The sequence below is a fragment of the Schistocerca nitens genome, chromosome 4, assembly GCF_023898315.1.
Source record: "Schistocerca nitens isolate TAMUIC-IGC-003100 chromosome 4, iqSchNite1.1, whole genome shotgun sequence".
Lineage (NCBI taxonomy): Eukaryota > Metazoa > Arthropoda > Insecta > Orthoptera > Acrididae > Schistocerca > Schistocerca nitens.
The window spans coordinates 70,967,848-71,039,936 of NC_064617.1; the positions used below are offsets into that span (position 1 = coordinate 70,967,848).

At 43.4% G+C, this 72,089-nt stretch overlaps 1 protein-coding gene across 3 annotated transcripts; it reads left to right on the forward strand.

Moving 5' to 3' along the window:
• The first annotated feature begins 1,728 nt into the window (after positions 1–1,728).
• LOC126252953 (uncharacterized) lies at positions 1,729–47,787 on the forward strand. 3 transcript variants are annotated; one of them, XR_007545869.1, is made up of 4 exons: positions 1,729–1,902; positions 9,011–9,247; positions 22,035–22,211; positions 47,189–47,787. XR_007545869.1 is itself a non-coding variant. In XM_049953967.1 (3 exons), the coding sequence occupies exons 1-3, from the start codon at positions 1,809–1,811 to the stop codon at positions 22,037–22,039; spliced, it is 336 nt and encodes a 111-aa protein (XP_049809924.1). In that variant the 5' UTR covers positions 1,729–1,808; the 3' UTR covers positions 22,040–22,329. The 3 variants fall into 3 exon arrangements, 1 of the variants encoding a protein (XP_049809924.1); XR_007545870.1 differs by lacking the exon at positions 47,189–47,787 and adding an exon at positions 35,501–35,567; XM_049953967.1 differs by lacking the exon at positions 47,189–47,787 and having other exon boundaries at positions 22,035–22,329.
• Positions 47,788–72,089: the final 24,302 nt, after the last annotated feature.

The following is a 72,089-nucleotide window of genomic DNA, read 5'->3' on the forward strand; positions in this document are numbered from 1 at the left end:
ATACGTACTAAAAATTGACGCTCATACATTTTTAGGATCATCTATATGGGTTTATGGATCTGTATGGGGCTAGGAGAAATTATTTTATAATGTTTTAGTCGGGTTTGGGAACGTGGTATATTAAAAATTGATTTTTATTTAAATGATTATTTTTTCTTTCATACTTCTTTGATATAGATTAGGCACTCACTTAAGAAGATGTACCACTACTCATTTTCATCTATCAATGACGGGTGGACAAAAAACAGAAAATATTATTAATTCTTATTGTTCAGAAAGCAGTTCTAGTAAGTGGACACAAGAGAGAAGCGACTTCGCCTGCATTACTTCAAATATCACCAAGAATTAGTAATATATCTGTAACAAGATTGTCTTGAGCAGGGTTTCCCAAACTGTGATCCCAGGATAGCTGGTGCTCGGCGGAAAGTGAATAAGTGCTCCGCGAAAAAACTATTAATAACAAGGTGTTTGTTCTCGACTTTTCTTTTACATTTTTAAAATTTTATTACGATTTTTTTGTTATTAGCTTTGATGGAGAAAGTCTAGAGCAAATAATCACGGGAGAGAAGATCTATAACAAGAGATCACGGCAAATAGCAGCGAGCAGGTGCATGGATTAAATCAAGAAGATCTTTTGTGTTAGCAGAAGAGCCAACACCGTGTTACGAGTGTAGGCGGAAATGCACGCGTTTTAGCTCACGCAGGCTGGCGTGAGGAGGAAAGAACTATACTGACGTGAGGTCTGGAACATGACAAGGAATGAGAATTCAGAAAGCGGACGTAATTAGTTTGATACTTAACTTTAATCCAATAATGATGAACGTCGCTCTTGACGGTACATGATTCACAATATTATCTGTTCAGAATACATTCATGAAGATAGTAATTATAGTAACTGAATATGGCGCCTCGTTAGGTCGTAGCAAATGACGTAGCTGAAGGCTATGCTAAACTGTCGTCTCTGCAAATGAGAGCGTATGTAGACAGTGAACCATCGCTAGCAAAGTCGGCTGTACAACTGAGGCGAGTGCTTGGGAGTCTCTCTAGACCAGATCTGCCGTGTGGCGGCACTCGGTCTGCAATCACTGATTGTGGCGACACGCGGGTCCGACGTATACTAACGGACCGCGGCCGATTTAAAGGCTACCACCTAGCAAGTGTGCCGTCTGGCGGTGACACCACAAGATCTTTGCTTCTACCTCTGCACCAGGCTCTAAGAGAAATTGGTGACCGTTCGGCACGGAGATGCTTGGTTCACTGGATCACGCTTCGTTCGTTGAATCACAAAGACTTGTCATGATGAATAGCTATGCTTTAAAATTGAAGTACTTACTGAATAAATCAGGTGGTTCTTATTTTTAAATATGTTATTGATTTTGTTAACCATCAAAATAAACAAGGCATCCAACAAAGTACCAGGATCTCAAAGTGTTCCGCCACAGGAAAAGTATGAGGACCCCTGATCTAGAGGAAAGAAATGAAATGCGGAGAACAGAATATAAAAGGATTGGATTTTTAAGGTTTTGTTAGAGCGTTGAAGCATTTTCTTATTTACCATCCTACATAGCGGAAAGTTAGCTGTCGTGTAAGTGGTAGAAGCTCTCGTTGTGTCTGCGACTACGCAAGCTCCCAGGCTGCGGTTTTAACGTCAGACTTCCCGTGGTTGAAACATCCTGCGGATGGACATCCGCCACGCATATCGTTATATTGAGCCTGTACGCACTGCGATACGCACTCCGGCAGCTCCAGTCTGTCTCAACAGCCCATAATGCGTCCAGGGTGCGTAGCTGGCAGCAAATGACACTGCCATGCTCGGTTGTGCCTGCTACCACGTCGGCAACGGCCAGAGAGGAATCAGCTGCGGCGAAGAACAGACATGCTGGACCAACTGTAAATCTTACGGTAAGACCTTTTTTGTGGTGTGTAGACTCTCACGACATTGTCGCCGTGCAGTTTTGAATTACTATAAGGCGGGTGGGTTGGCTTGCACGTACTATAAAGAACACTTAATTGCGAAACTTCTAAGTCGAAGAACTTGGTGAATCGGACGATATCATGAATTGCGATTCGGAGGGGCTGTAAATTAACCATCTACATCTCTTCGTTGAGCCCAAAACGTTGGTTAGGATGTTGTGACGTACCTTACCATAAACGGTCCCTTTATGTGTTTTGTATAGTTGTATTTTTGTTTATCATTACAGACATACAGACATTATAATGTAGCCCAATTAAAAAACCGAGCGGTTCTAGACACTTCAGTCCGGAACCGCGCTGCTGCAACGGTCGCAGATTCGAATCCTTCCTCGGGCAGAGATGTGTGTGGTGTCCTTAGGTTAGTTAGGTTTAAGTAGTTCTAAGTCTAGGGGACTGATGACCTCAGAAGTTGTCCCATAGTCCTTAGAGCCATTTGAACCATTTTTTAAAAATTAATATAGTGATTACGCAAACGGTCGTAGCTGTTTACTGTATAGCGATACGCCGAGAATGTAAAAGAAAGTTCAAAATTTTGATCGTTGCGCCAGCGCAGTGAATCGGAAGGCGGTACATATGCCTTGATGTACGGGTGGAATGTTAAGTGTCGTAAGTGGATCCCTTGTGTAAGGCTTTATGCTCGTAGATAACGTCGTATATCAATCTCTGCCATCTGCCGAATTTTACAGTGTAATCCAGTTAATATTAGCAAAAGCATCCTCTGTATCTACTAATGCTATAAATATACTTATGTCTCTCTTCAGCCTATGTTGTAAGTTAAATCAACATTCACTAGCGTGTTCCTACATTCCTCATATTCATTTGTATCAACACCTGCCTTCTTAGGCATTGAATTATTACACTCTTCTTGAAGTCAGAGAGAGTCTCGCTCTGTCTCATACGTCTTACATACCAGGTGGAATACTGCTGTAGGGGCTGGGCCTTCGTACGAATGGTCGTTAATGGCGTATGAAATATTTGATATCGTACACGTTTCACGAGATAGTATATTACTTTGTACTGTTGGGGTGGTGTTAGTTATAAGGAAGTAGCACTTGAGTGCACTATTTTAATAAATTACGGGATCTATGTGTCATCTGATAGATGACTGACTTCATCGGCAATTCAGATCCTGTGTTTGATTATGTAGGTTGGGCTTGATTTTTTGTTTGTACGTATCCGCCGCATTGTGATGCTCGCACCTTTTTCATCCTGATCGTTTTCAAGTTTCAGTATTGGTGTTTTCTATATATTTAACGTGTCTTATACCACTGTGTTTAATTTTTGGCTTTGTTGTCTTTTTGCCTACTTATATATAGTGTAGCATTGTTTTATTACTGTTTCCTTTACAACTGCGTTATTGCTTTTCGCCTCTTGTGTCTTATAGCCGTATGCGGTTCTTTTAGTAGTACTGCTTGAACATTATCTCTGTAGGATTACTTTGTGAGATGGTGTGGGGGATGAGGCGTTGACATTAACAGCTGAAATTCCTAGGATTTCTTCGCATTCCTTCGGCACTAGTTCATGCTGCGACCACTCAATGGCGCGTGTGTACTGGTCTACGCACGGCAGTCATTTACGCAGGTCTTGCTGCGATTCCTCGCTGCCTGAACGCTTATGCAGGGCAAGCTACTTTCTGAAGATCGGCAGTTGGCATTTTGGTTTTTTGTCAGGTCGTTAATGCCCCGATTTTGAATTTCTCGAGTCCATACGCCATCTCTGGTCGTTTGTAGTACGTCTTCAGGTTATATTTTTCCGATTATGAGTGCATATTTGTGGATTTAGGCCAGCTTTTTCGGGTGGGCCCTGTATATCTCGACTCTTGCCGGACGACCCCACAGTTTTCAGGCCTCAACGGCACAGGTTCTCTCATACTACTACAAAAATTGGTTAATTTCTCTACGTGACCTTTACTATGACGTCGTAAGCAATTAAGTTGTGTTCTACGATGGTTTGTAGCCTTAGCGGCCCTTATAATGTTAATTAACTTTGTTTAGTGTCCTACATCGTCATCATTAATTGTTGTATTAGCACCTGAAGGTGGAATTGGTCTCCTGAGATCCGGGAAGTGCATATGACTTTATCCAGACAAAGGAAGTTTGAAATTACAACTGCACCTGATTTTATTCACTAGGCACAATAGGCAAGATTGTGACGAGTGTACGTTATAATCGTTTAAGTTGTATAAAATGATTTGTTTTGGATCACTGCGAGTTTACTTCAGTTACGCTTTACAAAACAGTTAACATATTTGCATGATATGCCCACTACATTATTAAGAATTGTCAATGTTGTTTTCCAGGGTCCAGTTATTGTTAACTCTGAGATACACTTTGGCAGACATGCTGTGCTGAAAGAGCTTAGGTGTGTCTCTCCAGGAGATGACTGTAAGTTAATGGCAGGGAGGTAGTTATATTTATGGTCCAGGCTGGACTGGACCTCTGGACCTCCTACTGTACTGAGAAACTAATCCTTAAGCGGCTACTGAGCCGTAGTTTAGGTGCCCAAAGTCAAGCCCAATGTCTCTTATGAAGCCTAGCGCTGATATCTCCCACGATAAATGAATCTCTCCCAAGCATTCTGCAAGGTTTTCTATGGGTGTGTCCTTACATCTGATTGATCTTCTGAGATTCTTCGTCTCGCCAATCAAATTATTTAACAACAAATTTCGCAGCGTTTGCGTAATGCTCTCCGTTCTCATGCCAAAAGTCCGACACTCACCGACGAAGTTACTTTCTGAAAGTATCCTTTATCTCTATTGCCATTTAGCTTCTCCCGTATCTGCAACTCCCACAACTTGCTGTGTCACTCAGCGTTTTTTTACATAGCGGAAACGGTAGAAGCGCCAGCTTCTTATTACTATGCGGATTTCTGCGTCGGTGTAGTCGGCGAAACATGGGCTGGGAACGCATCCATCGCATCTCGTCACTCAATGGCGCTTGCCTATCCCTTGTAGCGACATTTTACGTTCACTCCTCGAGGCTGCAGGCGGGTTTGGCGAGCTCTGCGCCCGGGTTGAGATGGGCGCCTCATCTGGTCAATACATTATAACCTTTTATGAGAAGAATTAACTATGAGGAACCTTGCTTCGTGGTAACTCAACTGCAACGCAAATTCCGTAGCAGTGTTTCGACCTCTATAAAAAAAGTTTGTACATCTATTTGGATACGTGGTGGGACAACACTCAAAATAGCTGGTGAACGCTTGTGTCTGTTTATATAAAAATGTATGGCTGTACGTTTTTTGGTTAGTAAAATTGACTTTTCTCACATGTAATCTTTACACAATAAATGAGTAACTGTCAAAAATTACACCACTTTTGTTGATGAAAACATACGTAGGAAGAAGCGGGATTCGGAAAAGAGAGCCCATGAATGGTGACTTGATAATAGGAACTCTGAGGGATTTCCAGTACAAAGAAATTCATGAATAGCGACTCCGGCTTCCGTCTCTTCCCACATTAAAAAAAATTGTGACTGGGAACAATTTAAGTACAACGAAGACGTTATGGCTATCATCGATGAAGTCTACGCATCGAAAATAATAATGTTGGACAATTGCTTCATCCTAAAAACTAACCTTAAAACATCTTTTTGTGATGAGCTCCTCGAACTGCCCGTGCTTTGTGCGAACCGATTCAGCGACAGCAGTAAATGTTCACATTACCTGTCTGTCTGATATTTCTTGCGTACCTTGCCGAAAAGTCGTGGTATCTCGAACAGAATGACCTATTTCATGCCAATCAGCACAAATACTGAAAAAACTTCAGTCATGCAAAACCGAACAGCACTTTCCACACAAGTCATTCCAAAAGAACGGTTGAACGCAATCACATGGAGTATTAATCAACTTCTGAATAAAAATTGTCTATTACATCAAAGATTATTAAATATTTATCATAAGTGGTACCAAATGAAACTTGCGACTGTATTCGGGATTTGTTGGTATGGACAACACAACATGGATGGGAAGTTGTAAGGTTTTGAGAACAGAACAACAACTTTGTAAGCTGTAAACATTTTTGGTTTAATGTTGCAATCTTATCATAGAAATACACGCATTTACACAGTTTACAATGCGACAATATTATGACAGTTGTCAAACGAACGCATCTCGTCCTCAGAAAGTGAAATAATCCTAAACACAACAATTGTAAAATTTAACTAGAAGTTTCTTTACAAAGTTATTCTTACGACTACGTCATGATGTTGGCCAGTGCTACACTAAATCATCCGATTCCGGAACAAAGTTCGGTACTATTTAGGATGACAATCAACTATACAGAGGATGGTTCGTTTTGTGACAAGTTGAACAAGAGATTACCCAAGGTCGCTCGAGTTTACAGCGGACACAAGCTGGTGAACCAACAAGTTTACACCTCTGCTCGTGGTATTTACCTTAGCTGCGATGAGCTCTCGTCTATATGGCTGCCCTCGTCCTCTGAAATTCCTGTAAAAATTAATTAAGCCTTTGCTGATTTTTCCAGCAGAAACTCTCCCTTTATTTCTCATTATGTGAGAAAACATGTCCTCATCACCAGTCTTGGAATATGGCGATGTGCACGCGCATGGCTGGGGCAGTGTGCATATTAAAATGCCCTCCCAGTCCTCGCCAGAACAATTAACTAACTGGCTGGTTCGTTCCTCCACAGTTGGAGCTCAACGACGCTTCAGCTAATATCTATCTTTACTGTCAGCCACAGTAAACGCAGTGTTAAAACAAATTTCTCCTCTGTTTCATACAGAGCGTTATGCGCCCCGTTCTGCACTTGACGCCAGTTCAGCAAAGAGTCCTCGAAAATTTCGCTCTCATCTTTCTCGTAGCCGAACTGTGTATGGACTTAGGGGTACCATGAGAGAACGACGATTCGTCTAACATACCAGGTGTAGGAGTACGAAACCGGAATTTTCCTATAGATTGTGCTAGCCGTCGGTGTAGGGCCCGTCAGACCGCGTCCACAGCGCCATCTGCTTCCTATAACGCCTGAAAACGACTCCCAACACACCGTAACCTAAGTTCCATACATCGGTACGAGTTTCGAACCCTGTAAACATGTCGCGTTTCGTGCCTATGAACTACGATTTGCGGGCAGCATTGGTTTTCTGTTATCATTTGAAGAAAACTGCTGCAGAATCGCATCGAACGCTTGTAGAAGGTTTCGGTGAACATGCTGTTGGGAAAACATAGTGTTTAGAGTGGTTCAAAAACTTCAAAAGTGGTGATTCTAACGTGAGAAACGAAGAGCGCGGAAAACCCACAGAAAAATTTCGAAGACAAGGAATTGCAGGCCTTATTGGATGAAGATGATACTCAAACTCAACAGGAATTCCCGGAACTACTGAATGTCAGGCAGAAAACCGTTTCTCTTTGGTTAAATGCTATGGGAAAGGTGCAGAAAGTGAGAAAATGGGTTCCGCATGAGCTGAATGAAAGACAGCAAGCAAATCGAAAGACCACTTGTGAAATGCTGCTCGCCAGATACAAAAGGAAGTAGTTTCTCCATCGGATAGTGACACGAGATGAAAAATGGATATATTTTGAGAATCCTAAGCGTCGTAAATCTTAGGTGAATTCAGGCAAACCAACGTCATCCTCTGCAAAACCAAATCGCTTTGGAAAGAAGACAATGCTCTGTGTTTGGTGGGATCAAAAGGGTATCATCTATTATCAGCTGCTAAAACCTGATGAAACATTTAACACTGATCGCTACCAACATCAAATGATCGATTTAAATCGAGCATTACTTGAAAAACGCCCGGAATATGGAAAAAGGCAACACAGAGTCATATCACTCCATGATAACGCCCCATCACACACATTGAAACGGGTCAGGAAAACGATGAAGGCGTTCAGTTGGCAAATACTACGGCATATGGTTTATTCTCCAGACTTGGCTCCGCCCGATTATCATCTGTTTGTATCACTGGGACGCGCTCTCGCTGAAAAACGCTTCAATTCCTTTGAAAATGTACGAAAATGGCTCGCTGACTGGTTCGCTTCGCTTTCTTTTGGCTTGGATTTCATAGCCTGCCGAAGGGGTGGGAGAAATCTGTAAAACGCAATGGAGATTATTTTGAATAAAATATTGTTCATCACTTTCAAACAACAGACGTGTAATTATTGCAACCAAATTCCGGTTTCATACTTCTACACCTGGTATATCATGTAGTTGCGACTTTGTTTAATTGGTCGTCTATTTTACGGAAATTGTGTTCGTTGCGGAATCTGGAGGGCACTACAATGGCTTTTAAGGGCGAACGGATGGCGGCTGTGGGATATTTTCTTCAAGTGGTCATTCTGCTCTAGACGGGCGTCGAGGTAACTTGTACACTGGAGAGATGTTAGCGTCGTTTAGAACTTGTTGTAGCTTTCAGATGCCAAGTGGTCACCCAAATACTTTAGCATCTGTTTGTGCTTGAAATGATTTCAGACTGAATGGAACTTTGTACTTGTAACTTGAAGCGAGTGTTAGGTAATGAGCAGGTCTGAACTCAAATTTATTGGAGCTGCGTTTTGGAGTTGTTATTGGTTAGCCTCGCCGCCAGTTCTAGAACGTTGTTCACACAAGCGACTTGCCATTTGTCACCCCATCTCCCCCTCCCCTTTTCCATTATATACATTCACTCGTGTGTTTTTGCTACTGCACAAACTGTGATACACACCCTACATAAATCTTGCACCTGGGCGCCCCCCTCAGCATGGCGTTCCAAGCGGTCGCCACATTTTGTGACGAGTGTCCGTTCAGAAATCCTACAGTTGTGGCAAATCTGACGCCAGTCTCAGCTTGTGTCGCTTGACCCTTAACCGGGCCCCACTTAGCCCACTGGAATCTACTCATGTTTATGCGAGTCTCGATGTCTTGATCTCCACAGTGAACTTTATTTTTAATCTGTCGAATTATTTGTGAATAGTTTAATGGCATGGGACTCTGATTCTCATGAACCAGTGGTGTATAGTTTGGGCAGCTGCAACCACTTTAAATATATAGTCACTCGATATTCACTGCATTTGATTATTATGACTGAAAAACATTTTGTAGGATGTTCCCTCTGGAGCGAACCGTGCAAGAACCTCAAGCCACCATCCACTGCTATACCAGGCTGTGAACACTGGATACTGAGGAGCAGCTATGAACTGCCGCTGCCTGCTGCGGGAAACCCGCAGCCTCAATACGGGGAGATGTGCGGCTGCTCCCTGGCTGCGATTCGTGGCCTCATGTGGCCCACTGTCAGGGAAGCCACCACGGACATCGTGTGCCTCGTCGCCGCCGAAAGGGGTGTGTACGCCACTGAAGGCATCAGACACGAATCGTACATCTAATCCTCTTCTCCTCTTTCTAAATTATTTTGTTTTGTTAACATCTGTTTGTCCTATATTTTGAGATTATTACCGTTGGTACAAACACTGCACAGAAAATTGGTTACCTCTAGGAGACAACTTGCTAATACCTTATGATATGGCCTGTAGTCTTCAAATGATATGGCTTCTACTTGGCGAGGAAGAGAAAGTTTCTTCAGATATATTACACGCAGCTGATGCTACCCATTCATGAGTCTGGTGGGATATTGATTTCAGTGTTTCACCCAGTGGTAGAAATAGTTGCTGACATTTCCCATGGGTAGAGATCTAAACCAATGTCGATATATCAATAGTAATTGGTCTGAAGTTAAAAATCAAAGGGCGGTATCAATCATATTATATGCTTTACGTCAAATTGAGCTACCTGTGATCAATGGTCAACATTGCATGAAACGGCACCGCTCGTCTCTTGTAATTTTAGCTGACAACTTGAACTCTGTGGCTGTTCTCGGAATGTTTCCAAAGTACATGCGTGAGAGTACAACTGAACCTGCGATAAACCCGAACATATGTCAGAATAATCCGCATCAGTTGGACTGGCCGATAATCAGATCACTCGCTATGGCTCATGTGCATTTAATGAAAAACGTGTTGTGCAACAGATGACTAATAGGACATGCAAGGCCCTAGCAAACATCAAACATCGATGCTGTACCTCAGAAGAGATAGCAAACAGGGTGCTCAGCTAGCTATGACATCTACATCAGCATACATAATATGCAAGCCACTGTACGGCGCGTGGCGGAGGTTAACTTATACCACTGCTAGTCACTTCCTTTCCTATCCCCCTCGTAAATAGAGCGCGGGAACAATGATAGCTTATACGTCCCTATACTGGACCCAATTTCTCTCGTCTTCATCATCCTTACGCGAAATGTAAGTGGCCGGCCACTGAATCTTTCTGCACTCAGCCTCAAATGGCGGTTCTCTGAATTACTGTTACGTAAAAGGAACGGCCTCTTCCTTCAAAGTTCACATTAACCGCTGTTTATCACAAAGTTCGGTGCTGACATACATGAACAGGTTCTCTTAGATCACATGTAATGCAGGGAGTAAGAAAATTAACAGTTATCATGGGACAGTAGTAATCTAACACGTGAGTGTCCCAGCGAAGATTGGATGAATTAGGTGAACAGTACAAGACAGTAATCAGCGAGTGAATTATGGAAAGATAAGTCCTTGTTCCACACGGAGTGATCACCTTAATTTGCCAGGAGCCTGAAGAACTGCAGACGCAATTGACATTGTTGAATGGGCCATGCAGAGTCTTCAGTCATTCGAGAAAAGTATTGCAAATGCGCCTAATCCTTACAACCCTCCTGGAAACACACAGTAATTCTCGCACCCCTCCCGCCTAAGGTGCGATAGTTCACCATGTTCAGCATTCAGAAACATGGAGCATAGCTGGTACCATGACCTACTGCAGATGGCAACACATCAGCTCTGCTCCAGAGGAAGTCTCTAGACCAAATCTTCTCTTCCATATACCGAAATGATGCCAGTTCTCTGTCTTCCGAGCCGAAGTGTGTTCTCCTCTGACAGAGAATCCTTTTCCTTCGCTACAAGTGCATGAAATTCCAATGTACCAATGGAAAAGGATCTGCAAAATGCTGGTCAGAGTCACATTTGCTATCAAGACAATTATATTCCCTCCTTCCAGAAGTTATTCAACATTAACAGATCATTATACACCCATGCACAAAGTTCCTACATTAATTTGAATCAATCCTCTATTCGATAGCTAAGTTTGTGGCTTGAACCAATACGCTTGCCGAAACGTCTGCACTTCTCGGAAAGGTCTTTTTTAGACTATCCAGTGAGGAGCGCTCTTACAACTTTGTAGGCCGGAGGTCCTTCACCCCATGTAAAGCGGCGGCATCACTTTACAAAGAGAAAAGAATTCCTGTTCACAATGCAACCCAGTCCCGTGAGGAGCGCTCTTACAACTTTGTAGGCCGGAGGTTCTTCACCCCATTAAAGTGGCGACATCACTTTACAAAGAGAAAAGAATTCCTGTTCACAATGCAACCCAGACTCTTCTCACAGAATGCCAAAATCTCCATCTGTCACGGACTACCTTCGCATAACGTTTCTGGAAGGCGACTTTTCGGCGTAAGCCGAGGTTCCTTTGAAGTGTGCATTGGCCAGATGGCTTTTCTAGTAAAATCTGATTCTTTCTCCTAGAGTGCAGGTCCTCGTCAAGCTATGATAACGATTTCTGTGAGTATATCACTGGACCCCGTATTGTGCAGGGTGCATTACATAAGAAACTGTAGGGATGCGACTCAAGTCAGCAGCACTGGCAATGACCAGGTCATTGGCTGATACCTGCTCAGGATGGTCACCTCATCCCACACTTTCCTGTGAAAACGCGACCCACAGTTCCCTGGGGATCGGTCGAAATGCCTAGTCACTAGCATGACTCACTGCATCCAGCATGGCTCAGCGTGTACTCAACTAAACTACAAAGAAAATTACATACAAAACAGCTACTAGGGAACAGGAGGAATTAGTATAGAAGTAGACGGCTTACTCGTCGCAATCACTGATGTTACTGACTAAAAGAGATAGTTACTTTATTAATTTATGGGAATTAACTTAAGATAATAATGATTTTAAATCGTGCCAGACGAGAAACGGACTGTGGCTTATCACAGGCAAAGCAGAAGTCTGACTTTGTACTTACCGTCTGGCTACGACCGTTGCACCTATTGACGACGCGTTGCTGCGACCGTGGCTTCCTCTTTTGTCGTCCAGTTTCCGAAGCAAGTTACGAATGGCTCCTTATGACGCTAAGAGTATGATGCCCCCAATCAGGTAAGGATCTCTGATGGATCTCAAGGCTCCATGGACTGGCACTTTCCAGTGTTTACAGTTCAAATGGTTCAAATGGCTCTGAGCACTATGGGACTCAACTGCTGAGGTCATAAGTCCCCTAGAACTTAGAACTAGTTAAACCTAACTAACCTAAGGACATCACACACATCCATGCCCGAGGCAGGATTCGAACCTGCGACCGTAGCGGTCCCGCGGTTCCAGACTGCAGCGCCAGAACCGCGCGGCCACTTCGGTCGGCAGTGTTTACAGTAACTGACAAGGCTCCGCGGTGTGTGTGCCCGTTTGACAGTTCGTCGCTAGACGTCTACTTTCCGAATGGACCATCAATTGCCTTAAGACATTTAACTGAACTTCACAATTACAGTTTTTCTATTTGATACATACGAATATACAGTTTTGACTGTGCAGTGCTCTGGAGAAGAACGCTTGCATTGTTAATATTTGTTAGGGTTAAAGACGGCCACATGTTCTTCTTCCAGTTTTTCTATACTTTTAAATGTTGTTTCTATTTTCATTTCATAAGCAGCAGCCTTACATCTCAGTAATTCCTATGTGTTTTGTAGTTATTCTGCTCATTTATGCAATTCCAAAAAGAAACCATAGCGTGATAAGTGGGCTCTTTCATAACAAGCCGTTCTTTGGAATGTTCGTTTCATAATCTCCATCTACTTGCTGATCACTTATGTCACTAGACATGCTCGGTATATAATCGGTGTACCCATCAACTTTTCTCTGTATTGTATAAAACTGCAAGATTCTATACTTGTTAGTGTAAGAAGAGTAGCAAGTTGAGATGATTTAGCATCGTCATAATTTCTGTATATTACGATAAACCAATTATGTGACTGACATGTAACAGTTCGCAAAAAGTGACAAATGGTGCCCCGACTTCACTTGTCTTCCCCCTACAGCAGAAATAATACGCGAATAATTCGTAAGATCTCCTTCAGTACTTATAACTGTATGTTATTATTTACCGACCGTATCGAGAATATGGCGGCCCATGTTATACTAAAATATAGTGATCCAAATTACGAGGTCCGTGCGCGAAATGTTACAAATAAGAGGAAATTTCTTTTCATCAAAATGTTTCAAATGGTTCTGAGCACTATGGGACTTAACATCTAGAACTACTTAAATCTAACTAACCTAAGGACATCAAACACATCCATGCCCAAGACAGGATTCGAACCTGCGACCGTAGCGGTAGCGCGGTTCCAGACTGAAGCGCCTAGAACCGCTGGGCCACACCGGCCGGCTTTCTACATAAGTAAGAAACTAATACGTTTGTGCCACTCTTGTGTGCAAAAGGAAACAGTGTGAATTTAATACGACTTTCACTGAAACACCTCCAGCCGTAATTCACATCAGATCCGGGTGAGGACTTTTTCAGGCCAGGCATAAGCGTTTCGTCAGAGCAGTGGTGCGTTAAACTGCTTTACAGAATTTTGGCGTCTGCAGATTGCACCAAGCGAGGTGACGCAGTGGTTAGGACACTGGACTCGCATTCGAGAGGAGGATTGTTCAAATTCCCGTCGGGTCATTCACATTGAAATTCTCTGCGATTTCTCCAAACCGGTCCAGGCAAATACCGGGATATTTCTTTCGGAAAGGGAGCGACCGAAGCCCTTCCCCGTCCTTTCGTAACTCCAGCATATGCTCATCCTGTAACAACCACGCTGTTGACGGGAAGTTAAACTCTAATCTGCCTTCATGTTTCATAAGCGGATGTCGATGCGGTTGAGGGTATTGGTTTTGCGGATGTGAGTAGTACTATTCTTAACTGCGCAGATCTCGTTGCATGAGATAACGACCTGTGGTTTAGCGGATGAGAATAAGTTAGGGCCTGAAATACATTCAGTACACATTACAGTTTGACCGAATCATTAGGCTGACGATCCACGCTGCGCCTTAATAATTTCAAAACAAGCTAAACAGTGATTCGTCGGTCACGTAACGCAGTCACGATCAGCTTTAGTTCAGTTTCTAAGTTGACTGGCGCATTGGAGCAATGTTTCTACAGGAATTAAATTTTATTCTCCTGTTGTATTGGTACATCAGTGTCCCAATGTTAAGCACAATGGGAGAAAACGAATTTACTGAAGGAGAAAAATGACCCAACACTGTATATGATCTCCAAGATCTCATTAAAACGCTAGATTTTTCTATCTCTTCAGAAAATTAGTATTACCTGCTTCGAAAAGAAGCATCACTGAAAGCTAAGAAAAACCTGTGATTTTGATCCTTGATGTGCCAAGTGTGTTGGCAGTTCTCTGGCTCGTAAATTAATAGCGAAATCTGCTTTCCACAGGCGAATTCCACTTAAATTTGATAACGCCTCTAGCCGTACGCTCGCCTAACTGAAAAATAGTGAATCCTGGAAAGATACCCGTTTCATGGTAACTGTCCAATGACCTGTAGCAGTCTCATGCGGGCTGTGCACAGGAAGCCACACCCCGCAATTGAAGACTGGAAAAAACCCGTTAACTCGTAGACGTACAGAGAAGAGATTCCGCAGCCTCATGTACAGCTGATCAGAGCACTTCCATATTTCCTCTCCATGAAAGATGACGTGAATGCACTTCGGGATGGAGAGGTTCTGAATTTCTCTTAGGTGAGAGTATTAAATCAAAACTGTAGCTAGTGATGATTGCGGTTCAGAACCCTGTTGCTCATTGTCTAAAATGTATTAGGAAGCTCGTCAGCAGCCAACAAAGACTCTTCCACTCTTTCTCTGTCAATAGAGCTTAGGAACCACCACATAAAAGCATGTGTGGTAGCTAGGGTAATAATTTATCCTTATAATTATGAAGCAATTAAAAGGTTTACCCCTTGCCTCATATTTGGGATCGTCAGTGAGCCTACACTTTAGTTCGGACAGAATGAAATAATCAGCCTTATGAAACTAAAATTACAACCACATTCAAAATAAGAACGAAACAATTATCAAAATAAATGAAGTGATTTTGAACATCAGTTACGTCGAGGTCTGTTGCTCGATAACTCTTATTATCCTTGTTCTCTACACTATGTTACGTAACATGCTTGGATTCTTCTCGTCATGGTGCCTATGACCTGGTCGAGATGTTGCTATCCAAGGCAGTCTCAGTCTTCGACATCAGGCTTCCTGCGGCAACGATGCACTCGAAGTTTCAGCTAGTCCCCATAGAATTTCTCAGATCCCTGTTCATAGGTATCACTACCATTCCATTCGTTTGATTCCTGCCTCCTGTAGGAAGAAGTTTCTGAGGAGGCCGAGATGTTCAAGTGCTAAATTGTCTTGGAAGAAGAACCCATCGGCGAAATGTTGGCTGTAGGGCTGGACAACAGGTTGACACATCCTTTTCCGATACCGCAACGTATTAAAAATGTTATCAATATCGACGGGTGGCTTCAGATATCTGTACATCATCCCAGCCCAAAATATGACTGACAGATCCCGGATAAACCCGTTGCACTGCATGGACGAGACCTGCAATGGTGACTACTCACACTCTTCTTACAACGAACATCAGATGACATAAAAATACTGTTCACACCAGTGAGCAAAAACCGGTCTGTAGATCTAGGTTGCATTCCATGTATTCTCTCCCCTAATGTCTTCGCATGCCAAAGTCTTAGGCAGCTTTTACTGCTCTTCGTAACGAAAAACGTTGTGCAACAGATAACTAATAGGACGCTGATGGCCCTAGCAAACATCAAACATCGATGCTGTACCTCAGAAGAGATAGCAAACAGGGTGCTCAGCTAGCTATGACATCTACATCAGCATACATAATATGCAAGCCACTGTACGGCGCGTGGCGGAGGTTAACTTATACCACTGCTAGTCACTTCCTTTCCTATTCCCCTCGTAAATAGAGTGCGGGAAAAATGATAGCTCATACGTCCCTATACTGGACCCAATTTCTCTCGTCTTCATCATCCTTACGTGAAATGTACGTGGCCGGCCACTGAATCCTTCTGCACTCAGCCTCAAATGGCGGTTCTCTAAATTAGTGTTACGTAAAAGGAACGGTCTCTTCCCTTCAAAGTTCACATTAACCGCTGTTTATCACAAAGTTCGGTGCTGACATACATGAACAGGTTCTCTTAGATCACAAGTAATGCAGGGAGTAAGAAAATTAACAGTTATCATGGGACAGTAGTAATCTAACACGTGAGTGTCCCAGCAAATATTGGATGAATTAGGTGAACAGTACAAGACAGTAATCAGCGAGTGAATTATGGAAAGATAAGTCCTTGTCCCACAAGGAGTGATCGCCTTAATTTGCCAGACACGTGAAGAACTACAGACGCAATTGACATTGTTGACTGGGCCATGCAGAGTCTTCAGTCATTCGAGAAAAGTATTGCAAATGCGCCTAATCATTACAGCCCGCCTGAAAACACACAGTAATTCACGCTCCGCGACAGCCTAAGATGCGATATTTCACCACGTTCAGCATTCAGAAACATGGAGCATAGCTGGTACCATGATCTACTGCAGATGGCAACACATCAGCTCTGCTCCAGATGAAGTCTCCAGGCCAAGTCTTCTCTTCCATATCCCGAAATGAAGTCAGTTCTCTGTTTCCTGAACCGAAGTGCGTTTTCCTCTGACACAGAATCTTTTTTCTTCTCTACAAGTCCATGCAATTCCAACGCACCAACGAAAAAGGATCTGCAAAATGCTGGTCAGTCACATTTTTGCTGTCAAGACGATTATCTCCCCTCTTCCAGAAATTATACAACATCAAGTCATTATACACCCATGCACAAAGTTCTTACATAAATTTGAATCATTCCTCCGCTCGTCAGCTAATTTTGTGGCTTCATGCAATACGCTTGCTAAAAGTCTGCACTATTGCAGTTCTGGCTACTCCTACTCTGCTACGTTTTTAGATTGTCCAATGAGGAGCGCTCTTACAACTTTGTAGGCCAGAGGTTTACCAGCTTGCGTCCGCTGTAAACTAGAACGGCCTGGGGTAATCTTGCACTCAAATTTGTCACTTGACTAACCATCGCACGTAAAATGGCGACAGAAAACAGTCCCATCACTTTACAAACAGAAAATAATTCCAGTTCACAATGCAACCAAGATGCTTCTCACAGAATGCCGAAATCCTTATCTATCACGGATTGCCCCCGCATAGCTTTCCTGGAAAGCGACTTTTTGGCGTAAGCGAAGGTTCCTTTGAAGTGTGCTTTGGCCAGATGACTCTGCTTGTAAAGTCTAATTGTGAGTTTCTCCATGAGCGCAGGTGCTCTTGAAGCTATGATAACAATTTCTGTGAATGTACCACTGGACCCCGTATTGTACAGGGTAAATTGTGCGAAAAATTGTAGGGATGCAACTCAAATCAGCAGCACGGGCAATGACCGGGTCACGGGCTGCTACCTGCTCAGGATGGCCACTTCACACTCTCCTGTGGAAAGGCGGCCCACAGCCCCCTGGTGCTACTTTACAGAATTTTGGCGTCTGCAGATTGCACCAAGCGAGGTGATGCAGTGGTTAACGCACTGGACTCGCATTCGAGAAAACGATGGTTCAAATTCCCGTCAGGTCACTCGGATTTAAATTCCCTGCAATTTCTTCAAATCGGCCCAGGCAAATACTGGTATATTTTCGTCGAAAAGGGAGCGGCCGAAGTCCTTCCCCGTTCTTTCGAAACCCCAGCATGTGCTCCTCCTCTAACAACGGCGCTGTTGACGGGAAGTTAAACTTTAATCTTCCTTCCTGTTTCATATGCGGATGTGGATGCTGTTGCGAGTATTGGTTTTGCGGATGTTAATAGTACTTTTCTTAACCGCGCAGACCTCTTTGCATGGGATAAGGATGTGTGGTTTAGCACACGAGAATAATCTCTGGGCTGAAATACACCAAGAACACTGCAGGTTGACCGACTCATTAGGCTGCCGATCCAAGCAGCCCCCTTAATAATTTCAAAACAAGCAAAACAGCTATTCGTCGGTCACCCAACGCTTTCACGATCAGCTGTAGTCCAGTTTCTACACTCCTGGAAATTGAAATAAGAACACCGTGAATTCATTGTCCCAGGAAGGGGAAACTTTATTGACACATTCCTGGGGTCAGATACATCACATGATCACACTGACAGAACCACAGGCACATAGACACAGGCAACAGAGCATGCACAATGTCGGCACTAGTACAGTGTATATCCACCTTTCGCAGCAATGCAGGCTGCTATTCTCCCATGGAGACGATCGTAGAGATTCTGGATGTAGTCCTGTGGAACGGCTTGCCATGCCATTTCCACCTGGCGCCTCAGTTGGACCAGCGTTCGTGCCGGACGTGCAGACCGCGTGAGACGACGCTTCATCCAGTCCCAAACATGCTCAATGGGGGACAGATCCGGAGATCTTGCTGGCCAGGGTAGTTGACTTACACCTTCTAGAGCACGTTGGGTGGCACGGGATACATGCGGACGTGCATTGTCCTGTTGGAACAGCAAGTTCCCTTGCCGGTCTAGGAATGGTAGAACGATGGGTTCGATGACGGTTTGGATGTACCGTGCACTATTCAGTGTCCCCTCGACGATCACCAGTGGTGTACGGCCAGTGTAGGAGATCGCTCCCCACACCATGATGCCGGGTGTTGGCCCTGTGTGCCTCGGTCGTATGCAGTCCTGATTGTGGCGCTCACCTGCACGGCGCCAAACACGCATACGACCATCATTGGCACCAAGGCAGAAGCGACTCTCATCGCTGAAGACGACACGTCTCCATTCGTCCCTCCATTCACGCCTGTCGCGACACCACTGGAGGCGGGCTGCACGATGTTGGGGCGTGAGCGGAAGACGGCCTAACGGTGTGCGGGACCGTAGCCCAGCTTCATGGAGACGGTTGCGAATGGTCCTCGCCGATACCCCAGGAGCAACAGTGTCCCTAATTTGCTGGGAAGTGGCGGTGCGGTCCCCTACGGCACTGCGTAGGATCCTACGGTCTTGGCGTGCATCCGTGCGTCGCTGCGGTCCGGTCCCAGGTCGACGGGCACGTGCAGCTTCCGCCGACCACTGGCGACAACATCGATGTACTGTGGAGACCTCACGCCCCACGTGTTGAGCAATTCGGCGGTACGTCCACCCGGCCTCCCGCATGCCCACTATACGCCCTCGCTCAAAGTCCGTCAACTGCACATACGGTTCACGTCCACGCTGTCGCGGCATGCTACCAGTGTTAAAGACTGCGATGGAGCTCCGTATGCCACGGCAAACTGGCTGACACTGACGGCGGCGGTGCACAAATGCTGCGCAGCTAGCGCCATTCGACGGCCAACACCGCGGTTCCTGGTGTGTCCGCTGTGCCGTGCGTGTGATCATTGCTTGTACAGCCCTCTCGCAGTGTCCGGAGCAAGTATGGTGGGTGTGACACACCGGTGTCAATGTGTTCTTTTTTCCATTTCCAGGAGTGTAAGTTGATTGGCCCACTGGAGCAATGTTTCTACAGCAATTAAATTTTATTCTCCTGTTGTATTGGTACATCAGTATCCCAGTGTTAGGCATAATGGGAGAGAACGAATTTATTGAAGGAGGAAAAGGACCCAACACTGTAAATGACCTCCAAGAGTTCCATAAAATGCTAGGTTGTGCTATCTCTTCAGGAAATTAGTATTCCCTGCTTCGAAAAGAAACATCACTGAAAGCTAAGAAAAAGCTACGACTTAGATCCGTGATGTGACAAGAGTGTTGGCAGTTCTTTGTGTCGTAAATGATTGGGGAAATCTGCTTTTCGCAGGTGAATTCCACTTAAATTTGAGTAACACCTCTCGCCGTACGCTCGTCTATCGAGTTAGAGGTACTAGCCGAAACACTAGAAAATAACGAAACTTGGAACGAAGCCTGTTTCATGATAACCGTCCATTGACCCGTAGAAGTCTCATACTGGCTAGGCACACGAAGCCACACGTCGTCATTGACGTTTGGAAGGAAACTGTTAACTCCAAGAGGTACAGAGAAGAGATGCCGCCGCCTGATGTACAGCTGATCAGAGCACTTGCATATTTCCTCTCCATGCAAGATGACGCCAATGCACTTCTGGCTGGAGAGGCTTTGAATTTCTCTTAGGTGAGAGTATTAAGTCAAAACTGTAGTCAGTGATGACTGCGGATCTGAACCCTGTTGCTCATTGTCTGAAATGCATTAGGAAGCTCGTCAGCAGCCAACAAACACTCCGCTGCATTTCTGGCAATAGAGCTTAGGAAGCACGTAGTCACACTCTTCTTAGGACGAGTGAGTAGGAACCGACGCCGTAGATCCAGGATCCATTGCAAGTGTTTTCTTGCCCAATGCCTTCGCACACCAAGGTCCTGTGCAGTTTATACTGCTCTTCGTAATGGACTTCTAGGAGCAAAATTGATCGCTTGGGGCTGGTTGCACACTGTCTGGGTCGTCGTATCCCTCCAAGTTTACAACGTACTGAATGACTATATTTGCAGATGCAGACTCCAGACAAACCCCAGGTAAAACAGTGGCCACAATGACCCATCTCCATGATATAGAGGCACACAGAAAATTACACGAGCAGTTAGATGAGATCAGAGGTTATCACAACTGCTGCTCTCCCTCTACCTGCCACTGTTATTTATGCAGTCCTGCACGAATCTGTCAAAGAAGCTTGGCTCAGTAGGAGATCTACTGAACGCTAATGCCAGAAACATCTGGTGGACAAATGAGAATAGTACGCCACGCTATTCTGCGATTTCACTTGTATACACAGATGCTGAAAATTGTGACCTGCATAGGAAATGCCCGCATCTCGTGGTCGTGCGGTAGCGTTCTCGCTTCCCACGCCCGGGTTCCCGGGTTCGATTCCCGGCGGGGTCAGGGATTTTCTCTGCCTCGTGATGGCTGGGTGTTGTGTGATGTCCTTAGGTTAAATAGGTTTAAGTAGTTCTAAGTTCTAGGGGACTTATGACCACAGCAGTTGAGTCCCATAGTGCTCAGAGCCATTTGAACCATTTTTGCATAGGAAAAGAGAGTGCTTATAAATAAGACGGAATGAGGCCATTACGACCGTTAATGGCACTGTCAAATCAACTCAGTGGATGCCTGTTATATCCAGCGTTGCTCTACTTGTTTCATGACCAAAGCTGCCAAGGTGGAAATTGGTAAGAAGACAGATCCATGAGAACTTAGTTCCAAATAGCGCTTTCCAGAATCCGCGAACTGTACGCCTGAAATCACAGTGGCCACTTTTTGTTGATGTTCATGTCACACAAGTTTTTTACGTCACCGAGAAATGGAGAGAACCTGGGCATTAAAATCCGCCTAGAAAACCCATTTGATTCAGATCCCGAAGAGGAGGGTTGCAGGGTTTGGTCTGCCTCGTCGCGAACGCCACATCTGAATAACAGAAGAGAGACCTGGTCACACCTTGAAGGGGAAGGGTTATTGTGAAAGTGCAGAGGAACAGGTAGGGAGACAAATTGCGGATAGCTGCCCAGTCCTTATTTGTAAAGGTGGTGTGAAACCCTTGCACGAAGTGACACTAACTGCTGGGATATGATTATCAAATTTCTGTAAGGCCGTGCAATAATAATAATCTGCCTGTACTTGAGCATTTCCTTCTCCTGTCACAATTTTATATGTGTGTGTGCACAAACATTCTTATATTCCAACAGAGACCGCTCATTTTAGCAAAAATGTCTCATCAGACACGCATACCACTAGTGATTTTCGCCAGGAGAACTCAGTTTAATATTTTCATTCATTTCTAATGAGCTGGGCATTTCTTTCAAAGAAAAACATAAGAACTGGAAAAGAGGAAAGCTGCGTTTAACTTTCACTTTTCGTTTCTAGTGAATGTAATCAGCTTTCAGAGACTGATTTGTTACATCAAGTGACTCCATTTTATTTTGACAGGCTAAACGACGTGAAATGGAACGGGGAAGCATTGTCCACGTTTCAACTGAGGCATCCCATCTTCTCGCAGTTGCTGCACGCTTTTCGGGGCCTCTCAACAGTCATAATCACGAGAAGTCTACTTATCTACAAATATAGCTGGGATTTTATTGTTCTATCAGTTCTACAACAAAACTGGTATGTTATTTGAAAATATATTATCCATGTATTTATACCCACACAAATTATAAAAATGGATGTACGTATATGTATGTATGTATACTCTGCAGTACCAAGGAAATAGTCTCTTATATTACGTTATTCTTATAAATGTACCCCTTCATTTTCTAGCACAGAAAGTAGCCATGAAGAAGCATCAGGTACCATATTCTCAACTCCCTTTTTGTATTTAATCTGAAATGAATACTATTGTAAATCCAGTGCTCAAGTAATGTCTCCTGGATGAAACGATCTGCATGTTTTGAACACCACCAAAGATTTGTAATGCATGAAGACTTTCATGTGTCTGTCCAATAACAAATATGGTATCTATATTTGTGAAATGCCCACACAAGGCATAGGCCTTTTTTTCATAGTCGATTAATTCCTCTCAATGACATTTAATATCCTACTAGGAAATGCCACATTTGCTTCTCTCGCTGCCTCTACTTCCGTGTGTTCCTAGAACACATCACAGGCAAACTCATACCATCTGCCCCAAGGCTCAAATCCTTATTCAAACTTGGGCGTTCCAGCAATTTTACATTAACGAAGCATTCTTTCACCCTTATAAAATCCCTTTCGCATGGTTCATCCCTTTTCAAGTTAGCTCTCACCCCAATTCAGCTTAGCAATGACTCACTGTTTAGTATTTAGTTACCAACTAAACATCGATGAAATCCAACCACGCCAAAAAACGGACGAATTTGTCCTTTTGAACGAGGTCAAGTAGAGTTCTTTATCATTTCCATGCTTTTCTTTTCCCTTTTATTTTTTTTAATTTTTTATTTGTGCAAAATTCACTCCTTGCTCACGCTATGCCCCAAAGATTTCAGTTTATTTCTCCCAAAATGAGATTTTCACGACTTGATTGTCACTCCGTATTGCTTTAGTCATATAAGGAGGTCCTGTTGGGTTCCTCCCACTAGTAGCAATAAGAATGGCAAACAAAACTACTTTACTCATTAACTCCTCTCCCTGGGCTTGGTCCAGCACACGAGTAATGTTGCTTCCCGATAAATTTAGCCCATATGGTACAACCTTAAAGGGTAACATTTACTGTCGAAGAGGAAAGCCATATTCTTGCTCAATTTAGAAGCTGATGTAATCTGCCAGTACCTAGTAGTCAAGTTCATGGTTGAAAGTTATTTCACCCGTTAGAACCCAGCCAAAATATCATTACTGGAACGGAACCCTCTTTTTTATTACCAAACATTTATTACCCGGGAGTAGACAACATTCCATTAGAACTACTGATGGCCTTGGTAGAGCCAGTCATGACAAAACTCTACCATCTGGTGAGCAAGATGTATGAGACAGGCGAAATACCCACAGACTTCAAGAAGAATATAATAATTCCAATCCCAAAGAAAGCAGGTGTTGACAGATGTGAAAATTACCGAACTATCAGTTTAATAAGTCACAGCTGCAAAATACTAACGCGAATTCTTTACAGACGAATGGAAAAATTGGTAGAAGCGGACCTCGGGGAAGATCAGTTTGGATTCCGTAGAAATGTTGGAACACGTGAGGCAATACTAACCTTACGACTTATCTTAGAAGAAAGATTAAGAAAAGGCAAACCTACGTTTCTAGCATTTGTAGACTTAGAGAAAGCTTTTGACAATGTTAACTGGAATACTCTCTTTCAAATTCTGAAGGTGGCAGGGGTAAAATACAGGGAGCGAAAGGCTATTTACAATTTGTACAGAAACCAGATGGCAGTTATAAGAGTCGAGGGGCATGAAAGGGAAGCAGTGGTTGGGAAAGGAGTGAGACAGGGTTGTAGCCTCTCCCCGATGTTATTCAATCTGTATATTGAACAAGCAGTAAAGGAAACAAAAGAAAAATTCGGAGTAGGTATTAAAATTCATGGAGAAGAAGTAAAAACTTAGAGGTTCGCCGATGACATTGTAATTCTGTCAGAGACAGCAAAGGACTTGGAAGAGGAGTTGAACGGAATGGACAGTGTCTTGAAAGAAGGATATAAGATGAACATCAACAAAAGCAAAACGAGGATAATGGAATGTAGTCAAATTAAATCGGGTGATGCTGAGGGAATTAGATTAGGAAATGAGACACTTAAAGTAGTAAAGGAGTTTTGCTATTTAGGGAGTAAAATAACTGATGATGGTCGAAGTAGAGAGGATATAAAATGTAGACTGGCAATGGCAAGGAAATCGTTCCTGAAGAAGAGAAATTTGTTAACATCGTGTATAGATTTAAGTGTCAGGAAGTCGTTTCTGAAAGTATTTGTATGGAGTGTAGCCATGTATGGAAGTGAAACATGGACGATAACCAGTTTGGACAAGAAGAGAATAGAAGCTTTCGAAATGTGGTGCTACAGAAGAATGCTGAAGATAGGGTGGGTAGATCACGTAACTAATGAGGAGGTATTGAATAGGATTGGGGAGAAGAGAAGTTTGTGGCACAACTTGACTAGAAGAAGGGATCGGTTGGTAGGACATTTTTTGAGGCATCAAGGGATCACAAATTTAGCATTGGAGGGCAGTGTGGAGGGTAAAAATCGTAGAGGTAGACCAAGAGATGAATACACTAAGCAGATTCAGAAGGATGTAGGCTGCAGTAGGTACTGGGAGATGAAGAAGATTGCACATGATAGAGTAGCATGGAGAGCTGCATCAAACCAGTCTCAGGACTGAAGACCACAACAACAACAACAACATTTATTAAAATTTCCAGACATCCAAAACCAAATGTATACTTCTGTTTACTGGCAACGGAACCCTCCTTTTTATTACCAAACATTTATTAACATTCCACACATCTTAAACCAAATGTGTACTACCGTTTGATTTTTACTGCATCTACAAAACTGTAATAACAACCAGTAAATAGTTCTATAATTCACCCAATCTAGTGTTCTGTCAGTTTCACTTTTGATCCCAGGGTTCAGTGACAAAACGACTGGATACGGCGTGATGAAATAAGATTCATAGTTTTTGACCAATAGTCAACACTCAATATCTTTTATAAGTTCAGGATTCTCTGAAAATGCTATCTGATGTTTCAATAGTACATCCCTTAATTCTCTAAGCTTTTCTATCTTCAACTGTTCCAACTCTCTCACCTTTTAATTATATCTTCTTCTGTCACTGTAACTGTGTCTTGTTCTTGCTATTTGAAATTTCGACTTACAGCACCATCCGTCCTCTCATGCAAGTACGCTATTAACGCAGTTCTTTTTCCAATTCTGGACGTCACTTTACATTTCATCAGTCCCAACAAAACCATCAGTAAACTCTTTACCAGCAATTTTTACTTTCAAAAATGTTCAAATGTGTGCGAAATCTTATCGGACTTAACTGCTAAGGTCACAGTCCGTAAGCTTACACGCTACTTAACCTAAGTTATCCTAAGGACAATCGTACACACCCATGCCCGAGGGAGGACTCGAACCTCCGCCGGGAGCAGCCGCACAGTCCATGACTGCAGCGCCTTAGAGCGCTTTTTTTTTTTTACTGTCCGCAAAAATATGGCTTTATGGCCTTTGTTAACTATCTAGGTAACAGATTGCAATATGTAGAACAAATAAATAAATTACAAATAACAATTAGGAGGTGCTGCTGCACTACCTACGCACACACACGGGACTCATATGACTTAAAAATTACTTTTATATATTTATTTATTTTTTCACTTACAATTTTATTTATGGTGTAACAATAACAAACATAAACTGCTGCTAGCATTTTTTTAAAATATAAGACGATGCCTTTATAAAATAAAATATTTCGGGGAAACGTAAATAAGTGGACCTCTTTTTTTTACATAATGGTGTAACAATAACAAACATAAACTGCTACTAGCATTTCTTTTTAATATAAGACGATGACTTTTATTAAATAAAATATTTCTGGGAAACGTAAATAAGTGGTCTTTTTTGTACATAAGAGTGAAAAAAAAATCCTGCTTCTGTCAGTACAAATGAATAACGGTCTACGTTCCTCTTTTGGGCGTGTACCTCGCTAATCCCGTTATACCTCACGTTGGTGTCGGGTACGTCTTCACGTCTGGTTGTGGATCCTCTCCACTGTCCTGGTGCTTTCTTGTTCTGATACTTATAGACAATAATTACATTCTCCTACCCGGGACATCCCAACTGGGTGGGGGATCAAGCAAGGCACTCCCTAAAAAATTTGCGTAATATGTTCGATATCTCGGATGTCTCATAAGCAGTGAGTGATGTTCTTGTAGTAAGGCCCAAAAGTCGAGCACGTTCTTACTGTCGTCTCGGAAAAGATAACGCACAGTCAAACCTCGAATCCAAGTCACTGCGTTTGTCCTTGTTCGGGGATAATATGTCATATCTGGGATAAGTAGTATCCGTGGTTCTATTGCTTGCGGCCCCACCCAAATGAGGAAGGCGATCATTTTTTTGACCAAACACCAGACGTCCGCCGAAGGCCCGCATATCAGGCGATGCTCCTCTGTGTCTATAACATTGCACTGCGGACACAGTGGCTCGTCCGCCATATGAATTGTGTGCAACCTGGAACGAGTCACGTATTTCCCATTTACCACCTGATACCAGAGTGCGCGCGTTCCCGTATCAAGGTGTGGGTGGTGCACTGTACGCCATACCACTGACCACGTAACTGTTGGTTGGCGATGATCTACGACATTATTCGGTCGTCGTCGAGTCAAGATGTGATATATATCACGTGCCGTTGCCGTCCTGGTAGTCGGTAGTTCCATATGTACATAACTGTGTTCCACAAAAAAGGTTCGCATATGGGCAAGCGATGGTGAGATGTGAGACACCGCTACCGGAGCCGAACGAGAAGATAGAGCGAGTTCGTCTATCAAGGTGCCCGTCAGACTTGTCTGGTGTCGTGCCCACATCTTTATCATTGTGGTTACATAAATAGCCACTGCTCGGTCACGTACGTCGACTAGTCCAAGACCTCCACGACTACGAGGAAGGGTGAGGGTTTCGTATCCGACCTTAAAAAGCAGACCTGTGCTCACAAAATATCCTAGTGCCGGCAGGATTCGGCGGGCCAACACCACCGGCATAGGAAGAACTTGTGCCAGGTGGGGGATGCGAGAGGCTAGATAAGTGTTGGCAAAGGTGACCCGTTGTATCATATCCAGTGCCCTTAACCTGTGACTTCGGACACTCGCACGAATTGTTTGCAGAAGATGTCTGCAGCTCAGTGCCGCCGTGCGTCGAACGTCTGTAGTGAAGATAATTCCTAGGCATTTCATCTTGTTGATCGGCTGTAATGGTGCTACACTTCCTGTCGGGAGTCCTCTCCCGATGCTCATCGCTCCCGACTTTGCCATGTTCAGGCGACTTCCCGTAGCCATACAATACAAATTAATCCAATGCAAGGCCGCTCTTGCCTCGTCGCCTGACCGTGCAAAAAACACTAGGTCATCCGCGTATGTTCTGCATATAAACTTGTTGTGCCTTATGGTCATTCCTTGCAGTCGATTGCGGAGCCCGCAGAGCAGCGGCTCGACAGCGATGGCATACAATATCGTTGACAGCGGGCACCCTTGTCTGACCGATCGTGAGATGGTGATGGGCCCAACCAAGCGTCCATTGATGAGCACTTTGGATGCGGCTCCGTGGAGTAGTCTCATGACGACGGTGACAAAACTTTCCGGAAACTTAATTTGCGTCATCACTTCCGTGAGATAAGCATGGCTCAGCCTGTCAAATGCGCGATCGAAGTCTATCGATACCAATGCACCCCGGAGACGACATGTTGATGCCAGTGCGATAACATCGCGGTAGTCGCTGAGTGCCGTTTCTATATTGCTATCTCCACCTAGCTGGGTTTGGTCGAGTGACATCACTTGGCGTATTACGCGTTTGAAGCGTGCTGCAAGTATCCTGGCGTAGATCTTGTAGTCGCAGTTAAGAAGGGTCAGTGGCCGGTAGGCCTGTATCCCTGTGCCGCCAGATGGTTTGTGGATGGGGATGATCATTCCCTCCACGAAAGAGGGTGGAAGAGGAACGTTGGGAGACATCAATTCGCAGTACATGGCAGTCCATCGTGGAGTCATGAGATCTTTAAATGTACGATAAAACTCTAACGGAAACCCGTCGGGCCCCGGCGATTTGTGCGACGCTCCCTTATCAATCGCTTCCATTACGTCGTCAACTGTGACTTCACCTGTTAACTCCCGGTTGGCCATCGCGGAGAGCGTTCGTCGGACCTCATGAAAGGCTGCCTGATCGTGTTCCGCTTCTTCATAGAGGTGACCGTAGTGTTCCACAAAAGCGTTGGCAATGTCTTTTTGCGTTGTCATACGGCGACCATCTGGCAGTACGACCGTCTGTATTAAGGTTCTGCGGCTACGTTGTTTTTCTCTGATAACGTGATACATCGACGGTGATTCTCGACGGACTCGTTCAAAGGCCCTTGCACTGATTGCGACACCCTCCAGACGGCGGCGCGTTATGGAAATTAATTGGGCCTGTGCTCGTTTTATACCGGCACGACGCTCCTGTGAAGGCGCTTGTACAGAAAGTTCGCGGAGCATCGTGAAATAAAATTCCGTCGTGTGTCGCCTCCACATCATCTGCTCTCTGCCGTATGCAATTAACGCTCGGCGCAATGAAGGCTTAACGCATTCCAGTCACCACTGCAACGTCGTCGGATATGTCGGGAGTCGTCGTTCATACACGTGCCAAGTGTCTTCGATTAAGCGTCTGCACTCAGGTTCCCTGAGGTGTGCTGTATTCAGTTTCCGAACACTGCGACTCCTCCACACTTGTTGACGACTCAGGGAGACCGTGCATATATATGCTATGTGATCTGAAAAGGCGACAGGCCACAATTCCGCAACTAGGATCGCAGGTTCGAGACGACGTGTTACGTAAATGCGATCCAGACGACTTGCAGAGTGACTCGTGACGTAGGTGTATCCACGTCTGTCGCCATGTATCGTCTCCCATGTGTCAATGAGATTCATGTCCTGTATGACTTGCCGCAGCTCCGGGCATGAACGTGGGTGTTGATCTCTTGGTGCGAGCACGCAGTTGAAGTCGCCTCCAAATAAGACATGTTCATACCGTCCTAAGAATAGTGTTGCAATCTCCTCTGAGTAAAATCGGGATCGATCGCGCCGTCTGTCGGACCCCGACGGTGCGTAAATGTTAACGACCCGTACTCCCAGCACTGTGAGCGCCAGTCCTCGCGCTGACGGCAGGTACACCACGTCCTCGGCTACTATGCCGCTACGTAGAAGTATCGCTGTTGCGCTGCCGCCGTCGGTAGTAGGTGTAATATATGAATCGTACTCGTAGAGGTCGGGAAAGCTCTCAACACATACTTTCTGCAGAAGAATGATGTCGACGTCGGACGCATGCAGCATGTCTCGTAATAATTGCAATTTGACAGTCGTTCTGATCGTATTAATATTAATAGAGGCTGTTCGGTATGCCTGCCGCTGTTCCTCAGTGCGTAAAGCGCACATGAACGCTTATGTTGTGTGCTTCTGCCCGGTGACATGCTGTCTGCGCGGCAGTCTGCACCTTCTGCGTGGTTAACATCCGGTGGACGCAGCACTCGCCATTGCGGGTGCGTCGTCGGTCTGTGGGTCAGTATCGGATTCGTCGACCCAGTTCCTGTGCTGGAGGTCCAGCTCCCGTCGTGTTTCTCCCACCTGGCTGACCGAAGGCGGTGGCGTTGCTGCGGTGGGTGGAGGGACTTCTTCCGTCGGCTTTCCGTCCGGTGTGTCTGTATTCAGCCCCTGTGTAGCATGATTCGCGTCGTACTGCTGTGTGGGAGGTAGAACCTCCCGTTGCGCATCAGGATGCACTGTATCGACGTTGCACACAAGTCCGTCTGACGTGGACTGCAGTAAGCAGGTATCCGACGGCGCTAACCGTCATTTCTTGTGGCCCTTCGGCGATCGTTGTTTGCGCGTGTGCGCCTCCGTATCCGAGTGCGGAAGTGACTCTCGGTGCTCAGGGACGAAAGCAGCTGTCGGCACAACAGCAGGATCAATTTCCATACCTCCTACCGATCCTTTCCGCTCGGTTAAGGGCGTCGTCGTCACTGGAGACGGTCTCTGCTGCAGCCGGTTGCCGTAAACTGTCAGGATTCTGTATCTGGTCATTCTTCGGGATGGGATCTGTTCGAAACGCGTCAGCATACGTTAGTCTCGGCGGCGTCAACGTGGACGGAGGCACGGGTTCGCCGTTTGGAACTTGCACTATCCTCCGCTGCATACATTCGGAACGGACGTGGCCCTCTTTCCCGCAACCTGAGCATGTTTTGGGTTGTCCATCGTAGATGACTATAGCTCTACATCCGCCGATGAACAAGTACGAGGGTACATGTTGTGTCAGTTCTATTCTGATTTGACGCACCCCATTGAGAACGGGGTAAGTCGTGAAGTTGGACCATTTTTCCTCAACGTGGCTAAGCACTCTTCCATATGGGCGTAAGGCGTCAATGACCAAGTCAGACGGAACCTCGAAGGGAAGTTCGAAAATACGTATGTATCGTAAGCCCAGTCCTGCGTGATCAATAGTTACTTCTCCAACATGTCCATCAGAGTGACGAAATTTGAGTCCATGTTTAGTATCTCGGATGATTCTGTCACATACTACATCGTTAATCAGCTTGACGTACACGACACTGCTCACTATGGAGAGGTGTATTCCGATAAGTTCGTTGTAGTCAAGTTTAACTTCGTCTCTTAGGAACCTTTCGATTTCGTAGGCTTTCGGTCTCGCATATTCATTCGAAAAACTAATCTTGAGAGTTGACCTTCGGTATGCATGTGCCATTCTATATCGAGTCGTCTAAACGCGTGGGTACGCCGAAGAGGTAAACAACTGCGCGAGAGCGAACTTCCCCGGCAGGGACGTAAACAGACGTCCGTGCCGTAGCACCGCCGAAGGCAGCCTAACGCTCGGCTAATCCTGCGCTGCCTTTTACTTTAAGCATACGATTACTAACATTCAGCTTCACGCAGTAATTTGACATCAGTTCTAAGCAAAGCAGGAACAGACAAATTTCTTATAATCACAAATAATGAATCATTTCTTGTTCATTCATATTCATATTACTCAATACTTGTCCTCTAGTTAATTCTCTTTTTCCGAAGGTAGTCACCAGTAGTATTAAGACACCCGGATAGCTCAAAATACTTGTTTGTACACCGCTGTTTCCTGTACTCCATTTACCTTCACCAGACCATAGGCTGCCTTACTCTCCCAAGCTGTCAACTGAGTTTCTCCAACCATAAATCACCGTCATCGTATGAATACTACATCACCCCACATTCACGTATCATTGCCCCTAATTGAGTTCTGATCGACGACAGGGACACTCCCCTGACTACGTCTAGTTTTCCCGCTTTCTTTCGTACTCCATTATCTCCTTATCTCTCCCTTATTGGTAAAGGCCATTGTTACCACCGGTCTCCAGTTTCTCCAATACGGATTTTTACTATTTTATTTAACATCTATACTGTTAGTAGCATCTTCCTGGTGGTTATAAAATCCATTTAAGTCTCTCTTAGAGCAGAGATTCTTCCCACCTAGGTTCACGAAATATCTATTCCTAGTAGCTCTCCCTCCATAGATTTCTCCGACTAGTCTGCTTCTTTCTAAACAGTCTAAACAGTCTAAAGAGCCTAGCAAACCTTGTGCATCAGTGAGGTTTCTAATAATGACTTTTTCTCTGACCAAATGTAGAAATCGACTCAGTAAAATATGTAAAATATGCTTGGAACTTAAAGGATCATCTAAATGTTTAACCAAATACGTACACCTTTCAGAATAAGTTCACCGTATCTACTAGTAGGCTATATCCTACAGGACCCAGAATTTCAAAACTTAATTTACGTTGGGCACGCTCTGACCAAAATGGATTTTTAAACGCTCCCTGAAATTCACTATTTTTTTTTTTTGTAACTGTCTTATTGCACGAATCTCCAAACTCCTCACTGCGCCACATTGCCTCTTAAACAACCAAAAACAAATTTGATTTTCCGTCCAGTTGACCATCCTTTTGGGAATACACGCTGAAAAGACTGTTAAAAATATATCATCATGGAGGTCGCACACCCCATTGATTGTAAGGTGCAAAATTGTGTAATTACAATGCCTAAACCCGTGACTTGCGTCCCTTAACTACATTATCTCCGTTTAGATCTTGTCACGTAGCCACTTCCAGATGTTTCATTTCTGTCTAATAATCATCGTCAGCTTATTTGTTTCTGATCCAAACAGTGATCTCCAGCACTTGGTGTGGAGACGTACATGAATGCACAAGCCTGAAACGAGTTGTGTGCTAAACAAAATCTATGTCATTTAATTGTCTGCTTACTCGTTGTTTGGTTTGAAACACAACAGCATGTGAAGAAGCTACGTTAATCTCTACTACTTTCACTCTTTCCGCAAGTTCTGTTTGCACTCCTTGAGCGTTACTAAAATAAGCTTCTACGAAGAATATTAAATCGTTGGATCTTTTCCATTTCGTCCACCTGCTCATTCACTTCAGCCCTTTCTTCATTTACAGTACTGGGCAGGTTTTCAATTATTAAAGACTGATTTTTAAATGCTGCCTTACATGGAACGTTTAATTCAGAAATTTCATTCGTTATTTAACAGATAACTTCTTTTGGACTGAAATGATCTCTTTTCCTGTACTAGTCTGCTTTCTAATGTCTTCCCTAATTCGTCAGTCATCTATCTTTTACTTACAAGTTAATAGAATTCCTTCAATCCATCTACTTCGCCGTCCCCAGTTTTGATGTTAAGTTTATCACTAATCAAATATCTGCTGCTCTTCATTACTTTCGTCTTTCTTCGGTAGACTCTCAGTCGAAATTGTGTGGTCATTAGCCTTTTCATTTCGTTCAACAGGTCTTACAGCTCTTTTTCACTTTCTCTGAGAACAGGGACGTCATAAACGAATCTTATTATTCGTATCCTTCAACATAGATCTTAACCCCACTTTTGAAACTTTCTTTTAATTCCGTCATTGCTTCTTCTACATACAGATTGATTACAAGGGGTGAAAAATTACATCCATGTCTGCCATCCTTTCTAATCTGAGCACTTTGGTCTCCATTCATATTTTTTCCCTTTGGTTCTCCTGTATTTAGTACTCGTGCATTGTGTTACAGCAGTAGAAACCGAGGTCATTACCTCTGTGAGTGTATGGGTGCTATTCTGTCATTCTGCACAACGGATTAATCTGAGATGTACCCTTTACCCTGTGGCTCCTGCAATATGCAATTTCAACCCCCACACTATTACAGAAGTCAGACAGACACTCCTAACGTTCTAAAGAGAAATGCCTGAAAAACTTTCAGCAATAAATATCTTCTGGAGTCGTCCGCTGTAAGGAAATGACAAAAAAATTCACAAAATTTCTTACGTAACTAGTGGGATACTTGGGTACTGGAGTAGTGCTAGTTAGTGTAAGAAACACATGAAACTAACGAAAATTATTATTTATTTTGCAAAAATTCTGAGAAACCACAATGGCACTTTCAGTTATGAACTGTACAAGTTATTTCCAGGTTCTTTTCGCAATGTGAAGTTAGCTCTTAAGGATAGGATTCGCTGATGAAATTTTTATACAAAGTTTAAGATTGTTATTGACTTGGCAGAATGGCTGAGAGCCACGCCTATTCAACTTGAATAAATCCATTAGAACGTTGCTAGGTACGGTCGAGGCTGTCGAATGTGAAATGCAGTGAAGTGTACTGTTGTGGAGGGAAATATGGAGCTCGCAAGAGCTGTAGCGCACAATACCGTAAGCTGCGATGACTGCTGTCTGTGCCGCTCGCTGCTGACAAATAAGATAACTCTCGTTCTATCTGGATTGACCTTCGCCAATCAAACTCTCCCTACGCCTCGTGAAGTCAAGGACTCCTGTTCACCCCTAGTTTAACTACTGGCATGGTACAACAGTCAGATAACCAGTCCACCGCGATGCCACTAAAAAATTCGCTCACAGGCGTTTAACTATCTGTCCATTCACATTGAACAATAAGTGTAGTGGCCATCACAGTGAAAAACGCATAATCGCAGGAGTCAATCTAGAGTTGCACTCCGATTCGCTCTCAACAGAGGTGCTCTCCCAGTGAAGTACTGAGGAGAGACTTGTTCCTTGCTCTTTGAGTACACCTACAAGCACACACACTCTCGTTACCTGTTCTCGCTCCAAGAACGACAACGGAACGGCCCCTCTCCATGCCAGTCGTGAAGGGGTATATCTTTCGGTCTCTTCCATTACTCCTTCAGCTTAAGGCGTCAGAAATATTGTCTGCCAGTCAGCATTGCTCTTCTAAAATGGGAGAATGACGTTTTGTTTAAGGTGACCAATCCGGAAATCTGTAGCATCGGCGTTTGGCGTTTGCTGTCTCCCTGTGAAAACCTCTGAAACTGCGTGCTATATTTGTAAAGATGCGCTCGGGCAAACACTGTCTGCTCCACGGGTGGCCGAAGGCCGACGTAGATAGGTTAGTTCGTCCTCTGAAGGGACTGGCTCCCCGGCATGCAGTTTGCCTCTCCCGAACTAAAAGCCCCTGCGACCGTCGTGTCTTGAATGTGTGTGTGTACGCCAGCCTCGAATATTTCAATCTCGGTGTGCACTTGCGATTTACTAGTTATTTACATATCGTTTACATTAATTCTTACAACATTGACTTTATCTTATCGAGTTTGGGTTCGAATGAAGCGTCTTGATGTGCAGAATATGATTGTGAGAGCGGAATATGTAAGCAATGAAGGTCAGAAGACCACGATGCCTTACACCTCTTATGAGCTTAGATTAAAAAGCAGTGCGAGATTCCCAACATATGAACTATCCACAGAAACTCGCCCTCTGCTCTGCCTTCCTGTACATCACGAATCCTACGCCTGTAACATTATTTTCTGATGCTGTTGATATTACACTACTTTATGTGCCCAGAAACCCATATTTTCCTTTCATTTCACTTCTCTGGCTGAGCCTTTGCATTTCCCTTTTTAGGTTTTCTAGTTTTTCTACCATATGAAGACTTCTTACATTCAACACTCCAGCTTGTTTTGATGCTTATCCAACTTTTCTCCCGAAAGCCTCTCTCTTGGCAGTCCACTCACAGAGACGGGAATTGTGGGCGAATTCGGAATCTTTTGCCAACGGAGAGATCATAAAGACACTTTTTAAATTACTGGCCACATCTCCTGTGGACTGCGTTATGTCTTCATTAAAGACGTGTCCACTGCCTTCTGCATACTCAGGCCATTGACAATGATTGCTGATTCTTCCGATCTTTAGGGGCAGTTACCCATCCCAGGCGCAAGAGGGTGCTCCGAACTTCAGTGTGATCCTCCACTCTCTTTAAGGGGAGCCGGAGGTGGTCAAATCCAAAAAATGACAATTTTTTTTTTTTGCTACCGAAAATTAATTGGAACATTCCTCTTCAATGTAAACTTTGAATTATTGTTCTACTCGCCCTAGAAGTGGAGTTATTACCATTTTCCCCCACGCCTGCAGAGGAAATGGGCGGCCGCTGAATGCATCTAACACCCTCTCGTGACTTCCTGGTGAACTGCTTGGGATTTTCTCGGCCTGTTACGCATACAGCGCCTTATGTTACGCATACAGCGAGTGTGCAAGGGTTTGCTACATTGTTTTCTGTGACAAATGAAGCGCTAAGAGCGCAGAACATCGTCTCTTTGCTGTTTACCGTTTCGAATTAGTTCAGTGTTGCGCCTGTTGTTAGTAGTATTATAATTCTTGTGTAAAGCGTTGTTCTGGTTACGATGCCACGTTTTAGTAACTGTGTATATAAGAAGAGGAAGAACGTAGGGAAAAGAAAATTAACACTAATACCAAGTTGCGATACTACAATTACTGAAACAGTGCGTTCTTCTGCTAAGCAACACATGGCTGGCCATAGCCCTGTGACACCTTCTAGCAAGAAACTGACTGGTGGAAGTGACAGATTTCGTGAATATGTTAGTGACAGTGATGATATTAACCAAGTACTGAATATTGGATTATTATCTTCTGTGCTGAAAGAAAGTGTTCTGTGCAAAATGTGTTCAAGTGTAGGAGTGGGACTAGAGATAACAAAGCACTTTGGTTTAGCTTGTGAGATGAAGATAATCTGTGCATGTTGCAAGTATCAAGTGACTTTCTACAATTCACATGCCAGTCTCTTTGGTGAAAATGGACGATCTAGAGTGTTTGATGTGAATGTTCGACTTCTGTATGGTCTTCGATCCATTGGAAAAGGGTCTGCTGCTGGTAAACTGTTTTGTGGTACTATGAACCTGCCATCGCCTCCAAGCAAATTTTGGTACTACTGTGAACTGTTGAAGATGTGGCTTTGAAAACCATGAAGGAAGCAGTGGAGGAATCTGTAGAAATGAACGATGGTTCTAGGGATTTGGTAGTGGCATTGGATGGTTCCTGGCAAAATGGGGGTCATAAATCCCGGAATGGGGTTGTAACTGCTACTTGTGGTGGTAGTGCGAAAGTGATAGATGTTGCAATATTATCAAAACATTGTAGGTGCAAAAATAAAATCAAAGGAGAGCACAGTGGAACCTGTAAGGTAAATTTTAGTGGATCAAGTGGAGCAATGGAAGTGGATGGAGTGAAACAAATTTTTGAACGTTCAGTTTCCAGATACAACGTTAGGTACAAATACTACCTTGGGGATGGTGACTCCAAAGGTTTCAAGACTATAGAGGAACTGAAACCATATGGAAATGAATTTGTAGTTGAAAAGTTGGAATGCATTGAGCATGTGCAAAAGCGTATGGGTGCACGGCTTCGAAGGCTCAAACAAACTTTGGGTTCAAGTAAGCTCAGTGATGGAAAGACAATAGGAGGGAGAGGCAGGCTTACTGATGAGGTGATTGAACGTCTACAGAGATACTATGGGTATGCTATAAGGCAAAACACTAGTAATGTTAGTGACATGCGAAAAGCAATGTGGACATTGTTCCTTCATAGTGCCTCTTCCAATGAATACCCTCAACACAGCCTGTGCCCAAAAGATTCCTGGTGCAAATATAATGCAAAAAAGGACTATGATCACAAACATGGTTTGCCAGCAGCTGTGTTAAATGCAATAAAACCAATTTTTCATGACTTAGCACAGCCAGAATTGTTACACAAATGTCTACACGGAAAGATGCAGAATCCTAATGAGAGCATAAACAATTTGATTTGGAAAGTGATTCCTAAAAGGGTGTTTGTAAGTATAAAAACACTGCACTTTGGCATTTATGATGCAATAGCAACCTACAACCAAGTGAACAGTGTGAAGTGTGAAGTTCTGAAGGCATTAGGATTTACAGCTGGGGTGAACACTGTACAAGCACTAAGAAATATTGACAGAGAAAGGATAAGAGGAGCAGAAAGAAGAGAAAGGCATATGAAGCATGATGGAACAACAGGCCAGAAAAGAAGACAGAAGAGGAAGCTTTTGGACGATGAAGAAGAAGACCCTGATAATCCATCCTATAGTGCAGAAATGTATTGAGAAACTTTGATAGCCATTTCCCGTAAATGAGAATTTTTCGAATATAAGGAACATTTTCTCAAAATCCAAACAAGCTAGAGAGATGAAATTTTTATACAGCACTCCTAGTGGTCAAACTTACATTGTAACACAGCCATTTGGCAATATGTTCAGTAGTTTCATTTCAGTTTAATTATAAAGCAATTATTTGTAAGAAAATTTGGGTTATTAATAAAAAAAATAATTGGAAGAAAACTAGAAAAGATACTCCAAAATCGCTCTGTCATAACTTCAATACTAAACCACTCTATATGTAAAAAAAAAATTCAAATTTTTCTATTTGGTAGTTTATTCATAAATGTTCCTCAAACTTAATGATTTTAACATGGGCTGCATAGGCACTTCCGGCTCCCCTTAACAAGGCCGCTGCCCGAATGGGGGTCATTGCTTGTATCGGAAAGTCTTCGGTCGCTTTTGCACATGGCCATTTTGGTTTTATGGCGATCGTTAACCTGCGGATACAGCTGAAATAGCATTCTTATTCATATTATTATCATTATTATTATCACTGAAATGACCAAAATAATAATTATATGACTAACAAATGTAATAAATATTAATTTTATTAAATTAAGACACCCAGTATCAGTAATACTCTTCATTATCCTTCAAACCTTCCTTGTCGGATTAATAACAGGAACAATAACGGAAAGTTGTTGGTTGTCATATATTTTATTCTTAACATTTCTTGGTGCTATATTAGTTGTTATTGTTGCTGTTATTTTTATGAGTACATTGCAACACAGACTCAACATATCAAATGAAGTTTTTCGGTGAAACACACGAGTCTATGAACTTTCAGGATGCTGGAGTAGCTTGGATCTACAACTTCTGTTAATCAGTAGAACGAAAAACCAGTCTAAAGTTGTCAATTTTTAATTTTTATTCATTCAATGACTAGTTTCTTGACGACTCGCATTTACAAATCATAATAACATGTGGTGTAAAACTTTGCAAACTTTGGACTGTTTTTCCTTCTACAAATATGTGAGTCTTTTGAATTACGTACAGGAGCCCAACAAGGAGATGGCCTCTCCCCGCTTCTATTTAACATAGGGTTAGACAATGTCACTAGAGAATGGAGGAAATAGATCTAAGGTATAAACATCGGGACCTCGAGTCAAACAATCTAAGAATCTAGCTTTTTCTAACGATCTAGCTTTTTTCACTACGACTAGTACGCCTAGAGCAGCTACACTGGATACATCGAAGGCGGCCTCCAAATATCATATCAGAAGATCCATTTCGCCGAAATTTTCGTAAGAATATCAGAATATCGCCACTTAAAAGGAAATATGGACCATTTCATATGTGTGTTCTTTTAAATATCTCGAAGAAATCATGATATCGTCAGGACTAGGCAATAAAGCCAATGTAGATAGAGCCATCTAACTCAAGAAAGTGTACAGAATAACACGAAATCACTACCATATAAGCATTCATAATGCGACACTTGTTTTGCTTAAAGCATTATATACATCTCTAGGAAAGCAGTCAAAAATAGATGAAACTGGAAAGGAAACAAGGAAAAAAATCTAATTTATTGTCCCATTAACATAAATGGTGTATGCCTTAAAAGGGAAACTACAGACCTAAACACAGCATTAGGCAAGTCCACTGATGCAATTTGTAGAAGACGTTACAAGTTCTACCAGCACACTTGCACAGTGGACAATACTAGATTAACTAAAACACAACTTATAATAAAGATAAAAGATGGGGCTCGAAATTTTCGTAAACCATGTCCAATTCAGGGCGGAATTGTTCATTAGAAAACTCACCCACCTGAAATGTGTGAAATGTGTTTTGGAGCTACGTTCTACATCAACGACCCACTATCCGTGAGTGACTTGTCTTTGAGCTAAATTACAAAAGACAGTTGCAATATGTCCAAATAAAAATTTCCGTTCAAAACTGTGTTTCGAACAGGTGTCGTGCTGACATCCAGGCCCATATAACATGAGACGGGTTCGTTTCCAACTCTTGCACATAATGGGATTTTACTTAGACCACGATACAATACACCTCGTGTGTCAACTGTGATATATCGCACTTTTCTTACAAAATAGCACTGTTGAGCGAGGCACGAAAGTAGCTGTGGGAACCAAGAAAGGCAAGGTGCAACGAGTTACTCCACGTCACTGTCAGGTAATTCTTCCATAAATATCTGTCTAAATTCTTCCAGTTTCAAACATTGCTGACCGCGGTTTTCTTACGTCTGTAGAGCTTACCCCAAGGACAAGAGAAAACTAACGTGTAGTAACGACAAATACTAGTTCCTCAGATATTCCGCATCAGACACTGTGGCTAGTCACTGAGTTTCCCCTGTCGCCCCCCCCCCCCCTTCCCCTCCGGGAGTGCCGCGGTTCATCGCTCCTGCGATCGTCTTCACACCTCTGCGCCTGACCAACAACGGGTTGGACAGTTTCTCTTTGAACACGAGGGAAAGGAACGATTACGTCTCTCCCGTTCCGTGGGCCATGATGTAATCTAACTGAAATCTTCCCGTATGAGCCGCCTTTTCCAGGTATACCTCCTCCTCCTGTGATTCTTGAACAGAGAATTCTCAATTACTAGATGATATTGTACACAATCGGCGACATAGTAGTGAAGGTGTCCTGTGTTATGATGACGAGACGAACGAGTCGTCGCCAATGTTGACAGGTGGCCAATGCTAAATAGAAGCATATAAATCACAGCAGGTTTGTCAGTAACGTCGATAAGGTGCTGGCTGCATGGTCTGGATCTGCAACGACTAAAATAATTAGAAGTCGTTGGTAAAAAGTAATATACACTCCTGGAAATGGAAAAAAGAACACATTGACACCGGTGTGTCAGACCCACCATACTTGCTCCGGACACTGCGAGAGGGCTGTACAAGCAATGATCACACGCACGGCACAGCGGACACACCAGGAACCGCGGTGTTGGCCGTCGAATGGCGCTAGCTGCGCAGCATTTGTGCACCGCCGCCGTCAGTGTCAGCCAGTTTGCCGTGGCATACGGAGCTCCATCGCAGTCTTTAACACTGGTAGCATGCCGCGACAGCGTGGACGTGAACCGTATGTGCAGTTGACGGACTTTGAGCGAGGGCGTATAGTGGGCATGCGGGAGGCCGGGTGGACGTACCGCCGAATTGCTCAACACGTGGGGCGTGAGGTCTCCACAGTACATCGATGTTGTCGCCAGTGGTCGGCGGAAGGTGCACGTGCCCGTCGACCTGGGACCGGACCGCAGCGACGCACGGATGCACGCCAAGACCGTAGGATCCTACGCAGTGCCGTAGGGGACCGCACCGCCACTTCCCAGCAAATTAGGGACACTGTTGCTCCTGAGATATCGGCGAGGACCATTCGCAACCGTCTCCATGAAGCTGGGCTACGGTCCCGCACACCGTTAGGCCGTCTTCCGCTCACGCCCCAACATCGTGCAGCCCGCCTCCAGTGGTGTCGCGACCGGCGTGAATGGAGGGACGAATGGAGACGTGTCGTCTTCAGCGATGAGAGTCGCTTCTGCCTTGGTGCCAATGATGGTCGTATGCGTGTTTGGCGCCGTGCAGGTGAGCGCCACAATCAGGACTGCATACGACCGAGGCACACAGGGCCAACACCCGGCATCATGGTGTGGGGAGCGATCTCCTACACTGGCCGTACACCACTGGTGATCGTCGAGGGGACACTGAATAGTGCACGGTACATCCAAACCGTCATCGAACCCATCGTTCTACCATTCCTAGACCGGCAAGGGAACTTGCTGTTCCAACAGGACAATGCACGTCCGCATGTATCCCGTGCCACCCAACGTGCTCTAGAAGGCCAGCAAGATCTCCGGATCTGTCCCCCATTGAGCATGTTTGGGACTGGATGAAGCGTCGTCTCACGCGGTCTGCACGTCCAGCACGAACGCTGGTCCAACTGAGGCGCCAGGTGGAAATGGCATGGCAAGCCGTTCCACAGGACTACATCCAGCATCTCTACGATCGTCTCCATGGGAGAATAGCATCCTGCATTGCTGCGAAAGGTGGATATACACTGTACTAGTGCCGACATTGTGCATGCTCTGTTGCCTGTGTCTATGTGCCTGTGGTTCTGTCAGTGTGATCATGTGATGTATCTGACCCCAGGAATGTGTCAATAAAGTTTCCCCTTCCTGGGACAATGAATTCACGGTGTTCTTATTTCAATTTCCAGGAGTGTATATTGTACTTAACTGGTTGTACAGGATTCTTCTTGGCTGTATACATATAATTATTAAGGCCTCACCTAGGCCATACGTTATTAAGCGCCTTGTTAGAGGTTGGTTCCTATCAGCTGAAGGCTATGCTACTTTACTAGTGAGTGGACGAGAGCTCGCTAGAAACTTGATACAAGCCGCTGAGCGGCGCTGGCGGCGCTGGTCACGACTCGCGGGTCCGACGATACTAATACGGACCGCGGTCGATAACTGCAACCCCTGACAAGTGTGGTATCGAACGTTGATACCAAGCCCTGTTCCTCAGGTATTCATCCTATATGACTTGTTTTAATACACGTCCTTTTCCCCAGGCGTTCGTCGTAGATGATTCAGTAGCTGATAATATATTTTTTTTTTGGGAAGAAAGGTTTTAATTAATTAAAAAAAAATCTCACGAGATAGAACCAACAAAAATTAGAATAAAACTAAAATTTTAAACAACAAATATAAATAAATGATAATAGTTTTTAATTTATTTAAAAAAAATCTCACGAGATAGAACCAACAAATATAAATAACTGTTGCTCCGGTGTCCGTGAATGGCATTTGAGTAGTGCAGACTTCGTGGCGTTGCATTTAATGTTACGCGGGAGATCCAGAATAATGTCACTGATTACGTTAGCTTCTTCACCGAGGCGGCTGAGCAAAGCACCCAGTTTTACATTGTCGTCCGAGATACCGTGGGAGGCCTGAATGTACTCAGCGACCACGAGCCACATCGCAGGTTGGTCTGGGCGGAACCATAACAAGAGGCGTAGTCGTTGGTGCATGGGTTGTACTGACGGCCAGGACGTTGTTCGGAGAGGCACAACGGCTAAGTTCGCAATTATCGTATGCGGCGTGGGTGTGGTCATTAGCAGTATCCGGAAGTTGTCCAACCCAATGGAGCACGTGATGCAACGCGGTCGGGTGGACTGAGGTTGGATGCGGGGATGTAGGCACGTCAGCATCGGCGATTGAAATGGCGCTAAGCACTATGGGACTTAACGTCTGAGGTCATGAATCCCCTAGACTTAGAACTACTTACACCTAACTTAACCTAAGGACAGTACACACATTCTTGCCCGAGGCAGGATTCGAACCTGCGACCGCAGCAGTACCGCGCTATCGGACTGAAGCGCCTAAAACTGCTCGGTCACATCGGCCGGCATCGGCGATCCGAGAAAGCGCATGCCCAAGAAGCTGGTGCACTGTTCTGGATACGAAATCACCCATGACACCATCTGTAGGAAAATGTTCTGTAACAGAGGTAGTACTGTTAGCACAGATGAGGCTGCGCTGTTAAGGAGAGTGAACATTTTCCTCCTCGAATAGTTCAAAAATGGTTCAAATGGCTCTGAGCACTATGGGACTTAACTTCTGAGGTCACCAGTCCCCTAGAACTTAGAACTACTTAAACCTAACTACTTAAACCTAACTAACATCACACACGTCCATACCCGAGGCAGGATTCAAACCTGCGACCGTAGCGGTCGCGCGGTTCCAAACTGTAGGGTCTACAACCGGCTCCTCGAATAGTGGCGGTGCTCAATATTTCGCTGCGAAGCACTAAACTCATCCGTGCGAAAGTCACTGTCTTCACATAGGAATATGTTGTTGGCGACAGTAGTTGCAGTAGTTTCGTTGTACTTGCAACGTACTCTATTGACATAATCATTTAGAGGAACAGCATTCTGGCTGAAAAGGGGAAGAGTGGATAAAGTACATGAGCTAAACGCCAATTACACCTTTGGAAAGTTGAGACATGGCAAAAAGAATAGGAAACATCTGACAAGGGCCTTTCGGGTTTTCTCCTTCTTCCCAAACATACGGGAACGGTTGATACTCAGACACGCTGACACAAGTCGCCGTATGGTACACTTCCTGACGCGTCATGGCCCGTACCGCACCCACTGGCACCGCTTTAGCCTTAGCCAAAGTGATATGTGTGAATGCGGGCGACATGTATCCTCCGAACACATGACACTAAAATGTGGCCCCCTCACACATCTAAGGCCGACGTCAGAAATCGAACCGAGCGAGGTGGCGCAGTGGTTAGCACACTGGCCTCGCATTCGGGAGGACGACGGTTCAATCCCGTCTCCGGCCATCCTGATTTAGGTTTTCCGTGATTTCCCTAAATCGCTTCAGGCAAATGCCGGGATGGTTCCTTTGAAAGGGCACGGCCGATTTCCTTCCCCATCCTTCCCTCACCCGAGCTTGCGCTCCGTCTCTAATGACCTCGTTGTCGACGGGACGTTAAACACTACTCTCCTCCTCCTCCTCAGAAATCGAAGACTTAGAACAAGCTTTGCGAGACCCGGATAACTGGAGCATGCTTAACCGCATCACTGATGAAATATCAAGAGCGCTAAACAAGGCCTATAAGCAGCAACGACCATGTGTAAGATCTCGACCCGTAACTCACCCTAAACCACAACATGATGCATGGGATAACAGAGATCCAAACACTGTTATGGAAACAGATGAACATATAGATACAGATGACGATATGAACACTCCAATATCACCAGTTACATGCACAACATAGTAACAGATACACAACTGCAGAAATAGTACAAGTAATACAAACATGAAATTTAGAAATAAGTTAGTAACAGAAATAAAACAACGAATTTTCTTGTTTGTGCAAGTAAAACAAGTAATTATTTAGTTCTTTGGATGATTATTTTCAAACATGTAAATGTGTAATTTGTGAAATGTATAAGATTCAAACCGAAACACGTGTGAACATTATAAAATTGTGCATAAACGTACAAATGCAGTGTAATAAGACGTAAACAGGACAAACACAAAAGGCTCCTCTCCTGCTTATGGCGCGATCAAGTGGAGGAGGCAACAGTAGTAACAAATAGTACTGTCATGCCTTAAACACAAACCGCGTAGAGGTAATACCAAAACCTACATTCACATACTAGTAACTATAGTAGAACAGAATATGCTAATTCAGGTGAGATAGGCTCGAAGCCCTCCCACTCTAAACAGCTTGGTAAAGGGACCTCGTTTCCTATCTAGATTTTTTCTTTCGAGTACTATTTTCTTCTTAAGAGTATAGTAACTTCCCCCAGTTCTAATTTTTGTATCTTGCGTTTTTGTGTCTTATTTTTCTTTCTTAATTAACAATTTAATTGTATGAAAAACAAGAAAAGTACTAAAATTCTGAAATTTGTCTAGTTTGCAGTAGCAAACGACCAATTATAGTTACCCAAATGAAATGAGCGTTATGGCATTGTTGACCGGGAGGCCCCATCCGGGGAAGTTCGGCCGCCGAGTGCAAGTCTTATATCAGCCGACGCCACACTGGGCGATTTGCGTGCCGGTAATGAGGCTGGAATGATCATGAGGACAACGTAACACCCAATCCACGAGCGGAGAAAATCGCCAACACGGCCGGGTATCGAAACCGCGCCCGCTGCACGGGAGGCAAGCACGTTACTACCCAGCTAAGCAGGTGGACTACAGTTACCAAGGTGATGGGTCACTCTGTAATGTTAATGAATAAGTAATTAAGTTGCGAGATGGCTCCACTGTCGTTCAGAAGAGCCGTACGTTGTCGTCGTTGGTCACCGAAGTAGGTTTTACCCAGATATGGGTTAAAGGTAGCGCGTTGCGATGACACGATGGCATAACATGCGCTTTACTCTACGATCGACACAGAAAGAATACACGTCCACGTTCACGGCAGTCGTAGAGGAGCCTGAATCTTGCTTCCTCTGACATTTCACAGCGCGCCACTGTGGCCGGCCTGGGAGTATCCTCTCTGCAGCAGGCTTTGTCGCTGATGGAGGCACCACACGTCCAACAAGTGGCATGTCTTTGACAAGCCTGAAAAGACAACATATCCCTCTCAATCCAGCTGGCTTGTATTACGAGGTGGACCATGGCAAATGCTCTCGTTATCTTAGTCACTATTTGCCCTATACGTGGACATTCGACCGCCACGCACACGCCGCTAATAGCTCTTTTACAGTGTAACTGTGTCGCCTTAGCTCCACAACTCGAGACAATGGCCGGCCGGTGTGACCAAGTGGTTCTAGGCGCTTCAGTCTGGAACCGCGCGACCGCTACGGTCGCAGGTTCGAATCCTGCCTCGGGCATGGATATGTGTTGACCTCCTTAGGTTAGGTAGATTTAAGTAGTTCTAAGTTCTAGGGGACTGATGACCTCAGATGTTAAGTCCCATAGTGCTCAGAGCCATTTGAACCATTTCGAGACAATGCAACGCTGAAACAAAACACTACAAAACTAACAACAATGATTCTTGTCGGCTTCAAAGCAAAGATACCAATAAAACTTATTTATTTCCTCAATTTTACGATGTCAGGAGGGGGCAGTGCTTCTCACTCTATATATGAAATAAACTCACATAGTGAATGTCAAATCAGACAAGTTTCAGCCGTCTAATTTACAGACCGTAAATTTTATTTGGCTACCAGTTTCAGCGATTTACTACGGTACCTTCAGGTCCCCTGACCGATGTGGAGGAAGATTCCAACCCCCGGACAAAGTAGGGGCCTGAGGTCGGAATCATCCTACACGTTCGTCAGAGGGCCTGAAAAAGTGGCTCTGACCACTATGGGACTTAACATCTATGGTCATCAGTCCCCTAGAACTTAGAACTACTTAAACCTAACTAACCTAAGCACAACACACAACACCCAGTCATCACGAGGCAGAGAAAATCCCTGACCCCGCCGGGAATCGAACCCGGGAACCCGGGCACGGGAAGCGAGAACGCTACCGCTCGACCAAGAGGGCCTGAGGACGGCGTAGTAAATAGCCGAAACTGCTAGCCAAATGAAATAACTGTTAAAAAGTTAGACGGCTGAAACGTGTTAGATTTGTTATTCTATACTGAACAGCCGATTCCCGCAACAATCTCTGAGAAGAGGGACATACACAGACTCACGTAGTATTCATTCAATGAATATCTGACATCTTTCAGACTTGTTATATTTCTGATGGCATTTCGTTTTACTTCATACCGGGTTGGATATTTGTTGGTTGTGACCTAATCTAATCATCATCTAATCATCGATCATCGATTTATTTAAACATCACCCAGTCTTATCCTCCAGAGGAGATCGTGAGTTGAGGTGCCTTTAGTGTACGAACACCATCTACTTGCTGTTGTTGTTCCGCTGAGCTGCCTTTAGCTTATGAGCACCACCTACTTTGCTGTTGTTGTTTGGTAGGTGAGGAGTGGTAGCTGCAGAGCAGATGCAACGCTACGCTCTCCGCGGACACTGGCTTCCTGGAGCTCCTGATGAACGTCCTGGACCATCCCACCTGTCCACTGGAAGACCTGCCGCCAGAGACCATGGAGCCGCCTAAGCAGAGCCGCGTGCAGCTGCGAAACGACGTGCCGCCGAGGTCTCCCAACATCCCTGTGGCCAGCGACCTGGCGTGCACACCTCTGCCTCTCTTCCTGGATCGCTGTCAGCTCGTTCAGCATTTGTCAGGACGTCCCATGTACTACGACACACAGTTTGCATGATGCTCGCTGCTATTTAGACAGTCTTGCCAAGCAGTCGTGTCCGGAATTGAAGGATACGGATGTCATCTGTTCTGTTTCCAGAGCTATCATGTTTCTGAAGTGTCGCAATTTGTTCTCTTGTAAAGTCTCCTGGAGGGTTACCTTTTCCAGAAAAAGAAGTAACTTACTGCCCGAATTTGATTGGAAAGAGGACAAACCAACAGAGAAAACATGAGCCACAGAGCCATGTTAGGCAGTGCCACCTCGAAATACAAGCATTTTAAAATAATGCACAGATTGAAACTTTTCGAAATCTCATTTAAAGCGTTTTGACTGCCGGAGTATACGCGTACGTTTCCTCAGTTATGTAATTTGTCTGGAAAGATATTCTTGTGCTTCCAAATCATGCATATAACCCAGATTCTGTGTTCTGAGGTCATGCGACATACGGCAGGAGTCCCTGACTTACCTACAACGGATCTGATTGAGAGTGTCTTCACACTTCTCAGCCCTATCTGGCTAAACAAATTCTAGTACCAAATGTACGCATGCTTTCGTCATCTCACGCTTCCTAACCTGCCGAAGCAAGCAAAGTATTCCGTGGTCAGATCCTGTATCCACTAATACTCTGGATATAGGACGCACAACAAGTATTGATTCTGAAAATACGAGCAAATATTGTCTTCCCCAGTCAGATGAAATTCCTCGTGGGAATTTCACTGTCTATAGCTTTGAATTTCGTTTTACTTGGACTGGTGGGATGCGTATACGTATTTTCCCAGAAGTCCACGTGGGTCGAAATTTCTAGTAGCAGTAAATTTGGCCCAAATAAATAACTTCTTTACCTTCCATTTAAGGCCGTCATCTTAAGTCGAATAGGTGTTATAATTAGGATTTGGTTGCACAAGGCGTAGCCCAGTTTTTGTGTTACGTTCATGTAACTGCAGTGATACAGGAGCCAGAGCTGCTCGTTTTTTTTTTTTCTTTTGAAACGAAACAGCGCTCCCTATAACAAGGAACACGGTACTGTCGTGGTGGAATCCAGCCATCATCCTTCCAGGGCTAGAACTCTGTAAAGTAGCTGAGATAAAACTGGGAAAGAGATATGGTGTACAATATCTGGCTGTGAAATCCCTTTGTAATCTCTGTGAATATATTTTCAAAGGACTCGGTTATAAAGATAGAAGCTAGCTGATGAGACAAAATTAACTGCGACCAAACCGTAAAACCAGTGCCTCAGTTTTCTAATTTACTCTTCATTCTCAATTTTCTGTTTATTTGTATGTGGTAGCGTCTACGTATTTTAATGCACCGATGTTAAGTAATTACTTACTCTTACTCTCCTGGCCCCGCAGTCCACAGTCGATTTTTGACCGCGTCAAGTAACCTTCTTCACAGCGTTCGTCCTCCGCATCTTCTTCCCTAGCTCTACGTGGCTGAAGATCCTTTGGCGCAGGGTACCTACATCTTGTTTGTGTTCTGCCGAAAGATTTTCGTCCTGGTTTCTTCTCTGTTGCTTCTATCAATTTTGATTCCCTCCCTCCCACCCCTCTCCCCCCCTTTCCCCTCCCACCCCCCACGTCTACTATAGACATGGCCAACCGGTGTCAGTCTCCTCACCTAGGCGTCTGCAACACTATGTGGTTCATTTTATATCTCCCTGAATTACCTGTTATGTCCTCTTTGTCATGCTCCTGCCTAAAAAATTCGTCGCGTTATTTTATTTTCAAAAACCTTTGTCATTCTCTCTGTTATAATTACCTATTCAACATATTTCTGTGTTATATAGTAACAGTGGTCTAATTATTGTTTTATATATCCTCATTTTGCTTTCCCTTAAAAAGTTTTGGCTGATAATAATTTGTTGAGTATATTTGATACTCTGGATGTCGTTTCGCTCCTCACTTCTGTTTCTTGTTGTCGTAATTTCTCTTGTTGACTACCACCCACAGAGTTTTAAACTCATCTATTTCTTCAAGGATGTTGTCATCGATCTGCATGGTTTCTCACCTTACTGCCTTGTCATTTCTTTCTCTCCTTACGAATTTTTGTTCTCTCGTCGTTTACCTCCTATCCAATTTCTCTTGATTGTTTGTAAATGACATTCTTTCCAATATTTTCAGGTCATCTATATTTTAGCTGATTAACGCTACATCATTTGCAAAGGCAAGTAATTCATTTTTATACCTATGTTAATTCCCTCTCCTTCTTTGCTTACTGCATGCAGTGCTTCCTGTATTATTACTATGCTAAAGAAGAGAGCTGATGTTTGATGTGGTTTGGCAGGAACCAATCCACGGGGTTTGGAGGAATCCGAAAGGCACGCGTTTAAGCTCACGCAGGCTGGCGTGAGGTCTGGAACAGGTCAAGTAATGAATACTAGCAAATAAAGTACGTAGCTTCTGGAATACTTAACTTTAATCCATTATTGGTGAACATCGGTCTGACTGTACATGCATCCCAAGATAAATAACAAATGATAATGGCGCCTTGCTAGGTCGTAGCAAATGACGTAGCTGAAGGCTATGCTAACTACCGTCTCGGCAAATGAGAGCGTAATCTGTCAGTGAACCATCGCTAGCAAAGTCGGCTGTACAACTGGGGCGAGTGCTAGGACGTCTCTCTACACCTGCCGTGTGGCGGCGCTCGGTCTGCAATCACTGATAGTGGCGACACGCGGGTCCGACGTATACTACCGGACCGCGGCCGATTTAAAGGCTACCACCTAGCAAGTGTGGTGTCTGGCGGTGACACCACAATGTTCCTTCTCTGTGCCTGACTTATGTTTTAACGTCAAAAGCTGTGAAACACTCTCCTTTCATTTTCTCTATCTCTTTCGAGTCCTTTGGGAAGAATAATCACGAAGATTGCAACGAGGATCCTGCAACCAGATTTCTCTCAGCTGCTCGACAGAGCTCTAACCCTGGATGGATGGTGTCTGGGTTCCAACAAGCCCGTACCCTACTCCTGGGTGTAGGGAGTGCTGTTTCGTTAGAAATTGAAAATACGGACAGCACTTCACCCCGGTGCCATCGTAGCTGTATGTACATAGTACAAAAACTGCGCTATTCCTTGTGCAACCCAGTTCTAGTTATAATACCTATCCCACTTAAGATAATAGGCTTTACTGGTAGGTAAACAAGTTGTTTGTTTGAGCCAAATTTATTGCTACTAGAAATTTCAAGTTGCGTGGAGTTCTGAGTACATAGGTATACGTATCCCACCAGTCCAAGTAAAACCAATTTGAAAGCTATAGACAGTGAAATCCCCGTTTAACACGAATAATAATAAGTTGTCGTCTCTTCCTCTAAGAATAGATGATGAATGCAGCTAGCCTCTAACTTTGTGTAATGTCTTGTCTGTATAGACGTGTATCAGTTGCCTTTAAGATCCCTTCACCTTCACACATAAATCTATACAGTAATGTAAGGGCCTCCCATGTCTTGGCTGATCCGTAATAAGAAAGGCGAAAAGTTAGACTAATGGAGGATTATTAGTATTATCTCTATTTTCTTTCGCTCTCTCTCTTTCTCTCCTTTATCTATGTACAGTTTTTAATATAATATTTCGTTACGTGAAATCAGCCAAATAGAATCTTTGGTGGAGTCCTTCGTCTTGGTAATCATCGGCTGGCTAGCTGTAAGAGATCTTTATATTTATTATTACTGTTACACACTGTATTCAGTCGGGAGAATCAATCGTGTGGACAATTTGTTCCTTTTACGAAAGACTGCGAATTCCAGATGTGTACGAAGCCTCTTTGGACGATTTAACACAGACTCAGTGATTGCAGGCTCTCTTCGACACAGCTGAAACTTCCCCACTAATTACAGGGCCAACGTGATCATCAAATGATTCAGAAAAACTCATTCGTTCATTCACTCCAGAACAAAAAGTCACAAACCTTATTTATGAAGGAAATTGTGTATTAAATCCATCTCCATTACATGTCCAGATCTCCGGTGATTCCACGTCTTAATTAGTTTCCTTTTACAGTCTCTTTCTCTTCGAACAAACCGCTAGTGGTACAAATGTTAAGAGACTCGATTTAGCGAGAAGAAAATCAGAATATGTATCTCTCAGAAACACGTCAATCCCTCAATCCATACTTCAGAAGCTCTCCTAGTTACCGCTCTAACAACCATGGAGAATGCATATATGCATCTCTGTTATTTCAAAGAAAAACGTACTAGAAAATACTTTGGCGTCGACGAGTTGTCGCCGCATATATTGCGAGAAAATCAGATCAGATACTTTTCCAAAGTGAATGAATGTGGATGGTTTGATTGACAATGATTAATTGGTGCGTCGTAGAGGGTATTTTCTGTGGGGACAGTACAATGCCCCTCGCAGCGAGCGAAGTTTGTGAGCCTCATTTTTATTTACCGAACACACTTCGCGAGCTATCTATTAGTGTGGGTAACCCGGAAGTGATGAGTGTCAGTCCTCCGACTGAAAAAGAAATAATTATGTTTAAGACAGACGGAGAAAAGAAACATTGAAAACAGAAGAAATGAAGAGACAGGTACCGCGGCTGTATTGCTTTTACGTGCGTCAAGGTGTTATGTTTCCTGTGCACAACCAAGGAAGATGATCTTTCATGAGACTGTTATCAGGGTCTACCCATTCGGGAACTTTCTTAAGCAGGGAAACCTTGGAAAACCTCTTAAGCCTAGACCCCCAGCCTACGGTACATAGAAGATAGGAAAGCCTAAGGAAGAGAAAAAATAATTTTGAAATTGATCTCTAAAGGAAAGGTAGGGATCGATTTATATAACGATTTGGAGAAGAGTGATTTTTGCCTCTAGCAAAAAAAGTTTTACAATAAATAACTCGAGGTTTTTTTTTTCAATCTTGTTCCCAGGACAATATCTTGCGGTGCTGAAACTCCCCCGGATCTTGCATGTCCCCGACGTCCACATTTGTAGTCGATCTTCTACGCGGCCCACAATGGGAAGAGTAGAAGGGACAGGGATACCAGATTTCACATGCAACATTCATTCCAAAAGAATTAGCAATGACCGAAAGGGAAACTCGTCCTGTAAAAGAACTGGTTAGGTTGCACCGTCCAAGATTCTCCCTTTTGAAAACAAAATCCCTATGGCTTCATGCATCCTTTTCTTACGATGTACTGCAAGGAATTTAGCCATTGACTTAAAGTTTCCATTTTTCCATTGACTAATGCTGTTGCCGAAAACATCATAATATTTACTCTAGTTTGAATTTTCTTTTGGACTTCGCATCACCATTTGTGCTTGTAAGTCCAAAAATTCTGACACATTTTCCGTCAATGATTTGTTCTTCGTAATTTAAAGGATTCATGCAACTTGCAGTAGATTTTGAATTCAAATCATCGAATAATGGAAAGCGTGGTTCATTTTATACAAAGACATAATCCATCATTTCCTTGAAAAGTCATATCATTTATCTATACTCATAAAATTTTTATCCTAAATACATATATTTCTCCGCTTGATTGCTGTAATGTGAAAGTTATTAGTATTGAGGAATGTGGATTCACTTCTTTCACTTATTCTCTGATTCATCCGGCATTCATACATGCATATATATAGAGATGGATTTTCAGACAAAATTCCAAAGTGAACAAGACCCATTAAATAACTACTAATTCTATGAATCTTAGTTTCTTTTGACATTCAACAATAAATCAAGAACTCTTAACGTCTAATTATGACACTTTTTTTTTGAAGTTCAACATCAATTAGTTTCCCCTCGCGTTTGATGCGAGTCTCTTACAAAGCATATCTGTGTCGTCTATATCGATTCTAACGCTCGCGCCGCCGTCAATTGTTTTGCGCGGGAAATTATCTTTGCGGCGTTAACCGTCACTCATGATTCACTGCCTAAACGCATCACTTCACACGTTTACACATCTAAGCGTGCACTTGAAATTATATATGAACATTCACTGGGAACCTCTTTTAATTATGCAGCGTCATTTTCGGGAAACATTTCTTTCTTCTTGAAGGTCATTCAGATCCTTTATAAATCTTGATGACATTAGCAATGCTTAAGTTCCATGTTTACCCAAACACAGGTGAAGCCTATCTCCACCGTCTTCTTTGCAGCACTCGATAGTAATAGTTAGTCACTATTTCTACAATCTGTGTCACTGATTAATTATTTCAGTTTAAAGTTTTCTAACACTAAACATACACAGTTTATTGTTATGTTTATACGAGCGTTCATCTCTGTCACTTGCAATGGGGAGCAGTATGGGCTTGCAGAGGGTTCGATCAAACCCCATTTCAACATGCGATCTATTTCCTTTTGAACTTGAGCCTTTAACCTCCAGGGAACAGGATAGAAAGTTCTACAATACGTTTCGTGCGTCTTAACGTAGAGATGGCATATGTATCCTTTAATAACTCCTGGCCTTTCATCAAAAACGTTTTCATATGTGAATAATAACTCATTGAGCTGCTTCTTCTGATCTTCGATAATGCAGTCGGATTCATTTAACTTTTCAAACACTAAATGACCGAAATCTTCTTTGACTTGGAACTCATTAATTACGTGCTATTTCGAATTTTGGGCCGTCCTGATTACTTGCACACTGATCCCACAATTATATTTTCTCGTAAGGCTTTTTTTTCTCAACAACTCCAACTCAATTTCTTGTTTATTAACATTCAACCAACTTTTTCCTGTTTTAAAATCTATTCTGCATCCGTATTGACGTAGGCTGTCGACTCCGATAATGCAATCTACCACCAAATTTTTCACAACCAGGAATGTGCTTAATGTTGCTACATTTCCGAATTCCACACCAAGTAGTGACTGCACCTTTACATTAGCCGATCGAGCCCCAACGGCGCCTATTATTCTGCAATTTTGAACTGGAAAAATTGGTACTCGTCTTATATTTCTGATCCTGTTGAATAGTGCCTCCGAAATAACATTTGTGGTTGCAGCTATGTCTAAAACCACCACTATAGGTACGGTCTCCATAATGACTTGCACTTCGGCTACTGCCACCTGTTCCTTATCCTCATCTTGTGGTTCTAAGTCCTCGGTCAGTTCATCTGCCAGTAATCGTCCATCATTATACGTTAGCATGGGTTATATATCCTGTTGCCCCTCAACCAATTGTTGACCGCTCCTCCGGGGCACGAGTGGGTCCTTACAAGTTTGTTGGATTTTGATTTGTCTGCTGGTTGACATCATCCGTCACTTCGGTAATTACCGGTTAATTCGAAGATGTCCGTCCCCACTGATGTTGGCTATTTGAATTCATTCCTCCCGGTTGATTCCACTTTCTATTATTGTTATTATTCCAGGCTTGGGGTTTGAAATTTCTTTCGTTCCCCCACACGGGATTTTATCTTTTCCCGTTCCTGTTGTTCCTTGAATAGCCCCTCGCAAGACCATTGCCGGGATTACTATTGAGATTTTGAGGGGTTTCTCCGTTATTTAACGATCTCTGTTCATTCCTTCTAAGTGTCGATTGATCGCCATTGGTATAACCCATACTTCCACCTTGCCTACCGTTTGGCGGAGGTTCTATCTCCCTGTATTGTAATCTGTTATTACGGGCTTTCTGGTTGTTCTCTTCGATAATATCTATATGGTCTAACGTCGTGAGGAACGACTCCAAGCCTTTGTCGTTGCCGTAAATCAATTGATTCCGAATGCTAGTTGGTAGTCTTGCCTTAAGTATGTTTATTATGTCTGGCAAGGGCATAGGTCTGTCCCAGTATCTCGTTTTATTTATATGTTTTTCGAAATACTTTCTAAGGCTTCCTTTCGAAAAGGAGAAAGGCTCTGGGTAGAGCACCTCCTGCCTTAGGCGTTCCTGTACCCCTTCTGACCAGAACTTTGCTAAAAACGCCTTCTCAAAATCGTCATATGTCGAGCAAACATAAGTCATGTCCGAGGCCCAGATCGCCCCCGAACCTTGTATATATCCTGTAACAAAACTGATCTTCTGCCACTCCGACCAATTTCTGGGTAGCACTCCTCTGAAACTTCGAATAAAAACAATTGGATGGACCCCCCTTTTGTCAGGGTTAAAAATCTGGAATTGCCGATGCTTTATCATTTTTTCTTCGGCATGACAAAGGCTTTCGTAATCTCCGTTAGATAAGAATTCACGCGAGCAGCCCGCTTGTGGCAATTTAATGTTTGAATTACTTACACAAGTCGGTATTGTGTGCGAATGGGCAGTAACTGGCTCTATAGTCGCTGCCAACTTCTGCTGCTGCCCTGTTCTGAGCTTTGTTGTGAAGCGCGCATCGACTCTTCTACTATCGTTTGTTTCCAATGCTCCAAATCAGCACCTAACTGGTGTCGCACTTCCTCAAGTCCTTTCGCAAACAAATTCTCTTCCTGTTTGCCAGATAAACTCTGGAATGCTGCCTTAACATTTTGCTCAACGTTTTCACACATTAGCCTTTTGTTTTCTAATGTGATTTCGGATAATTTACCCGTTAATACGTTAATTTGGTGGTCTATAACGTCTTGACGCTCTGTCAGATGTTCAACGCTTTCCTTTAGGTTAGTCTGTGTACGTGCCAATTCAGGAAGTTGCGCAATTGCACATGACATGGCGTCTTGCTTTTGTATTAATTGCGGAACCATTTCCACTTGTTCCCGTACAGTATCTATCTTAATAGCCACATACTCCTTCATTTCGACACGTACGCGGTGAGTAGATTCCTCACATTGTGCTTTCACCAATTCTATTTCTGCAGTTAATTTTCGTTCCGTCTCTTCGGCCTGATCTTTGAGTTCCTTGGTCTTCGCCTCTATCCGGTGCTCTAATTCGGAAAAACTGTCTTGTAACTGCTGCTTAATCTCAGTCTGGACTAATTTCATTTCTTCTTGAGTTTGAGTGACTGTCACTAATTGTGCTTTAATATCGGTTTTCAGATTTTCCTGCCCTTCAGTAACTGAGGTTAATTTCGCGTTAATGTCAGTTTTCAGATTTTCTTGCCCTTCAGTAACTGAGGCTATTTTCGTATTCAAATCATTTTGCCCTTCAGTAACTGAGGTCAATTTCGCGTTAATGTCGGTTTTCAAAGTATTCATGCTCTCGGTTATCGTCTGCATCTGTCTCATGATGATTAGCAATGGATCTAATCCCTGCTGTGTACTTGCTGTTACACCTCCAGCCGTGTCTACATGGCGTTCTGTTGCGCTATCTGTAGCCATCGGTCCTACAACACTTCTTACTGCATCATTATTATCAGTGCTAACAGCTGAAGGCTGTTGCGTGCTGCTTTGCTCTGCTTGACTCATCCTAAACATTGCCCTAGTTAAAACCATATAAACGTTCTACTGTCACTATATACACTCCTGGAAATTGAAATAAGAACACCGTGAATTCATTGTCCCAGGAAGGGGAAACTTTATTGACACATTCCTGGGGTCAGATACATCACATGATCACACTGACAGAACCACAGGCACATAGACACAGGCAACAGAGCATGCACAATGTCGGCACTAGTACAGTGTATATCCACCTTTCGCAGCAATGCAGGCTGCTATTCTCCCATGGAGACGATCGTAGAGATGCTGGATGTAGTCCTGTGGAACGGCTTGCCATGCCATTTCACCTGGCGCCTCAGTTGGACCAGCGTTCGTGCTGGACGTGCAGACCGCGTGAGACGACGCTTCATCCAGTCCCAAACATGGTCAATGGGGGACAGATCCGGAGATCTTGCTGGCCAGGGTAGTTGACTTACACCTTCTAGAGCACGTTGGGTGGCACGGGATACACGCGGACGTGCATTGTCCTGCTGGAACAGCAAGTTCCCTTGCCGGTCTAGGAATGGTAGAACGATGGGTTCGATGACGGTTTGGATGTACCGTGCACTATTCAGTGTCCCCTCGACGATCACCAGTGGTGTACGGCCAGTGTAGGAGATCGCTCCCCACACCATGATGCCGGGTGTTGGCCCTGTGTGCCTCGGTCGTATGCAGTCCTGATTGTGGCGCTCACCTGCACGGCGCCAAACACGCATACGACCATCATTGGCACCAAGGCAGAAGCGACTCTCATCGCTGAAGACGACACGTCTCCATTCGTCCCTCCATTCACGCCTGTCGCGACACCACTGGAGGCGGGCTGCACGATGTTGGGGCGTGAGCGGAAGACGGCCTAACGGTGTGCGGGACCGTAGCCCAGCTTCATGGAGACGGTTGCGAATGGTCCTCGCCGATACCCCAGGAGCAACAGTGTCCCTAATTTGCTGGGAAGTGGCGGTGCGGTCCCCTACGGCACTGCGTAGGATCCTACGGTCTTGGCGTGCATCCGTGCGTCGCTGCGGTCCGGTCCCAGGTCGACGGGCACGTGCACCTTCCGCCGACCACTGGCGACAACATCGATGTACTGTGGAGACCTCACGCCCCACGTGTTGAGCAATTCGGCGGTACGTCCACCCGGCCTCCCGCATGCCCACTATCCGCCCTCGCTCAAAGTCCGTCAACTGCACATACGGTTCACGTCCACGCTGTCGCGGCATGCTACCAGTGTTAAAGACTGCGATGGAGCTCCGTATGCCACGGCAAACTGGCTGACACTGACGGCGGCGGTGCACAAATGCTGCGCAGCTAGCGCCATTCGACGGCCAACACCGCGGTTCCTGGTGTGTCCGCTGTGCCGTGCGTGTGATCATTGCTTGTACAGCCCTCTCGCAGTGTCCGGAGCAAGTATGGTGGGTCTGACACACCGGTGTCAATGTGTTCTTTTTTCCATTTCCAGGAGTGTATATAACTCCCTTCTACTGTCACTATATGTAACTCCGTTCACACATGAGTACTTCTGTGTCTACCTTCTTAATGTACATATACAGATAAATGCAATTGGGACAGGTCAATGAAAATACATCTAACATGAACATGGTTAATCAATGTTCAAAAATCAAATAGCACAAAACAAAAAAGCGTATACTTCAACTACACTAGCAAGCTTTAATTAGAAAAATTTAGATCTGGCCTTTCCTGACACACCGGTGTCAATGTGTTCTTTTTTCCATTTCCAGGAGTGTATATAACTCCCTTCTACTGTCACTATATGTAACTCCGTTCACACATGAGTACTTCTGTGTCTACCTTCTTAATGTACATATACAGATAAATGCAATTGGGACAGGTCAATGAAAATACATCTAACATGAACATGGTTAATCAATGTTCAAAAATCAAATAGCACAAAACAAAAAAGCGTATACTTCAACTACACTAGCAAGCTTTAATTAGAAAAATTTAAATCTGGCCTTTCCTGACACACCGGTATCAATGTGTTCTTTTTTCCATTTCCAGGTGTGTATATAACTCCCTTCTACTGTCACTATATGTAACTCCGTTCACACATGAGTACTTCTGTGTCTACCTTCTTAATGTACATATACAGATAAATGCAATTGGGACAGGTCAATGAAAATACATCTAACATGAACATGGTTAATCAATGTTCAAAAATCAAATAGCACAAAACAAATAAGCGTATACTTCAACTACACTAGCAAGCTTTAACTAGAAAAATTTAGATCTGGCCTTTCCTATGCGCCCAGGTTGCTGTCTTTCGGCTTTATTTGTAGAAAAATTTAGATCTGGCCTTTCCTGACACACCGGTGTCAATGTGTTCTTTTTTCCATTTCCAGGAGTGTATATAACTCCCTTCTACTGTCACTATATGTAACTCCGTTCACACATGAGTACTTCTGTGTCTATCTTCTTAATGTACATATACAGATAAATGCAATTGGGACAGGTCAATGAAAATACATCTAACATGAACATGGTTAATCAATGTTCAAAAATCAAATAGCACAAAACAAATAAGCGTATACTTCAACTACACTAGCAAGCTTTAACTAGAAAAATTTAGATCTGGCTGCTGTCTTTCGGCTTTATTTGTAGAAAAATTTAGATCTGGCCTTTCCTGACACACCGGTGTCAATGTGTTCTTTTTTCCATTTCCAGGAGTGTATATAACTCCCTTCTACTGTCACTATATGTAACTCCGTTCACACATGAGTACTTCTGTGTCTACCTTCTTAATGTACATATACAGATAAATGCAATTGGGACAGGTCAATGAAAATACATCTAGCATGAACATGGTTAATCAATGTTCAAACATCAAATAGCACAAAACAAACAAGCGTATACTTCAACTACACTAGCAAGCTTTAACCAGATAAAATTTAGATCTGGCCTTTCCTATGCGCCCAGGTTGCTGTCTTTCGGCTTTATTTGTAGATCCAATTATATCACCTGCGAGTCTTTCCTCTCTTTTCCAAGCGTCGGTTAGGTTAGCTCGTCGTAGTTGACATGAAACAGAGAACAAAATTATTTTAGCAACGTCCAAAAACGTGTCCTGTCACGGATTGGCCATTTTAACAAGATGGCCATCTGTACATAGATAAAGGAGATGGCCATCTGTTCTTAGAGGAAGAGACGACAATTTATTATATTTTAACAAGATATAATAAATTGTCGTCTCTTCCTCTAAGAACAGATGATGAATGCAGCTAGCCGCTAACTTTGTGTAATGTCTTGTCTGTATAGACGTGTATCTGTTGCCTTTAAGATCCCTTCACCTTCACACATAAATCTATACAGTAATGTAAGGGCCTCCCATGTCTTGGCTGATCCGTAATAAGACAGGCGAAAAGTTAGACTAATGGAGGATTATTAGTTTTATCTCTATTTTCTTTCGCTCTCTCTCTTTCTCTCCTTTATCTATGTACAGTTTTTAATATAATATTTCGTTACGTGAAATCAGCCAAATAGAATCTTTGGTGGAGTCCTTCGTCTTGGTAATCATCGGCTGGCTTGCTGTAAGAGATCTCTACATTTATTATTACTGTTACACACTGTATTCAGTCGGGAGAATCAAATGTGTGGACAATTTGTTCATTTTACGAAAGATTGCGAATTCCAGATGTGTACGAAGCCTTTTTGGACGATTTAACACAGACTCAGTGATTGCAGGCTCTCTTCGACACAGCTGAAACTTCCCCACTAATTACAGGATCAACGTGATCATCAAGTGATTCAGAAAAACTCATTCGTTCATTCACTCCAGAACAAAAAGTCACAAACCTTATTTATGAAGGAAATTGAGTATTAAATCCATCTCCATTACATGTCCAGATCTCCGGTGATTCCACGTCTTAATTATTTTCCTTTTACAGTCTCTTTCTCTTCAAACAAACCGCTAGTGGCACAAATGTTAAGTGGCTCGATTTAGTGAGAAGTAAATCAGGATATGTATCTCTCAGAAACACGTCACTCCCTCAATCCATACTCCAGAAGCTCTCCTAGTTACCGCTCTAACAACCATGGAGAATGCATATATGCATTGCCGTGGTCCATCACGTAAAGTAACCCTTCTTGACTGAGATAAACATGCTGTTTTTTCAGGCAGTGTCAATGAAGGTCGCTTTTTTAAAGTAAATAAACACGAGAGGAACAGTTTGCCACCATCCATCAATCAATTGAGCAGTCTTCTGTGATTTGCAATCTTCGTTTGTATTCTAAACTACTACTTTTTTCGTATCTTTTCTCTTTATATGCCGTCGTAGGCTTTACTCGAATCAACAGACGATACTTCCATCGCTTTGTTGTATTTCGCGTATCTTGGTATGGCTTCTTTTACTACAAGTTCTAATCTGTGGTGGATCGATTACTCATAGGTCTCGCTTATTTTCATCTGCTACCTCTCTTAAATATGGTTCCAGTGTTTTCTGGAGAATCTTTTAGCACACTCTGTAGGCTGTGCTAATTAAGGAAATGCCTCTATAATTCTGCGTTCTTTCTTATCGCTATTATTATCGACTTGTATTATGATCGCCTCTTTCTTACTTCCAGTCGTTGGTCACTTGTGTATTTGTTTCGAAAATGCGTGTACCTTTTTTTAGTAATTCAACTATTATTCCATTTCATCCTGGAGCTTTGCTGTTCTTCATTATTTGATTGTGTCTGCTGTGTCTTTCCTTGTTCACTGTGCAACTAAGGAATCTACGTATGATACTAGTATTGGTCCTCCATTTCTGTACTTCAATCCTCCAGATGTAAAAGCTCCTCAAAATTTTCCTTCCTAATTTCCAAACCTTGTGTTCTTTCATAAATTGTTTTTCCATTAATTTAAGATTAAGTAATTACTTACTAAAATTGAATACGCGTGAAAATAAAAGGGAAGTTCTTGCTACAGTTCTCCTAATCAGTCATATGAAAATACATGAACATGAAATCTAAAATATAAATAAGATTGTTTTATGGTAACTAGCATATTCAAATACAAAATTAATGCAAGAACATCCTGTTCACGGTAAATTATTTTCATCAAGTTCCTAAATAGTGAAGGCAACAGACTGCATTCTTACAATGCCGTTATAGGGATCTTTTTCCTTCCCCCCCGATTCATAAAAAGCTTTTAACACATGATTACGTTTATCTTATGTTTAAAACTTGCAACTGGTTCCTATTTATAACTAAGCTCTGTTTTTGTGTGTGCATATGCAGGTCCAACACTAATGATTTTGCACAGAAATTCAACCCCAACGTAAATAACAAACGGATGACGATTATTGCAAGTTAGCTTGATGGGACACCAGGTTACATGAATGTTTAACGGAACTGGGTAACGCCATTTTCAAAATGCAACTGTACAGCAGACCTTTCACATTGGAATATGTAATCGTCAATGTAAATGATGCCACGAAAAAATCCTTGAAAACTATTTTCACGCGAAGTTCTGAAAGATGGCTCGAAGTAACTCAATTGAATAAATGAGAAAAGTGGGTGAGTATGAGCTTGTCACATGAAGGAAGAACAAATACCTCTCATAGAAAATGCCCCCAGCGACGACTGCCAACTGCGTGAGAATCTGCTTTTCCTAATCGATCCCCTGAGCGCAATGGTTCGCTCAGTTGTGCCGACTTGCACACAATTTTCAGGATACCGCGGGTGAGCCTCGTTTTAAACACACAGAAAATGGACGCCATCTTTGCTCATGGTAGGCACGTTACGTGAATTTCTAGTTGGTGGTTACTATAACGAAAACATTCCAGCCAAGGCTAATTTTAGTCGAACAACCATCGTACATTTATTTTCTGAAAATGAGTTACAAACGGCCTCCAAGAAATGAAGCTAACCATCGAACTGTGATAACGGCTGGACTTCTGCGCAACGTAACAACACAGGAAATGAGAGTCTAAATCCTTTTAATCTACCCATGAACGAGCAAGTGGGCTGTGTTTTTAAGCCGTCTCACTTTTATTACATCAAAGTCCCCCACAATTTCAGACTGACCACGGAATCCTTGCATATACAAAACTGAGAAATTACGGATATTGAGGCGAGCAGATAACTCACTACAAAAATTTTGATGTAGTTTTGTTTAAACAGCGTAAAGAAAAACTACAATCTCATTCGAACCGGAAACGGTCTGAAGAATCACCATCCGGCGACAGCGTGCCATAATTTAGCCTGAAGATGGCAACACATAATGTCGACACCAACCAGAGCTAGCGAAACGAACAAACTTCCAGACCAGACTGTTTAAAATATTTTATTTCATTTCAGACCCGTAAACAACGCAGAACAGAAAGCAGAGAACACAGTGTCACGCATCCGGTTCACGGGGTGGTTTATTCTACCACGCTGCTGATTGGCTGATTCGAAAATCTGCCGAAATTAGGCCTGCAGAGATACTACGACTTACTTTAGCTAGAGATAACTGAAGATTCGCGGAGGTATCGATACTAACCCGGTGGTCAAGTGAGTGAACTTAGAACGTACAATACACAGATAATAACAGGTGAGCGTTCTCAGAACGTAGTCCTTTCAAGATGTATAATACTTACGTACGACATTAATTCCACACTTGTGCCTCGTCTTGAGCCTCGCTCCAAGTGGAACAGTTCGAGATTCGATTTTTCAACTGATCCAAGAAATTACTTTTTTCCGGCAGTTACGTTATTTTCACAGCTGACAATGCCTCACTTTACAGCTGGCAATGCTTCATGTATCTGAAAATTATCATATTGTATCAGATTAAATTTCAGATCAAGAAAACATTTTTCAGTGCTTATTCGTTTATATACTTTACTAATCATTTATATACTTTACTAATTAACTTTATTTATGTTGTCTGAATTAAACAAATTTTATAAATGTGTGTAACAGTTGTACATATAAATGATATGTTACTTCAGTACTACGTCAACAGAGATTGATGCCAATTTAAAATTAGAGGATAAGGGAGATGGAGACAGTTGAAAGGCACTAGTGTGTGGACGAACATGTATCGGAGTCTTTTGGGATGATGAATGGTTCGATTCGAGAGAGTGGAACAAAAAGGTATCGTAAAGGATACTAATAATAATTAGTTATAAATGTCAAATATGATTTGAACGGAACGGAACGTGTTAAAGAATATTGTTACACGAGATTGGAGTAATGGCGTTTGTGAGACAGGACGGTGATTGGTTGAGCGAGGGATACATGAATGTACTATAGAAGACGTTAGGAATTAACCTGTATCCCGAGTGCAGCTGCCAAACAAGGAAGAAGTTTTTCAAACGACATTTATATAAACAGTATTGTGAAATGAAAAACATGGGCCATATGATTATTAGGGAACATGTATTTTCTGCAGGTTGAACTATTGCGGCATAGTACACAGAATTTTGTGTGATTTTTAATCAATAAACGATCGCCCACTTGTTCAAATAAAAACTGAATTGACGTCTAATGCAAATCAAACCGGCGTTTATTTGAATGTAATATCCAACCCAACTGAACAACATCCCATGAGCAGTACTACATAGATATGATTTTCAGAAACTGTCTGATGACAGCTATCTCGACTCATTTTCCAGCCATCTATAATTTTAACAACGATTTTAGTGATATTTAAGGAGGAGAAGGACTTGCCATGTTAGGTACGGCGGAACCAGAGACTGCAGCACCATTTGCAATCTTCATGAGTCACGAGGTAGGTGGAGCTTACTTGCATACTTCTTAGAACACAGAGAAACATTGACGGCAGGAGCGAACCAAACTGAGGCACGTGGGCATTCAGAGTGTATCTGCAATTACTAATTTGGATCAGTATAGGCCTACAAATTACTTTACAAGCGCTCTCGCAGCTGGAATTACTTCAGCAGTTTTCATATTTACTTAGTGGTACGTGATCGTAACTAGTTTGCTGCTAAATTATTTGCTGGAACCATCCTCATTTGAAGGAAAACGACAAGCGTTATAAGTGATTACTTGTGATTAGAGATGGGCAAACCGAAACACGTAACTGTTTCGAAACAAATGAAACAGTACGATGTAATGTTTCGATACGCTGTTTCGAAACAGTGAAACAGTTTGTGTTTTGTAATCTAATAAATCTACACATTTTATCATCTTGAATGTCTACTGTATAAGTATGTCCACATAAACATAAATGAGGTGCGAGAGCGCTAATCATATCGTAGAAAGTATGAAACTACCACTTAGGCGTCTTGGCAGTTTCGTATTTCCTTCAGCAAATGCGCTGCTTTCGTGTCGTGTGACTTTCATACTTTTCAATTGGTTGAGGACAGCCATAGCTGAACACAGAAGAACCACCACGAACGGAACTGGAGGTGGGAGCAAACTGCAGAAACAACGGATATGCTACTATGATTCCCACATTCCTTTAGTATGGGTAATATACTCATCTTGCTAATTTCCATGCACACAAAGGGAATCATTGTGGATAATAGGCAGTGACTATAGACTCACAAATAATTCAAATAAGTAACAAAAAATAACAAAAAAAATTGTCTTTCAAGGTGTTTCGAACCGTTACTATAAATTCACCATGCTTCCCAGCCCTTCCCGTTCACCATTACACTATCAGTGATATGTCAAACAGATTGCATGCAATTATACCTACATCAAATTTATGTATGTGTCTAATGCCCTTTTTTATTCAAAATGTTGTAGGCTTACTTGCGTTTCTTAATATGATTACTGTGGATGACCAGAGAAACGTATGTTATGAAAAAAGTGTAATTTAACTGAATGATTTTCACATATTTATTATTTTGAATGCGAATAGTATACGTTGTTTTATTGTTTGGTTAGTGTTTATAAAGCAGATGTTACGCCATTTCGGAATGGGACAGTCAAATAGAAACGAAGCTTTATTTTCGGATATCTTAAGCTTCATGCTATTGCATGTCAAAAAGATTTCGACACTCTTGAAAGTGTTTCACGAAGTGGTATGTTGTGTTTCAGTACCTGTGCCAAGCCCGAATCTCGTCCGACACAGAGCGGAATGAAACATCACTGTTTCGATACAATTTGTCCGTTCCAAGCACAGGTGGACTGAAACAGCCTTATTTTGAAACAATGATACAGTTTCTGTGCCTGGCTCGAGATCGAATCTGGTCCGGTTGTCCGAGACAGGGGCGGAATGAAACACCACTCTTTCGAAACAGTGAACCACAGCCGTTCCGAAACACTGAAACAGTTCCACGTATCGATACACTGTATCGAAACATAGAAACAGTGGCCAAGTCTACTTGCGATAATCAAACACGAGTTGTATTTAACGTGTGTGTTCGCTTTTGGTATATAGGTAAAAAGTCCGATGTAGGGGTGTTACGAAGGTTTGAAATATGCTTTGGTGTGGCGCAAAGTTTCCTTTGCGAATCACGGGGCTGGAGGGAGAGGTAGTAAGAGAGAACCACCCTATATCTATGTGCGCTAAGATTCACACCTCAGGGCTAAGTGTACGAGGTTATAGGAAAGTTAGACCGTTCTGTGCTAACATGCAACAAAAATGTTCAAAACGAGGCAACAAACTCTATCATCACCAAATATCCTGCAACCAAAACAAGAATGAAGTAGTCGAAAACTCAAACTGAAAACTGTGAAGAACGTCGAAGCGAATAACTATCCACTACTGGAGTCTCCAACTAACGTGATGAAGGTTTTGAAGTGGTTAGATCCAGACGATATTGGAACACATCCGATGGCTCTATAACAAAGCTCACGATAAAGAACGAACCAAGAATAATCATTACAGAAATCCTAGACGTCAAAGAAACTGTCAAATCACCGTAGACTGCACTAAAACAACGCAGTCTAGTAAACCAAGTTGTGGACCTAAGATTCTGAAGAAACAATGTCAAAAATCACCAAACACCAGTCAGACTTCGAAACACCACCATTGCTATTACGTACCGACTGGAAGCAACCACAAGAGCACCCAAGACCGTGCGACAAATTACGGGCAGAAGAGAAACACCACGCTGATTCCATCAGCTTTGTGACGTTCGCCGTGATATCATGGATACTACATCAACCAGGCAGTGCGTATCATTTCGTGCACCAAGAACTGTTAATAAATTCAAGTTTTCTCGAACCACGAACAAACAATTAACGAGGTACTTGCTCACCATTTAGGAATGCACCGTGCGCTTCACAAGCCAGGACCACGTAAAACACAACTCCCTTAAAGAACGCAATGTAGAAGGCGCAACAGTTTCCAACACACCTCGGAAAACTGCCGAAATGGATCCAGATGTGGAAAATGCAGTGGACCACACCTAATTTTTCTAATTGCAAAATGGTTTTGAAAACAGAGACCCCAAAGTGCGGAAACTGCAGCGGTGATCAATTTGCTGCTGCCAACACTAAGCCCAAAACTGAAAAGATAAGTGCATTGACGAAATTATGAAGCCCCATGATCCAGAACAGCAGGAATGCAATCAAAAGGAAATAGTTCTGCGCGCGTTCAGCACAGTCATTCTCAACATTACATTTGAAAAAAGGGTACTTAAATCGGAAACAATAAAAACAGCCTGTAAAAAGTTCCTGTGACGTTACCTTGAGATCATGCAAGCCTGCAAAAACATCAGCACCCATATCGACAGCCGACGAATAAAGAAGCCTAAACCTAACCTAATAAAAGAAGCTAGAAAACAAGAATATTAGTCTTTACAGTCGCGCTTGGAAAATATATCCCCACTATCCGTTCTGTCAACGCCAAGAGATTCTGCGATGCATTCGCAAGGATGATGGTTCAAAACCGCTTCCGGCCATCCAGAATTATCGAAGTATCCAGAATTATCCCTAAATCGCTCCAGGCAAATTCCGGGATTGTTCGTTTGAAAGGGCACTGCCGATTTCCTTCCCCATTCTTGACACAGTAGGTGCTTGTGCTCCGTCTCTAACGACCTTGATGTCGATGGGACGTTAAACCCAAGCTTCCTTCCAGATTCTGTGCGAAGAAGGAATTCCTTGAGTATCTAAAACAAATTATCATTATAGGATTTTGGAAATCAGATCCACAGGCAGGGAAATCGATTTCCGCAACTAGATCTGCCACAAACTCGACCAACCCAAAACAGGTCATCTTTCATATAAAAAACCCAGCTGCAATTCGACTCACGATACAGGAGTGTATGAATCTGCATCATTTATCTGTGTTGACAATTACAGCAAGATGTAAGATACACAAAACGTGTACCTATCCTCTATCGAGAAATTGCAAATTGATCTTATTAACTACATATCCAGTCAGTCTACTGGCGTATCAAAGAACTTCACTGAACAGGCCACTGAATGTTGCATAGAAGCAGTTCAGATTAGAGAAACTAAACTTTTAATTATAATTATCTATAGATACTCTAATTCTGATTTCAGGACACGTCTGTTCAAGGTAAAGAGAGTTCATATTTACTTTATAGAAGGTATCGAAAATTAGTCGTATGTGACGACTTTAACATTAATTTTATAAGTGATCGTGCAAGAAAAAAATGTTGAAAGATCTAAATTCACATCATCTGATGCAGACTGCACTCTTCCCAAACCAGTGTGCACCTATAGGCAACATTTCATTCTTCATTAATAAAGTACCATTCTGTTATCAAAAGGGTAAATGGCCTCTTAGGACATTATGCACAAAGTCCTTTTAATACTGCAAATAATTTGTGCATTTACACATGTTAAATATAATTACACACAATTTAGAACTGTTAATCCAGTGGCAAGAGCGACATTTTAAACGTCATTGAAGAACGAGAGTGGCAGCATGTTTATAGTGCAGATAAAGCAGGTGATAAACATAATTATCACTTGAAGGAAGACAGCTTCCCAGCAAAGACTGCATTTGTAAAACATTTATTTATTTTGTCCGCTTTCGGGGAACAGAGTTACCAACATTGGATCTGTGAATAGTGTGCACAAGTGTGAAATATCAAATTATGGAAAATAACATACTATGTCATAAATATAATAGATCTATTATTAAACATACCCAGGTAAAAGTTACTGCAGGAGCCAAAGAGCCATAAATGTACTCAGTATCTTAATTAACTGGATAACTGACGTAAGATGTATTGGCATGTCAGAGTTAAAACCATTATTTATAAAATGTTTCCTCAAATGCATCCGTCCATTTTCACAAGTCAAAGAGTACACCACTGATACAAGATCGCCGCTGAACTGACACGCGGCGAAATTTATTGGACAACACGTTGACATTTAGCGCTGCTGGAGGTCATTTGTGTATTCATGTGATCGCCAGTTGCAAATGTAAATACGTTATTTTAATGAAATATCGTAACTGGTGGACAGTTTCACAAGTTTTGTAGCACGTAAAAGCCAAAACATTTTCTAGATACAGAAAGAGCATACGTAATCATGTAGAGACAAAGCACTAGGTTGAAAGAAATAACACGTCATTAAGACTGCAACCAAAGTCGTATTTCAAATTCCTGTGTATGTGCAACGTCAGATACAACACATAGCAATCGCATAGTAACATTTACTGACTATGTGCTTGCACAAAACAAACTCAGTTGACTACGAGATTGCTCATTTTAGAGCCCCACGTGTAGCGCGTTATGTAGATGACGAAGAGGCTATCCTAAGTTACGTAAATTCAACTCAATTGTCCTCAGTACATACTTACAGTGCTGGACGCATTACAGGATCTGCGCAGAAATGCCTGTTAGATGTACAACATGATACGTAGCCCGACTTTCACGTATCATTTTGGAGAATCAACCACCGTTACAAAGGAAAAAAAAAAAAACATTAAAATCTCGAATCCAAGGTAATGCTATGGTAGTGGTGATAAAATTCGTTGAGACCATAAGAAAAGTTACATATACACTCCTGGAAATGGAAAAAAGAACACATTGACACCGGTGTGTCAGACCCACCATACTTGCTCCGGACACTGCGAGAGGGCTGTACAAGCAATGATCACACGCACGGCACAGCGGACACACCAGGAACCGCGGTGTTGGCCGTCGAATGGCGCTAGCTGCGCAGCATTTGTGCACCGCCGCCGTCAGTGTCAGCCAGTTTGCCGTGGCATACGGAGCTCCATCGCAGTCTTTAACACTGGTAGCATGCCGCGACAGCGTGGACGTGAACCGTATGTGCAGTTGACGGACTTTGAGCGAGGGCGTATAGTGGGCATGCGGGAGGCCGGGTGGACGTACCGCCGAATTGCTCAACACGTGGGGCGTGAGGTCTCCACAGTACATCTATGTTGTCGCCAGTGGTCGGCGGAAGGTGCACGTGCCCGTCGACCTGGGACCGGACCGCAGCGACGCACGGATGCACGCCAAGACCGTAGGATCCTACGCAGTGCCGTAGGGGAGCGCACCGCCACTTCCCAGCAAATTAGGGACACTGTTGCTCCTGGGGTATCGGCGAGGACCATTCGCAACCGTCTCCATGAAGCTGGGCTACGGTCCCGCACACCGTTAGGCCGTCTTCCGCTCACGCCCCTACATCGAGCAGCCCGCCTCCAGTGGTGTCGCGACAGGCGTGAATGGAGGGACGAATGGAGACGTGTCGTCTTCAGCGATGAGAGTCGCTTCTGCCTTGGTGCCAATGATGGTCGTATGCGTGTTTGGCGCCGTGCAGGTGAGCGCCACAATTAGGACTGCATACGACCGAGGCACACAAGGCCAACACCCGGCATCATGGTGTGGGGAGCGATCTCCTACACTGGCCGTACACCACTGGTGATCGTCGAGGGGACACTGAATAGTGCACGGTACATCCAAACCGTCATCGAACCCATCGTTCTACCATTCCTAGACCGGCAAGGGAACTTGCTGTTACAACAGGACAATGCACGTCCGCATGTATCCCGTGCCACCCAACGTGCTCTAGAAGGTGTAAGTCAACTACCCTGGCCAGCAAGATCTCCGGATCTGTCCCCCATTGAGCATGTTTGGGACTGGATGAAGCGTCGTCTCACGCGGTCTGCACGTCCAGCACGAACGCTGGTCCAACTGAGGCGCCAGGTGGAAATGGCATGGCAAGCCGTTCCACAGGACTACATCCAGCATCTCTAAGATCGTCTCCATGGGAGAATAGCAGCCTGCATTGCTGCGAAAGGTGGATATACACTGTACTAGTGCCGACATTATGCATGCTCTGTTGCCTGTGTCTATGTGCCTGTGGTTCTGTCAGTGTGATCATGTGATGTATCTGACCCGAGGAATGTGTCAATAAAGTTTCCCCTTCCTGGGACAATGAATTCACGGTGTTCTTATTTCAATTTCCAGGAGTGTAATATGAATGCAGTCTCAAGAATGACGTGTAATTGCGTGATATAATGTCCGTGAATATAAGCTAGGACAGAATATACGACGTAGGTACACAAAGGTTCATGGCAAAATGAGTAGTCCTAGCGTAAGCCAGTTTAAGGCATGTGAAACAAGGTAACGTTCAGCTCTAAGTTAACGTGAAACGTTAAGTATACTATGCGATCCACAGCTCAGGGTGTATGTGTGTGGTGACAATTGAAAACCAAAAAACCCACTAAGCAGGCTACAGCATTTCCTTGCACATTTTTAGATGTTTTCTGAGAACCCTAACAAGAGGAACTACAACAAAGGAAATTGCCATTATAGTACACTACGAAACATTTTAAATAAGTCGTTATCTGCAAACCTAAATAGTCGCTGAGAACATTATTGCTGTATTATGGAGGTGACGTAGAGGCCATCCTTCATATGTAAATTCTACACCTGTGACTTCAGTATATCCTTGCATTGAAGAACGGATTAGAGGTGGTCATCTGCTCAAAAAGCCTGTTAGATATTCGACATGATACCTAGTCCGAGGTCTAATTTTGGGCTTCCTTTCTCGTTTTATTAGTACGAAAGAAGAAACTGGAGCTGCAATCCAACAGTTTCGAGGGGAAGATAACGACGTGAAGATTCGGTATGTCGTGAATGACGCTGCTGCAGATATTCGGGCGAAACTAAATAACACAACTCGCTGAGCTTCAAAAGGAAGAGTTGAGAGAGAGATTGCAGCGTCACCCACACCAGACTAGCGATAGGATGTCTTTGCAGAATAAAAATAAAACCTCATGAGGCACTTCGTATAAAATTTTACACTATGCCATCAGCCGAGAATCCTGCCATCGACAGATAGGTACTGTGATTGCTGGAACTGGGAATCATGGAGAGATTAGAGAGGGAGCACAAAAGTCCTATTCATGCAGAAATGAAGCAAAACGGAACTGTCAGAACTGTTTTGGATCTCCGAACAATCAAGCTTACCAGGCTTCCACAAAGGTATCATCCCGAGAATTTAGGACAGACACTACTGATATCTAAAAG

Bases quoted from the DNA above. Each gene is read 5' to 3' on its own strand.
- LOC126252953 (XM_049953967.1), top strand. From the start codon at position 1,809: ATGCTCGGTTGTGCCTGCTACCACGTCGGCAACGGCCAGAGAGGAATC. The intron at 1,903-9,010 runs GTAAGACCTTTT...AACATTTTGTAG, and splicing joins GACCAACTGTAAATCTTACG to GATGTTCCCTCTGGAGCGAA.